Source organism: Toxorhynchites rutilus, chromosome 3 (assembly GCF_029784135.1).
Source record: "Toxorhynchites rutilus septentrionalis strain SRP chromosome 3, ASM2978413v1, whole genome shotgun sequence".
In the NCBI taxonomy this organism is placed as follows: domain Eukaryota; kingdom Metazoa; phylum Arthropoda; class Insecta; order Diptera; family Culicidae; genus Toxorhynchites; species Toxorhynchites rutilus.
The window spans coordinates 136,045,847-136,102,534 of NC_073746.1; the positions used below are offsets into that span (position 1 = coordinate 136,045,847).

At 40.8% G+C, this 56,688-nt stretch overlaps 1 protein-coding gene across 4 annotated transcripts; it reads left to right on the forward strand.

The window, feature by feature from the left end:
• The first annotated feature begins 13,707 nt into the window (after positions 1–13,707).
• Positions 13,708–53,633, forward strand: LOC129775706 (intersectin-1). 4 transcript variants are annotated; one of them, XM_055780731.1, is made up of 14 exons: positions 13,708–14,386; positions 29,820–30,629; positions 30,692–31,104; positions 31,166–31,263; positions 31,322–31,497; positions 31,557–31,941; positions 32,003–32,176; positions 32,240–32,458; positions 37,727–37,914; positions 37,986–38,310; positions 38,376–38,756; positions 38,817–38,946; positions 39,009–39,182; positions 52,379–53,633. In XM_055780731.1, exons 1-14 carry the CDS (start codon positions 14,226–14,228, stop codon positions 52,393–52,395), a joined length of 3,651 nt encoding a protein of 1,216 aa, XP_055636706.1. In that variant the 5' UTR covers positions 13,708–14,225; the 3' UTR covers positions 52,396–53,633. The 4 variants fall into 4 exon arrangements, with proteins under 4 accessions (XP_055636706.1, XP_055636707.1, XP_055636704.1 ...); XM_055780732.1 differs by having other exon boundaries at positions 52,451–53,633; XM_055780729.1 differs by lacking the exon at positions 52,379–53,633 and having other exon boundaries at positions 39,009–39,503.
• The last annotated feature ends 3,055 nt before the right edge of the window (positions 53,634–56,688 follow it).

Genomic DNA, 56,688 nt, shown 5'->3' on the forward strand with positions numbered 1-56,688 from the left:
GTTATTCGGCTTTATTCTCGCTATCGCGCTAATGGACTTATCTGCTTTCTCGCAGACGTAGTCGACGTGGTTGTTGAAATTCAGCCGGTCGTCGATCATAACCCCCAAGTATTTCAATCTACGCTTAGAAGGTATCACGTGTTCCCCGACTGTAATTTCCGCTCGCTGCACGGCTTTGCAGTTACTCACCAACAATACTTCCGTTTTATTATGAGCAATCTGCAGTTTCACTGCTTGCATCCAGTTCTCTACTGAGACGATGGACTCGATTGCAAGCATCTTCACCTCTTCGAGTGTCTCGCCTGCCACTGTGAGAGCGATATCATCCGCGAAGCCCACGATCTCCACGCCTTTGGGAAGGTTCAGATTCAGTACTCCGTTATACATTACGTTCCAGAGCGTTGGGCCCAGGATAGAGCCTTGTGGTACGCCGGCCGTTATATTCAACGTTGTCCGCCCCATGCTCGTCTCGTAGACTAGGACGCGGTTCTGAAAGTAGCTTCCTAGAATTCTGCACAGGTACCCAGGAACCTTCATACGGTGTAGGGACTCGGTGATGGCTTCCCAGCTAGCGCTGTTGAAAGCATTCCTCACGTCGATCGTTACTATAGCACAATGTCGGTCGCCCCTCCGCTTTTGCTGTGATGCCTTCTCTGCTTTTTTAACCACTGTCCGGATAGCATCAACGGTGGACCTGCCTTTCCGGAATCCAAACTGCATCTTTGACAGACCATGGTCACTCTCCGTACATTTCGTCAGTTTGTTGAGGATAATCCTTTCCAAGAGTTTCCCGAGCGTATCCAGCAGGCATATAGGCCTATAGGATGTTGGTACCCCCGGGGGCTTTCCTGGTTTTGGCAGCAACACTAACTTTTGGATCTTCCATTTCTTAGGAAAGTGACCATCATCCAGGCATTTCTGTAGCACTATCCTGAAGATGTCCGGGAACGCCTGAATCGCCGTTTTCAAGGCCGCGTTGGGGATTCCGTCGGGGCCGGGCGCTTTCTTTACCTGCAGTCTCTTCGCCACTGCTACCAGTTCTTCATTGGAAACTTGAGAACGTTCGGTAGCTATTTCGGCGTACGGTGTCGGTGGCCATACCGTAGGATCATGCATCGGAAATAAACCCTCCACAATGACCTTCAGTTTCTCGGGACACGATTCGACGGGCGTCACAGGTCCTCTGATCTTCGCCATCACGACTCAATACGCGTTGCCCCATGGGTTGGCATCTGCCTCTCGGCACAGCTCCTTAATACAGTTCGCTTTGCTCATTGTAATTTCCCGTTTCAAGGCGGCTCTAGCTGCTCGGTACACCGTATTACGTTCCTCTCTATCAGCACTGTTTCGTGCTCTCTGAACGCGTCTTCTGGCTCGAAGACAGCTAGTGCGAAGGTTGCGGAGAGAGTCGTTCCACCAGTAAGCTGGGCGTCTTCCATTTTTTGGTGTAACTTTCCTCGGCATGGTAGTGTCGCATGCTCTCACCAGTAGATCTGTCAACTTTTCTGCGTTCCAATCTGAAACTCCGCTATCTAGACGAAGTGCTTCGACGAAAAGGTCCTTGTCGAAAGCATTCGTCTTCCACTTCCGCTCACAGCATGTTGTCCTCCGAACTAGCACGTGGTTTCGTTGACCGATTCTGTACCGGATCGCCTGGTGATCACTGTGCGTATACGACTCGCACACTTTCCACTCCGTACTCGCCAACAGCGATGGACTGCAAAAAGTAACGTCGATGATGGATTCGCGCCCATCCTTCCGGAAAGTGCTGGTGGTACCTTCGTTCAGTAACGTTACTTCCAGCTTTGCTAGAGCTTCCAGTAGACTATACCCTCTGATGTTGGTGCATCTACTTCCCCACTCCACCGCCCAGGCATTGAAGTCGCCTCCAATGACGATCGGTGTTCTACCAATTAGTTCCTCGGTCATTGCGTCTAGCATCTGGTGGAATTTATCAGTTGTCCATCTCGGGGGAGCGTAGCAACTACACATGAAGATTCCATTAATTCTGGCGATTACGAAACCTTCATGTGAACCTCCAACCACTTCCTGGATAGGATATCTGCCCATCACCTGTATTGCAGCAATCCCTAAACTATCCGTCGCCCAGCTGCCGTTATCACGGGGTACTCGGTACGGCTCCGCTATGATTGCAACGTCGCATTTTGTCTCTGTTGTCGACTGCCACAACAGTTGCTGAGCTGTGTTGCAATGGTTCAGATTGATCTGAATTATCTCCGTTACTGCGATTCTGCTAACGCCTTCTTATACGAGGGACACTTGAAGCTTCCTGTCGCATGGTCGCTGCCGTTCTCTGGTTTGCAGAGCAGGCATTTCGGTTGCTTCGTGCAGTCTCTCGCAACGTGCCCTTTCTCACCGCATCTCCTGCACAGTTCAGACCTATCGGGGCCTGTGCAGCTTCTTGCCTGATGTCCAAAGCCCATGCACTGGAAGCATCGCTCCATCCGCTTGGTCACCCGGGGCACCATCTTTAGCGAGCAAACCGACCAGCCAACTTTTATTTTGATCGTTTCTACCATCTTATTGGCTGCGACTGTTGAGAGCCGTATCGACGCCGTCTGCGTACCACCATACGCCTTCCTCATACGGATCGTCATTGGTGTATTGTCCAGCTTACACTGTTCTATCAACTCGCGCCTTAGCTCCTCGTCTGTCGTGATTTCGTCCAGATTTCTGCATTCGACCACTGATTCCTGGGAAAGAGCCCTCACCTTCACCTCCTCACCGAGCGACTTCGCAACCAGTTCCTTGAAGGCTGAGCATCTCTCCTTTCTGGGTACGCCTGGTTTTCACCACCTTCTCTCCCAGTTCTTTCAACTCCGGATCGTCCCTCACTTTCCGTAGGAGTGATGCATAAGTCACTCCTTCCTTCACCTCGACGATCAGGGCCTCTCCCTTACTTCGCTCGCGTCGGGGCCTAGGTTTTTTTGTCTCCTGCACCCCTTTCTTCTTTACTTCTTTCTTCTTTCGTTTCTCCGTCTGTTTTTCGACAGTGCGCCATCCACTGCCTTCACCTTCCTTTTTGTTTCCCAGGTTATCATTTTTAACCTTCTTCAGGTCTTCTTCATCCCCTGGGGTATCCCTCTTCCTTTTGTCCGATCGTGGATTTCGTGGCGTCTTCGGCGTCTCCTGTATCTCGACGGACATCTTCACCCTTGCTTCAGCGAGTGCTTTTTCGACAACCTCTGCTCGCGTCCTTCTGTTCACGGTCAGCAGCCGTAACGGCCGATTTGATGCTTGTGACTAAATGTTTTATCTTAGTATGGACATTGTTTTTGTCCTTAATGAACTCGTAGAGTTCGTTCACTTTTTTCTTGACCTCCATCAAGCTTGATCTCCCGACCTGCAGCCCTTCTAAAGAAGTGGTGGTGTTGGCTTTATGCGTTAGCACTTGTATCAGGCTACTCTCTCCTTGTTGTGGATCCTGTTGGTGTCCTGTAGGATTCGCTATGGCTGTCTGGTTGCGAATTGGTGATCTCTGAAGCTTACCGCTCCTTGCGAACACGCTCGCCTCTCCTGTTGGTGTGTCTTCATTCCCGTCGTTTCGTCTGTTGAATTGTTCGAAGGTATACATGTCTGTTGGGTCCCAACGTCGGGCCGCTATCTCCGCTCGTTGTACATAGTCGCTATCAGTGATCCCATGGTTATCTATGCAAGCAGTGAGGCCATGCAGGGGTTGACACGGTCCTTCATGGGGACCGTGTTCAGAGCCAGATCAGCGCAAGTCAGGAATGTGACATCTGACGCCTAGTACCTAGTGCCTGAGCCTAGACGAGCATCGAACGTACCCGAAGACTTGCCAAGTTATTACCGGGACGGGGGCAATCGCACTATTAGCCCACACGCCGTTTCAGGAAGGTGTCACTCTTCCTTACTCAGGGAACAGGATAGTCCGACTGTCAGCCTTCAGCGTCGTGTTGAAATCGTTTCCGTAACGTGTCCATTTTCCATGTCGTAACCAGTATGTCGTAATCAGAATCTTACTGGCGTCGATCCTGATGTGCTTGGCACTCCTTTCGTGGCTCCTGTACACGGTATTTCCCCCGTGCAATCTCCAATAGGCTTTACCGCGCCCTTACTCGCGTTGTCACCCGATTAGTCGCCTCATACGACAGGGACAGGGACCAAGACCCGAAGTGCTATTCTAGGCCGGCAACTCCACGGCTGGGGAGTACGGTGCTTGTTCAATTACATTCGTGCCATTCTTGTCCAAAAATTCGTTCGCAATGATCGATCGAAGAGCTGGTACACTATCGTTGTGCGAAATCCAAATCTGGCCTTTTGTGACGATTCTTCTCTCTCATTTCAACGTTTCGCCACATGAAATTTCGGTTGGCAGCACAATATTCCAAACAATATCTTTGACCTACATAATTATTCGACTCCAGTTATAAATCGCCTCAGGAAACAACTGCAACAGAAACAACCATTCAGAAAAAGTGTAGTAGACTAGAAATATTGTCTAACATTTTACTACTTAAATTGGGACTTTCTCTATTAGGCAGCAGACTACTCAACTCTAGGTTCGAATAACTAATGATTTATTGTTCTGATTTCATATCAGCGAGACCCATAGAGAACGCTCGGGCATCGATGTGGAGGGTCGATGCCATTGCTGACACAGCGTGTCAATTGCGCGTGGATGTTTAATTTACCAGTCGGCGCAATTTGACACCATGATAAAATAATCAACCGTAGCAACAATGTTGCATCGGTTGGCGACTTACAGTGTCGCTCAAAAGTGTTCACCACACCTTCCCCCTTTCGGAAGAAGAATGTAGCATAGCAAATTATTCGTGATTTGAATTTTAGTTGAGGTTCTCTAGGAATTTCGCTGATGATAATACAAAGGTTTACATTTTTGTTCTTATACACCTAAAATATATTGACCATGATTATTTCGAAAAATTTAAAATTTATTATTTATATTTCGTAGAGAATATTTGTCCCTGAATGGATTTGAATAAATGAATGACCTTTCCTTCCCTCTTTCAAAAGTAAATTTTAAATTTTCTCATTTATAGTTTTATAATTCTATTTTTATGTACTTTCATTTGTTTTCCCTGTGCCAAATCTTCCACATCACAGTTGCATCCTTCTACTTTTACTATTTTAAAGGGACCTATATAGAATGGGTCCAATTTTTTGCGATTTTCGTTAGTAATATATATTAAATCTCCTACAGATACATTGATTGGATTCAGATTTACATTCAAATTTTCAGTTCTTAATCTTTTTTGTTCAATTAATTTGTTTCGAGCTTCTGAATGACTTTTTTGTAACTTAAATTTCATTTCATTGTAGTACTGATCAAGGTTATAGATTGGTTCTATTTTTGTATTAAAGAGGTCTTGAGGTAAATTTGGTTTTCGTGCAAAAACTAACTCAAATGGTGCATATTGTGTGTCCGTATGTGGGGTTGTATTATATACAAAAGCGTAAAAGTTAATCCAGTCATCCCAGTCGTTATGATGTTCATTGGAGAACGATCTCAGATACTCATTAAGGCATCTATGATTTCTCTCCAAAGCACCGATAGACTGAGGATGATATGCGGTTGAAAATGTTTGTTTGAAATTTAATATTTTACCGATCTGACAAAGTACTTCATTGCAATATTCAGTACCTCTGTCCGATCTTAGTTCTAAAAAGTTTCCGTATGTCAAAATAAAGTTTTCCACTAATGCACGAGCAATGGTATTAGCTTCCTTATTTTGAATTGGTATTAGAACTATAAATTTTGTGAGATCGCACTGCAATGTAATACAATAACGATTATTTTTTCCTGATTTAGGCAATGGCCCGACAGTATCTATCGAAATAACATCAAATGCTCTTACTGGAGTAGTTGTAACAATTGATGCTTCTTTCGTTTTTTTCGTTATTTTGTTCGTTTTACAAAACTCACAGGCCTTTATGAATTTTGCTATAGAACTCTTCATTCCATGCCAGGCATATAGATCACGTAGTTTTAGGTAAAGTCTATGTTGACCTATGTGACCACCGATAGAACTGTTATGAAAATCATGTAAGATTTTCTCGATTTCCTCTCTATTTTGTATATATCTTGGAGGTCTGTATAGAAAAAATTCAAAATTTTTCGTTTGTTTAGTGGCAATTTCTTTGAATTTTTCCACTGTTATTAATGAAAACATTGTATCATTTAATGGTATAGCTATCCTTTTTTCATTTATATTCATCATAATTCCATTTAGCTCTGAAAGAGCAGACTCTAGTGTCTGACTTCCATTTAGTAAGCATTCTTTATTTATCTCAATTGTAACAAATGTTTTCTTTAAGTTTGCGCTTTTTATTTTTATGTGTATGACGTCGTCTTTTATTTCGGTTAATATCTTTTTCATAACCCTAATTGGTTGTAAATTTTCGATTTCACGCACAAGAAGTTGATCAGGCTTCTCGACTTGTATAATCGGTTTGTTTTGTTTTGCTGTTTCATTTTTCCTACTCATGGACCTTGTGTTTACCACGAGCATTGTTTTGTTTTTCAGGTCGTCAGATGACACGATTCTTGAGAGTGCATCTGCGCCTACATTGTCTTTTCCTTTGATATGTACTATGTCAAAATCGTAATCCTCGAGATCAAGACGCATTTGTGTTAACTTTTTGGTAGGTTCCTTCATTCCAAAAAGAAAGACAAGGGGTCGATGATCCGTTTTGATTGTGAATTTTCTACCATACAAATATGGCTTGAAATGATTGATAGCCCAATGTATGGCAATCATTTCCTGCAATATTGTTGGCTTTTTAGAATCTGCTTTGTTCAATGCTTTACTTGCATAGGCTATTGGCAGATCATGTCCGTCTACTTCTTGAGATAAGACTGCTCCACAAGCTGTGTTGGAAGCGTCTGTGGTCAGAATAAATTTCTTTGAAAAGTCAGGGTAACTTAAAATTGGTGGAGATAATAGGTTTTCTCTGAGTTGTTCAAAAGATGTTTGGCGTTCATCATTCCAAATAAAAGTTGAATTTTTCTTTAACAATTCGTTTAATGGTTTTGCTATCTTCGCGAAGTTTGGAACAAACTTACGATAGTAATTACAAAAAGCAACGAATCTACGAACTTCGTCCGCATTCGTTGGTACTGGATAATTTTGTATAACATTAAATTTTGTGTCATCAGGAAGTATTCCCTGATCAGAAATTTTATGGCCTAAGTACGTTACTTCTGTTTTAAAGAATTGGCATTTTTCCGGATTGAGTTTCAAATTGTATTGTCTCAATCGTTCAAACACTTTAGTCAGATTTTTAATGTGATGATTTGTAGAACATCCAATAACTACAATATCATCGATATAAACAAATGCACATTCTGGCGTCAATCCTGCCATGGCAATAGTCATCATGCGCTGAAAACTGTTTGGGCTTATATTCAAGCCAAACGGTAAGCGCGTGAAGGCGTAGTGCCCGGACGACGTAGAAAACGCAGTGTATTTCTTAGATTCTGGGTCCAACGGGATTTGGTGGAATCCTGCCATCAGGTCCAAGGTGCTAAAATATTTAGCCCTTCCTAACTGATCCAAAATTGTGTCGATTCTTGGAAGTGGAAATCTGTCGGCTAAAATTTTCTTGTTTAGCTGTCTGAAATCCACGACCATCCTCCATTTTTTATCATCAGTGTTCGATTTTTTGGGCACCAATAAAATTGGTGAGTTATAAGCCGATACTGAATGTTCGATTATTTTGTTTTCCAGTAATTTATTCACTTGACCTTCAATTTCGGAATTTTGTGCGTGTATACTCCTATAATTTGGAATATATACGGGCACATTGTCCGACAATTCGATGTTTTGAGTGTAGAAGTTATTTGTGGTCAAATAATCTTCTCCCAACGCAAAAATGTCATTATATTCTTCTATCAATGTCTCAAAATGTTTACTAGCGTATGTTGGTATTTCAGTAAAGTCAATTTTTTGTTTTATTTCATCCGATCTCTGTTTAATTTCGGTATTTTTATTTATATTAGCTATAATGAAATCATTCAATGGTTTAACTATGGGTTTAAAATTAAGAATAAGAACTGGTTTATCCGTAGTATTAATAAATTTAACATATGTCGTTTTCGGAGATACTAAAGTGTTCCCACAAAAAATTCCGTTCTGAATTTCCTGTGCACACACTAAAGCATCGTCTTCAAGTTTTAAATTTGGGATACGGCGAATAACTTCGCATCTTTCCGGAAGCAGTATTCCTTCATTAAGATTATCTTCAATTGGAATATTAACTTCTATATTATTAAACGTAAAATTTAAAATCCAATATTCATAGTTAATGCTACACTTATATTGTGATAAAAAATCTCTTCCCAATATTCCTTCAGTGCATATTGGGAAATCGTTATTGACCAATTGAAATCTATGATTCAATTTTAATACATTCTGAAATTTCAATGTAGTAATCGTTGAAGCTACAGTTTCCAATTTTTCACCGGATATACCAGAAATTATACATTTATTAGTTCTATCTACTATTTGATTATTAACTACCTTACCTATTTTGAAAATTGAAATGTCAGCCCCTGAGTCAATCATGAAAGTACACGTTGAATTGGCCATTTCAACGTATGCCTTCACAAAATTTGATGCAGTTGCATTTATTGTGAAAAGCTTCGGAGTTGACCTAAAAAATTTTGCTGTGGTGGTTGTTGCTGCTGCTGAAATTGGAATGGAGGTTGTTGGCACTGGTTCCAATTTTGCACATTCTGCGCATTTTGTGGTACTGGTGCCATACCATTTCCAGTTTCTGCAGTTGCGTAAAATATGCGTGGTTGCATGAATCCACGTCCATATCCTCTTTGCGATCCCCTACCACGTTGATTTTGAAAATTTCTTTGATTGTCGTATTGCTGGAAATTTCCTCTGCCGCGACGATTGAAAAAACCGCCACGGTTACTGAAATTATTTTGAGCATAAAAATTTCTATTCCCACGGTTTTGATTTCTACCGCGTCCCCGTTGTAAATGGCCACGACGGGTATACATTATTTGCGAGTTTTGATTCGCAGATGATGCTCCCTCGTTTTCAATCACCTTTTCTATCGCATCAGTTAAAGACGAAAATTGTCCCGCTTTTAGCAAGAGCTTGGTTTCACTGGACCTAACTCCGGTGCAAAGTGCTTTTACTCCCTGTTTAACAGCCATTTTGCAGGCCGTTTCAGTGGGAATATTTTCCGATATGTATGCTTTTTCCAACAGGAACACTAAGTTTTCGACTTCGTTGGTAAATTTATTGATATCACCAATCTGCTTCGTTTCTTGTAGTTTTGCTACAAAAACATCAGGAGATTTTTTCATTCCACAACATGTCTTAAGCTTATTTATTATTTCTTCAGTGTTTTGTGGTCTGTCTCCGACAGCTGCTCGAGCTTTCCCGGTTAGTCGAGTTTTAATAAATCTGATTACCGTCTCTTTCGCTGCTGATTTTTGTGCAGCTGTTGCATCAGCGAATTCCGATTCCACGCTGTCTGCAAACAGCGCAACAGAATCAATAAATTGATTCAACCCTTCCGGGTTTCCCTCATAGGTTTGGACGATAGCTGTTCCCAGCTTAATGTCCACCTTCGGGGTAGCCATTTTATTTTTCTTAAACAATTGGTTAAATGCTATTATTATTTTTACTAACGTCGTAAATTTTAATAACTGTTTTGCGGAATCAAGTTTGGAATTAATCAATACTTGAATACCGCCGAATAAATCTCTGGCCTCTAACACAATTTCCCTCTGCTCGTGATGTTCATAATCATCGAGCAGATATAAAATTGTGTTATAGACCTGTCTGGCATATTCTCTTTTGGCGAGTAAAGTATTCCTCAGGTATTTTCTGTTAGGACTCTTTTTTAGATTTATGTATATAGTTTTCAATTCGTTTAACAAACTTCGTTCCTCACTTTTCAATTTCTTCAGCATTGGCGAGGTGGAAAAATTTGGCACTTATTTAAGAAAATGAAACAAATGAAGGTACTTACATTGAATTCTTCATTTAATTTATCTTTTTCACTGATATGTGTTAATTAATCTATAATTCATATATAAGTGTTCATTGCACCACCGTCGCTCCGTTTCGCCGATGTTCATGTAGTAAAATTCTAGCAGCGTATGGAATGCGGCTTTCTGCGATTCATTCAAAAGATTGTTGCGAAGATATTCCAAGCATTTGTCACTCCGTTTCGCCGATGTTCACACGGGGCCGTCCCGCCTGTCGCCTGCTTCGTGGTTCTCGTATCCGTTTCGATTAGTGGCTTCAAGTCGGATTCTTTACAGCCGTTGTGCACTGAGTGGATATTTTCGGAACCCAGTGCTGGTGATGAAGGACAGACATAGTGGTGTAATTTGGTGCACGGGCGCGTTCTCGCGGCTTCGTCGGCAGACTGTATGCTGCTGGAAGACTGCTTCCACTTCCATATACAATTCAGGAGCACTGGCGCCCCACAGTTCATTAGGCAGCTCTTTCCCCTGTTCGCCACTCAGGACATTGTTCACTTAACACTTCAACATTAAAGAGGGATCCAGTAATACCACTTGAAAGTCAAGAAAAGCTAACATGTAGCGCATTGTCGCTACAGTCCACTGTCCAACACTAAATTCACTGAATTTTCATGAGGAAATCACATCCTCCCGCCAGCGACACTTCGAGGCACGGTGCAAAACAGCAGAACCGTCTCGCCCGCAGAACACTCTCACTCTAATAGTGAGGCTGCCACAGTCGCCATCTAACATTTTACTACTTAAATTGGGACTTTCTCTATTAGGCAGCAGACTACTCAACTCTAGGTTCGAATAACTAATGATTTATTGTTCTGATTTCATATCAGCGAGACCCATAGAGAACGCTCGGGCATCGATGTGGAGGGTCGATGCCATTGCTGACACAGCGTGTCAATTGCGCGTGGATGTTTAATTTACCAGTCGGCGCAATTTGACACCATGATAAAATAATCAACCGTAGCAACAATGTTGCATCGGTTGGCGACTTACAGTGTCGCTCAAAAGTGTTCACCACAATTGTAATGTTGTAATGTATTTCAAGAAGATGTGGGTAATGTCGGAGACATAACCGAAGAGACGTAAGATTTCTCTTGGACGTAACCATTTCAGTAACACAAATTGGATCAATCAAAACGAGGCACATAGTGCATTTGGACAATGTTTGACATTTCACAATTATTCGATTGTTTATCTCAAAAAAAGGTGTTCATTGTGACAGATGCGTAGAAATACATATTTCTTATCAATTGATGTAAACATTTTTGCGATCTATCAAGAAATGCTCGAGTTATAAGCATTCGAAAACTTTTAGTTTTTCGGTTTTTGATCGGTGCCTAGATGCCTATTTTATTCCATATATCTTTTGGCTAGACGTTATCCTACATCAAAACAAAAATTAACCGGGTAAACGTAAGACACCATGCCGTACATTGCTAATGGCTTTCATCCACTTACCGGACAATCATTGGAACACAGATTTGCGTGCCGCTTTCGACGGCGGGTCGGCTGTCGACTCGGATCGCGTCATCTTGGTGTCTTGGGCCATCTCGATTCCTTATCTATTTTAAATGCCCCCCATTCTTCGCTAAATCGTCCCCATTACATTGGCCTAAGAATAAATTTAAAAAAACGAAAGCTAAAAAAATTATTTATAATAGAAATGTGACCCATTTATACCCATACACATTTTTCCCGCGCCACAATATTTCTAGCCTAATACTACACATTTTCTGGGGTGATTTATTCCGGTCACGAAATTATTCATATCAGGAATCACTGAGCAGAAAACTTTAATTTGTTTATAATGACGCTATTAACAAACTGATTGAGAGATCGCACTCAACATTGACATCAGGACCACTGACGGTAGTACCGACATGAAAAAGATTAAACATTGGAAAATGTTTAGCGGGGAGATTCAAAATTACAAATTGCTGGTATATATTTGACAGAATGTATGTATGTATTGACATTCTAGTCAATATTCAGACCACAAAACTTTTTAGCTGCATCTTGAAGTCTTCCATTCTGGTTTTAGGCTAAGCGCAAATTGAGAAGAGTATAGCGCGAGTAACTTGGCGCGATATAGCGCCTGTTTTTGCGACTAATGAAAACAGATAGAACGGCGCAAATTGGTCAGGTGACGCGAAATGGTGCAGCGCTCGTGAGACACGAGTCGCGTGACGCTGTGGCTGAACCACAATTTATCATTCTGGTCGTGCCGGTCGTGCCGGTTGTGGTGGTTGTGTTGGTGAACAATCATGTAGCGCCGGGATTCTGACACTATATGGTTGTGCCGGTCGGGTGGTTGTGTTAGTAAATAAATATATCGCGCAACTCTGTGTGAATCAGACATTGTATGCGAGTGCCCCGTTATTACACCAAACTGCGACTCAATATGCGCACCACCACGCTACATTTGTGGCACGCTTGAGTCGGGTTGGTAGTCTCGTGTTCGATTACGAGCGCTATACGCTCTTCAATTTGCGCCTAGCCTTATTCTAGATTTATCGGACAATTCTCGCGTAATTTTTGAAAAGGTCCTATGTAACATTCACATCAACTCGAGAAAAACGAAGTTGAAGATCGGAACATTGTTCCGAGAATTGTTTCAAAAGGAATCGACCTTTATCACTACTTTTACCAGTAGCAGTCAATAATAACTCCGCAAAACCAATCGTAACTGTTTTTATGTGATTTTAGTTTGATATTGAAACCTCCGAGCGAAAAATGTTACATTGGACGTTTTGACTGACCGCTTCGTACATTGGACAAATTACGTTCTACGATGACAATTTGTATATAACTACTGAACAACGCTTCAAATACTTGCATTTCGTGCTAAAAGCAGATCATTATTGTTATAACTCGTTGAATTGCACCAAAAACGATATCAACACCCGAAAATAACAAAAACTCAAAATGTCCGAAGTGCGACTTCGTGTTGTTTTGATTGCTTTGTTACTTCGGACGTATCGAGCGTCAGAGGAAAGTGGCGTCCGAAGTAATAGTCGAGTGCTTAAAATTCGAATCTGTACATTGGACATTTTTTGTATCGGTAATAAAAAGGTGAAAAGGATAGATACTTGAACGGTTGTTTTCGCATTGCATTCAATGATTGAGCACTAATAGTATGCATCCATTAACTCGATTTGTTTACATTTGTTACTTAAGGTGGCCGTACACTGTTTGCCCGGAGGTCAAATATTTGATATTTTTGATTTGATAAGGTTTGATTTGATATTTGTACAAACACTATTTTGTTTGCCACTCTTCAATTTTCAACAGTAGTAAACAATATCAAACACCGAACATGGAAAAAATCAACTGAAATATTCAAGGTAACCTAACCATGTACCGACAGGTTCGAAGAACAGACTGAAAAAATATTTTGGGCATCCAATAATTGAATATTTGCTTGTCGTGTTTTGTGTAGAATATATTTGATCAGTACACGTTGACCAAATTTTATCTGTCAAAAAGAGTCAAATATTTGGCTTCGGTCAAACAGTGTATGAGCACCCTTAGGACCTTTTCAAAAGTTACGCGAGAATTCTACCACTTTAACATCCCTTTGAGTAAACTGAATTTAGTGTGTAGAGCATGAAAAAGTTTAGCAACACACCCAGCTTTCCAGTATCGATTCGTTTTGGGGAAGTGACATTTCAAAATTCCCATACTTCTGACAGAATTGGAGAGTCAAGAAGTATTTCAGTAGCAAAAGTAACATAGTATCTGTTGGTCGTAGATTCTAATCTTTAATGATTTTTTCTTCCAAATTATTGGATGGTAAAATAGTGAGACAATTTCTTGGAAATTACAATTCGTTCGCTTGGTGATTTGTGATCGTAGATGATGTGAAACTGTGTCGAGATGTTGCGGAGAAATGTTAATGCACAGAGGGCAGTAATGTTCAAATTATAAAAGGACTGAAAAAAGTTCCACTCCTTGCTGGAAAAATAATCGATAATTTTATTGGATGTGGCTCTCGAGAACAGGAGCAGCAAAAGTTACATCCAAGTAGAAAAGTAAATTTTCTCAGTTACTGCGTCGAAATCAACTGCGATTGTATAGAAAACACAATAAATTAGTTGGAAGTGAACAGAAGTTATCGCTTTGTGAAGCGGTGTAGCAGTTATTTGCTGATAAAAAGCGTCATTTGGTGTTTTGTTGTGTGGAGAAAAAACAAGTTCAGTAGAACACGATGAATGCAGCGGATCCGTTCGTGATTACGTCCCGCGAGAGGATGAAGTACGAGGAGCAGTTTAAGTTTCTGCAACCGGCCAATGGAGTAGTGACCGGGGCGCAGGCGAAGGGCTTCTTCCTCCAGAGCCAGTTGCCACCGATGGTTCTAGGACAAATATGGTGAGTGGATGGGGGAGAGAAGGATGATGTTCACATAACTGTTTCACTGATAAGGAGTAGTGGATATTGGGAAGAAGGAACCCATCCGAATATCAATCATTGCTTGTAGCAGAATGTTACACGACGGAATGCATGAAAGCTTGCATTATATGCATGTTGAGATGAGAAAAAGATCAATTTTTGATATTATTACGTAGCCTATCGTTTAATTGTTTTCCAGTTCTATTTTTTACTGAAACAGCTTTCAAAACCTGTTGATGTTGAAATAAGAAAAAAAGACGATAATTTTGATATATGTTTAAAAATAGTTTGAAAATTCAATACTTTCCTGTTTTCAGACCATAACATAAAATATTAAACTACTTTTATATCTTTTCTATGCTCATATTTAGAGTCGAACAAATTATCAGGTTTAGTGAAAAGCTAGGGACACAACAGTAGCTATTGAACTGTTTATCTTAATAGTATTATGATTGGGTTATTTAAGATAATTAGACAAACCAGGAATTATGCAATATTTTTCTGGATCAATGCTTAGGCTGGGTATTTAGTAGTGATAAAACTGATAGTAACACATCTTTTCAAAATAATAACGAACGATGATTAAGTTTTCCATTCAGAATCAATATCCTTCAATAGAAAATAAAGATGATTTTTATGTGGATATATTGAAATAATTTTCATACTGGACGAGTAAGAGTAAGGGTGGGTTTAGACTAGTGATATATTCATGTGAAGAAATATGATGAGATTTATAGAAATCGCATCAACCGTTTACACTAGCGTGAACTTCTATAATGAATATATTCATATTTTCGGTGAATTTATTCACCTGAAGTAGAACTGCATCCAACTTTAGTGATTTTTCACCAGTTAGAAATTCACAAGCGTTTACATATGCCGAATTTATTCAAGTTATATCAAACTGACCAGACGTCCCGACATTTCGACAAATGTCGGCGGGACAGTCCCGCATTTCGACAAAATGTCCCGCGTTAGATTACGTCCCGCGAAACGTCCCGCATTTGGCAAAAGAAGCTAAAATGTCCCGCGATATCAACATTTTGCAATATTAGAATTTGATCATGTTGATTTTCTTAAATGGATGAACTTCAAAAAACATTTATTTGGCGGACCGTTCAATGAATCCGAAGGATAACTCGTTGAGCCAGTTTCATCGCACCGAACGTGTACTTTTTGTTTAGAGAGTGTCAAGTAGAAACGACAGCAATAAAATTGGGATTTTTTTGTGTCCTATTGACCCGCAGGGACCGACGTGAGTTAGACGAAAAATTCATTCTCGGTCCTATAGTTCATTCGGGGATCAATGTGTTAGATAAGCCGGAAGAACTAGTGGATGCTGGACAGGAAGAGGCAGAGATGTTTGATGGAGTATTGTAAATAAAGTGCCAGGCGGACTTGCGGCCGGAACCTCAACCATGGCCGATGAAAAGGTAAATGTCGGCATGTTCTTTAACCTTTACGTGGCTTTAGCGGTCAGCTGTTTCTCCGTTTTGCCCATGAAGTTATTGAAGGAAATCTTCCGTTTGAAGTTCGCCCAATTTTTTTTCTATCCCTCGCAGCTGGGGGATGTTGGTATGGTTGGCGGTTTTCGCTACGATGTTTATTTTCAGCCGATTCATCTCCTCCATTGATCTCTCAGCTGCGTGATACCTCTTTATGAAAGCGGCAACTTCCGACAGGCACTTTGTGTATATCTCTGCGTTCACCACAAGACTGGAAAACAGTACGGCTTGGACATTCTCTCAGCGCCGATCGTCAGCCAGAGACGTCAATGCTTACCTCAATTGTGGGGTACCAGGTCCCCTGCCATTCGTTGAATTCTAGCGTCAACTAGGTTTCATCATTCATTATGAGCACGACATAGTGCTTCGCCTGAAAGAAGTTTTTCACCAGCACCTCCAGCTACTTCATCTGACCTCTTCTGACGCTTCCGCATAAAAATGTTCATTCTGACCAGATACTTCTCCACCGTTTGGCCGGTTGTTTCGATCTCCCGGCTTGAGGAGCGGCAGGGAAAGATGTTGTAAATACCAAATCGGTTATATCCGGTGGACACGAAGTGTCTCAGGATGTCCATCTTCTTCGCTGGAGCTGGCAGTGTGAAAAATCATAAAGTTGCTTGAAGGCATTCGCCAAGGCTGCTGCGAATTAACAGCGTTGAATCATTTTTGTTGAAGGCCTAATAAACATAAGATTCAAGGAAAATTTGTTCCATTGTATTATCTTATCTAGTTTTTTTCCATCGCCATCCGGAATTAGTCAATTTTTCTAATGCATGCGTTAACACTAAAGTTTAAAAAAATCGCTTCGAATTTTAAAATATTCCATTCGGAAATTTGAAAAAAATTTGTTGAATTCGAATCGTGGTTCCCAGGCTTAAATGCTCTGACTGATCGAGTTTTTTTCAAACGTAAGCAAAATTTGTACCACAGAAAAATTACAAGATGAAAGAAATAATACAGATCAGGTTCAATTGCAAGGACACATGTTCAGAATTTCATGAATAAATGTTATGTTCAAATGACGTATATACATAAATTTTTTTTTGGGTGTCCCGCGTTAGACCAAGTGACCATCTGGTCACTTTAAGTTATATATACCTCGAATAAGTGTATCATATTTATTCTCACCCATTTACACCTATTTTCATGTGAATAAATCCATCTATAGCTATAGATCTCCCTAATGTAAACCCACCATAAGACATACGAATTGAAATATGCAAAGAACATCGATCACTTATTTGCATTCAGGATTATAAAACAAGAACTGTCTTCAGGGAATGATAATCTGAGGGAGGGTACACTTACTTACTAAGAAATAACAAAAGTTCCAGCCTATCCTGTATATCCGAGGTAATTTAGCATGTTGCGAAGCAAAAGAGATGCCACTCATGCCCTTGGGTACGTAAGTGACCCTGTCGATTTCGTACCACTCCAGGACATTCTTTGAATAGTGGCACGAAGCTAGATCCGGCCAGAGGATCGTAAGGCCCTCGTCTTGCTTCGACAGATGAAGCGGACGCTTCTGTAGACAGTCCTTGAGATAGATCTGCCCGTTTACAGTTTCGGTAGTCACGAACGGCGCACTTCGTTTGCCATATGAGCAGATCGCTTGTCAAGTCATGTATTTCTTGGCAAACTTTGAAAGTTATTGCTTCCTTACTTCCTCTGGAACATTAAACTTGTGCTGGGCGGTGAAGAACAGTAGCCCCGGAAGCTGCCGGAAGTCCGCCTTGACGTAAATTTCATCATCCGTGATGAGACAATGAGCCTTCGTCAGCATCTAGGTGTACAATTTCCGGGCCCGTGACTTTCCCACCGTATTTTGTTGTTCGTCACGATTTGGAGGCTTCTCTACGTATGCAGTCCATCCCGATCCTTGGCTCTTTGAAGGAAAGACTTGGACAGAACTTTTTGGCTACATCCCTGACGCCCTGAAGCATTGGGAGTCCGCTTAAAGGCTTTCACGACACGCTTGTGATACTAATCACTATAAGAACTTCCATTCTGACCGCATTTCTCCTTCCGTTCGATACTCAGGATATCGTGGTAATGTTCAATCACACGACTTACCGTTTACTGCACGATTCCGAGTTTTCCGATGTCCCGATGAGAGAGTTGAAGATTTTCCAGGTGCTTGCGCAAAATCCGCCTCAGGTGTCACCCTTAGAAGGGTGACATGACCATGACAAGTATGTTATATTGAAAAAAAAATCATGATTTTGAAGGAAGGTAACCTGTTATTACTTATGGTATTATCTAACAAACAATTCACTATGGAAAAGTCCAAGTTATAGAATGTTATTTGTTTTTTTATGTTTATTATTTCGTCATACTACATCTTTCATTACTGTCCTCATTTTCATTTTCATGTTATCAAAAATAGGATGACCAAAATGGTCGATGAAATAAAAATTATAACTTTCTTATCTTTATAGATAAAGGTAAACATAGTTCAACAATGTTGTAGTCCCAGTTATTTGAGACATCTTTATGGAACAAAGTTTTTTTTCTATCTCTTGAAATAACCTATATAGCGCCTTTTTTCTAAGTTGCGTTAGGGTCACCATGAAAAAAACGGGTTTTATACTCTAACTTTTATATTTGAAATTCTACATACAAACTGTCTTCGAAAGATTTTTAGAACATACTAGAACAAACATTTTGCGATGCAGAATTTTGGTCACCCTATTTTTGATAACATGAAAATGAGCGCTCTACCATATGTACCAACTTTGACTGTTTTTGTCTAGAGAATAACCGTCGAACTCTAAATGCTAATTTCCACTCAAATGCATCTCCTGGACCATTGTGGATTGGTTTGGGGTGGACGCATGATGCAAGATGCGTCGGCTGGCCTAGCATATTTGTTTGTGAATGCACCTAAAGGGTAGAATATGATTTCGCATACATTTGGCCGTTAACTAGGTGTTCCCGTGATTTTTTATATCACGGAAAAGATATTTCGGATCTACGGAGGATTGAATAACCTTGTCTTGATGATTTGAGTGTCGAACGCCCAAAAGAGACCACAAGCGAAAAAATATTATTTCTTATATATTCGAACAGATCGCAAGATAATTCCAAAGGAAAACAAAATATCCATTCATCAATTTATTGAGAATTTATTTAGATGCAACTTCAAACGAATGATTACTAAGCCAATGGTAGTCCTACATTAACTTTGCCCACTGCTTAACGTAGGACTACGTCTTTCATTGTTATACCGGGGTGTTAAATCAAAGTTTCGAAAACGAAAGCGTTACGCCGGAGACGAGATTTTGAGCGTTAATAGCTCCTAAACAACTGAACGAAGGGGTATGATAAACACCTCATTCAAAAGATAAAATGTCTACGCGTTATATACAAGGTTTTCCAACTTTAAATTCCGAAAGTAAATTGAAATAAAACACACTTAGAATTCGAACTTCGATGAAACTTTTATTTCAAATTAATGTTTGGTTTATGCCATTATGTGTGAAATACAACATCATTTAAATGTCCACCTAGGGCTTCCTCGCACACCTTGATCCGGAACAGGTATTCTTGGATGACTTTTCGGCACATATGGGGCGGTATCTCGGTCATAACTTCACGAATGTTGTCTTTCAAATGATCAAGAGTTTGCGGAGAGTTGGCATAGACACGGTCTTTCGCATAACCCCACAAAAAAAGTCTAGCGGGTTCAAATCGCATGATCTGGACGGCCAATTGGCATCACCAAAACGCGAAATTATGCGTCCCTCAAATTTCGTTCGCAATATGGCCATGTTCGGTCGTGTTGTGTGGCACGTGGCGCCGTCCTGCTGAAACCACATGTCATCCGTATCCATATGTTCAATTTGTGGCAAAAAAAATCGGTTAACATGCGGCCATAGTGCTCACCATTCACAGTTACCGTCTCGCCGTCCTCAATTTCAAAGAAAAACGGCCCGATGACTCCACCAGACCATAATGCGCACCAAACAGTGACTTTTGGCGGATGCAATGGCCTCTCAACAATTACGTGTGGATTTTCTGAGCCCCATATACGGAAATTTTGGGTGTTCACATAGCCACCGAGCTCGAAATGTGCCTCATCGCTGAAGAAGATTTGATGCGAAAATTCATCATTTTGCTGCTGTTGTTCGTTCACCCAATCGACGTATGCCCGACGCATTCCATGGTCACCACGCTCTAATTTTTGTACCAGTTGGACTTTATATGAATGTAGGTGCAAGTCCAAATGCAAAATTCTCCACAATGATGTGTTTGACAAGCCCAATTGCTGAGCACGCCGTGGAATCGAAACATTCGGGTCATCCTCCACACTGGCAGCAACAGCAGCAATATTTTCGGCCGAACGCACATCACGACGTTGCACAGGTTTCACAATATCCGCTACGGATCCAGTTTGTTCGAATTTACGCACTACATTAGCGATTGTGTGCTCTGTAAGCCGTCCATGACGACCAAAATCCGTCCGTAATGCTCGAGAAACATTTGCCGGTTTTTCATCATTTTAATAATATAATTTAACAAAATTAACACGTTGTGCGATGCTAAAATGATCCATATTGTAAAACGGCAGACATTCAACTAACGATATGACGCTTTGGTTGACAGCTATGTTGTTGTCAGCGCAGGGCTGTATACTTTCGAAATGGAAAACCCTGTACTTGTTACCTTTTGATCCAAAAACTTGTTTCAATAGCCTTAAAATTGCTTTCAAAACAGGCTATTGAACTCACCAATCGGTATATAAGCGAGCGCCGCTCGGAAATCCACTCAGTTATAATATAACAGCGATTGTAGCATGTTGTCGCTATTGTGGTGAAGCTAACTTCGGTGTCATCAAGAACCTGTTTGTGTACTTCAGGCCAGAAGGGAATCCATCAGGAGGAGAGGGATGCCACTGAAAAAGCGACCAAGAACGTACCAACATCGAAAAACGGTTCCGCTTGAGGCATCGGAGCAGCCGCCACACACACACATACAGACGCGGAATTCTTTTCGTTTGGTTGTTATCTAGCATCGAGAAGAATCTGGAAGGATGTTATCGTTGCTGAAAAATAATCTGCCACTTCCCCTTGGAAAAATTACATTCAAGGGAAAGAGTTTATTTTAATGTTTTCTATCTATATAATACTGCGACCAAATACATTTGGTTTTGTGATTTTTCAATCAAGTGCAATTAGCAGGAAAACTTCTGAAGATTGTTCTTCCCCATCAGTAGGATTCGTATCCAATATTGTATGCGTGCGCAACGGAAAATGTTTCGCATCGCGAAAATCATATAATTTTCAATCGATTATTGCTCAGTCGCTGGAAGTTTCAAACTCATTCTGTGTGTTCTTTGTGCAATTTGGTTGGTTCAAGTCAATCACGAAGAGCAACTACGAATTATACAGTCTACCCAAGCTCAAGCTCAAGCTCAGTCGCTGAAAGTTTCAAACTCAGAGAGTTCATTCGCCTCTAGTTTGCCTTCCAAATTGCCATCGTAAACCATACCTTTTCTCGATTCAATCACGGACAAAAAGTATACTTAAGCAATATTCTAGTGGTGAAACGCATTCATTTTTCGTGAAGACACCGACTGGACAACATCGTTGCTGAACGGCGAGGGATCGATTGATTCATTATCTGAACTGACCTGAAACGCATTCAGTTGTTTCGAACTGTGAGGGAGCGCAGAAAAGTCGATCCGTCAGGAGGAGAAGAGAAGGCGATCAAGATTGTATCAGCGACGAAAAACGGTTTCGCTTGAGACATTGGAGCAGCCAGTAAGATCCTGATTACGACATACTGGTTACGACATCGAAAACGAACACGTTACGGAAACGATTTCAACACGACGCTAAAGGCTGACAGTCGTACTATCCTGTTCCCTGAGTAAGGAAAAGAGTGACACCTTCCTGAAACGGAGTATGGGCTAATAGTGCGATTGCCCCCGTCCCGGTAATAATTTGGCAAGTCTTCGGGTACGTTCGATGCTCGTATAGGCTCAGGCACTAAGTACTAGGCGTCAGATGTCACATTCCTGACTTGCGCTGATCTGGCTCTGAACACGGTCCCCATGAAGGACCGTGTCAACCCTTGCATGGACTCACTGCTTGCATAGATAACCATAGGATCACTGATAGCGACTATGTACAACGAACGGAGATAGCGGCCTGAAGTTGGAACCCAACATACATGAATACCTTCGAACAATTCAACAGACGAAACGACGGGAATGAAGACACATCAACAGGAGAGGCGAGCGTGTTCGCAAGGAGCGGTAAGCTTCAGAGATCACCAATTCGCAACTAGACAGCCATAGCAAATCCTACAGGACACCAACAGGATCCACAACAAGGAGAGAGTAGCCTGATACAAGTGCTAACGCATAAAGCCAACACTACCACTTCTTTAGAAGGGCTGCAGGTGTGGAGGTCAAGAAGACTTATGCATCACTCCTGCGGAAAGTGAGGGACGATCCGGAGTTGAAAGAACTGGGAGAGAAGGTGGTGAAAACCAGGCGTACCCAGAAAGGAGAGATGCTCTTCGAGCTCAAGAGGGATCCGGCGGTCAAAAGATCAGCCTTCAAGGAACTGGTTGCGAAGTCGCTCGGTGAGGAGGTGAAGGTGAGGGCTCTTTCCCAGGAATCAGTGGTCGAATGCAGAAATCTGGACGAAATCACTACAGACGAGGAGCTAAGGCGCGAGTTGATAGAACAGTGTAAGCTGGACAATACACCAATGACGATCCGTATGAGGAAGGCGTATGGTACGCAGACGGCGTCGATACGACTCTCAACAGTCGCAGCCAATAAGAAATAAAAGTTGGCTGGTCGGTTTGCTCGCTGAAGATGGTGCCCCGGGTGACCAAGCGGATGGAGAGATGCTTCCAGTGCATGGGCTTTGGACATCAGGCAAGAAGCTGCACAGGCCCCGACAGGTCTGAACTGTGCAGGAGATGCGGTGAGAAAGGGCATGTTGCGAGAGACTGCACGAAGCAACCGAAATGCCTGCTCTGCAAACCAGAGAACGGCAGCGACCATGCGACAGGAAGCTTCAAGTGTCCCTCGTATAAGAAGGCGTTAGCAGAAACGCAGTAACGGAGATAATTCAGATCAATCTGAACCATTGCAACACAGCTCAGCAACTGTTGTGGCAGTCGACAACAGAGACAAAATGCGACGTTGCAATCATAACGGAGTCGTATCGAGTACCCCGTGAAAACGGCAGCTGGGCGACGGATAGTTTAGGGATTGCTGCAATACAGGTGATGGGCAGATATCCTATCCAGGAATTGGTTGGAGGTTCACATGAAGGTTTCGTAATCGCCAAAATTAATGGAATCTTCATGTGTAGTTGCTACGCACCCCCGAGATGGACAACTGAGCAATTCCATCAGATGCTAGACGCAATGACCGAGGAACTAATCGGTAGAACACCGATCGTCATTAGAGGCGACTTCAACGCCTGGGCGGTGGAGTGGGGAAGTAGATGTACCAACATCAGAGGGTACAGTTTACTGGAAGCTCTAGCAAAGCTGGAAGTAACGTTACTGAACGAAGGTACCACCATCACTTTCCGGAAAGATGGGCACGAATCCATCATCGACGTTACTTTTTGCAGTCCGTCGCTATTGGCGAGTACGGAGTGGAAATTGTGCGAGTCGTATACGCACAGTGACCAGGCGATCCGGTACAGAATCGGTCAACGAAACCTCGTTCTAGTTCGGAGGACAACAAGCTGTGAGCGGAAGTGGAAGACGAATGCTTTCGACAAGGACTTTTTCGTCGAAGCACTTCGTCTAGATAGCGGAGCTTCAGATTGGAACGCAGAAAAGTTGACAGATCTACTGGTGAGAGCATGCGACACTACTATGCCGAGGAAAGTTGCACCAAAAAATGGAAAACGCCCAGTTTACTGGTGGAACGACTCTCTCCGCAACCTTCGCGCTAGCTGTCTTCGAGCCAGAAGACGCGTTCAGAGAGCATGAAACAGTGCTGATAGAGAGGAACGTATTAAGGTGTACCGAGCAGCTAGAGCCGCCTTGAAACGGGAAATTATACTGAGCAAAGCGAACTGTTTTAAGGAGCTGTGCCGAGATGCAGATGCCAACCCATGGGGCAACGCGTATCGAGTCGTGATGGCGAAGATCAGAGGACCTGTGACGCCCGTCAAATCGTGTCCCGAAAAATTAAAGATCATTGTGGAGGGTCTATTTCCGATGCATGATCCAACAATATGGCCACCGACACCGTACGCCGTAATAGTTACCGAACGTTCTCAAGTTTCCAATGAAGAACTGGTAGCATTGGCGAAGAGACTGCAGGTAAAGAAAGCGCCCGGCCCCGACGGAATCCCCAACGCGGCCTTGAAAACGGCGATTCAGGCGCTCCCGGACATCTTCAGGATAGTGCTACAGAAATGCCTGGATGATGGTCACTTTCCTAAGAAATGGAAGATCCAAAAGTTAGTGTTGCTGCCAAAACCAGGAAAGCCCCCGGGAGTACCAACATCAGATAGGCCTATATGCCTGCTGGATACGCTCGGGAAACTCTTGGAGAGGATGAACAGACTGATGAAATGTACGGAGAGTGACCATAGTCTGTCAATGATGCAGTTTGGATTCCGGAAAGGCAGGTCCACCGTTGATGCTATCCGGACAGTGGTTGAAAAAGCAGAGAAAGTATCACAGCAAAAGCGGAGGGGCGACCGACATTGTGCTATAGTAACGATCGACGTGAGGAATGCTTTCAACAGCGCTAGCTGGGAAGCCATCGCCGAGCCCCTACACCGTATGAAGGTTCCTGGGTACCTGTGCAGAATTCTAGGAAGCTACTTTCAGAACCGCGTCCTAGTCTACGAGACGAGCATGGGGCGGACAACGTTGAATATAACGGCCGAAGTACCACAAGGCTCTATCCTGGGACCAACGCTCTGGAACGTAATGTATAACGGTGTACTGAATCTGAAGCTTCCCAAAGGCGTGGAGATCGTGGGCTTCGCGGATGATATCGCTCTCACTGTGGCAGGCGAGACACTCGAAGAAGTGAAGATGCTTGCAACCGAGTCCATCGTCTCAGTAGGGAACTGGATGCAAGCAGCGAAACTGCAGATTGCTCATAATAAAACGGAAGTATTGTTGGTGAGTAACTGCAAAGCCGTGCAGCGAGCGGAAATCACAGTTGGGGAACACGTGATAACTTCTAAGCGTAGGTTGAAATACTTGGGAAGCATGATCGACGACCGGCTGAATTTCAACAACCACGTCGACTACGTCTGCGAGAAAGCAGAGAAGTCCATTAGCGCGATAGCGAGAATGATGCCGAATAACGCAGGACCTTGCAGTAGTAAAAGACTTCTTCTGGCTGCTGTATCCTCGTCCATACTGCGGTATGGAGCACCAGCCTGGTCTGCGGCTCTCGAAACCCACCGGAATTGTAGAAAACTGGACCGTAAGTTTCGGCTCATGGCGATGCGAGTTGCGAGCGCGTATAGGACGATTTCGTTGGAGGCAGTCTGCGTTATCGCCGGCATGATCCCGATTGGCATCACTCTGGCGGAAGACGGAGAGTGCTACAGACGGAAGAAAATCAGAGGTATCCGGAAAACAGCGAGAGTAGAATCAGCAGCAGGAATGGGACACGGCGGAGAAAGGCAGGTGGACGTATGGGCTCATACCGGTACTATCGACCTGGCTGAACAGGAAGCACGGGGAAGTGAATTTTCATCTGACACAGTTCCTGTCTGGACATGGCTGCTTCAGGCAATATTTGCACCGGTTCGGGCACGCAACGTCGCCACTCTGTCCGGAGTGTGAAGACGTGGAGGAAACTAGAACACGTGGTATTCGAGGGTCCCAGGTTCACCGCAAGACGCGAGGGGCTGCCTGCCCTTCATGCCGGGAACATAGTGGAGGTAATGTGTCGCGAGGAGGGCACCTGGAACGCTGTGAACAGTGTAATCGTGCACATCATGTCCGAGCTACAGCGTCAAGTTGGAGGGCAATTCCTAATCGGTACACGTCTCGACAGGTAAAAGGAATCCTGTGCGTGGAGGAGTACAACGGATTCGTAAATGAGATATACAGAGAAAATGGGAAGGATCAACGCTAGTTAGCGTTGAAAACTCGTGAAGTGCATGAGCACAGCCGCCCCCTGAAGTAGTCGCCTAGATGTGGTCCCTGGGGGAATGAGGCTACGAGTAGAGGGCTTGGTTTTTGTGGGTGCGATCCCCACTCGACGTCTGGGTTATCCCTTCCCAGATAAGGCTGGAAGAGCGTTCCTCACATCTATATAAAAAAAAACACACACACACAAACGCGCGCGCGGAACTCTTTTCGTTTGGTTGCCATCCAGCATTGAGAAGATTCCGGATAGATGTCATCGTTGCTGAAAAATAATCTTAATCTGCCAGTTCCCCTTGGAATTGAACATTACATTCAAGCGAAAGAGTTTATTTTTAAGTTTTTTATCCATATAATACATGTATACATTTATACATTTCGTTTTGTGATTTTTCAATCAAGTGCGATCAATGTAAGACCACGTCTTTCGGCAATTTATTAGAGGTGCAATGAATCTTAACAAGCAAACGATGGCAAACGATGTTTACTCAAGAATTTCTCAAACGAGAAATGGGTGTTGTGAGAAAGAATAAGCGAACACAAAAAATGTGTAGACTGATTTGATGCAACAGATATTTTATCTATTGGAAATGGAATACAAATCATATCACAATACAAGCAATGTATTATGTATTATACAACTTTTGTTTGATTATTTCTTTTGCTGAACATTGTGCCTCCAACGTAACGCTCTCGTTTCCGAAGTCCCCCAAATATTCATTTATTCATTCATCCAGAATTGATTCAGATGCAACTAAAAACAAATGATCACTAAATCAACGATAGTCCTACGTTATCCTTGCGGTTATACCACAGATATTACCCACTTCCTGTTTTTTCGTTTAGAGTGGGAAAAGTTTCAGATTTGAATAACGACATCTTTCAACAACTGGAAGGTCAGGGTTTAGTCCCGTTCGCAGGCTATCGATCGCTCCAACCATGTCAGAATCAAATGAAGGAGTTCAGGTTTTATTGAGAAAGCAAAACAATAAAGCCGGATCCATAGAGTTTGTAGACAACACTTTGGGCTAATGAGGACAACATGGTTTTGCTACGAATCTACAGTGTGTGACATGGTTTAATCTGTTTATTCGTTTTTCGCAGTTTCAACTCAGAAATGTTACCACACAGGAGTCTTGTTAAAATATTGTCGCAAACTCGATGAAGTGCTCATTATAATGCAGAAACCAATTCATGGGCTGATCACAGCCACTAGGCTATTGTGCGACGTAAATACTGGATCAAGAGTACGGTCCCTTATTTATTTATTTGAGTCACATTTCGACATCCACAATTAATCCATATTTTATTTAATTTCTTATTTTGTAATTGTCAGTTCCCGTGACCAACGCGTGAAGACTTTGTGATTTCCTGTTCGTCCTATCTAATATTATAATAAATAGGTTCTTGTTTAGATAAGGTTGATTTTTCATTCGAAAACAAAAACTAAGTGTTATGGAGGGGTGAGGGGTGACATCCTAGTAACCCGCCCCGGGTGTCACCCGGTCACGCTACGCCACTCAGCCTACCCAAGAAGCAACGTGCTTCGCTGTCATTGAATTTATATGAATATCACATGTTCTAGGTCCGCCAAAACATTCTGAAGTACAGACCAATTGATTAACCGTTTCATCGACTGGTAAAAAGTTCATAGCAAGAAAACTTACCCTTTGAATTTATATAAACATATATAAACAAAACCCAAGCAACCTTGCTTCCGTTTACAACAATTGGATATTAGCTTCTCATGGTCATGGATTTTAAATTCTACATAGCATTAATTTTACGCATAATCTAAACTCTCATAAAGAGCTAATGCATATTTTGCATAAAATGCATACGCATCATAGTGTTTATTTTGCAAGTATGCATACTATGCATATTCTTCCAAAAGTACTTTCTCGAGCAAAAGGGAATAATTAAGGATATCTTATTTTGATATTGATTGGTTTGGACAAGTCTAATATGAGAAGTAAAATACCAATGAATAAAAACCAAAAAAAAAATAGAGAAATAGCTTCTCAATACCAAAATTTTATAATTCCAATACCAAAGTAATACTTGAACAGTGTTGTTTTGACATTGAATATACTTAATTGAGTATTGAAATAATATGTCACTCTTCAAATTTTATTTTCTTTCAACGAAAATAATGACATTTTCATTTTTACCACACTTCATTTTCTTTTACGGTGATATTCGAAGAAAAAAAAAGCATTGACCGCAAACCGCTCCCAAAAACACGTTACAAAAAACGGAAGAAGTCTAGAGAAAGGCGTTTCCTCTTTTTATGTTTTGTTATCTTCGCTCGAAGTTGAGGAAACAAAAATTCTACTTGTTTCCTCTGCACTTGGAAATAATACTGCAAAGCACCACGCCAATTAAAAAACTGTTGCTCAAAGAGTCTTCTGAATCTGAAGAAAAGTAGCTTCGGGGACGTTAGAAAGCGCGCCCTTTTAGCCGGTATAAGGAGAGCGTCGGATGCTTGGTACCGCAGTGAAAATAAAAATAAGAATAGGTTAGCCTTCATGAAGGCTGTTCAATAGTATAAAGTCGAAAACTGTTCTCTAAACTCCTCTGAAGTGCTAAGGTGTGAACTTTTCTGTTCGACCACCAAAACGCAGTAGCAGATAACGAGGGATGATTTGAGTTTTCTTGTTATCACAGTCAGCTTTGCCAGCCAACTCGAGCACTTCTGCAGCCGAAACTCCATAACCGCAGCTAGGTAGACTGATACATCCTCGATCGATCATCCTCGTAGCCTCATTAAGATCAGCGATTATGATTCGCTGTTTTCACAAACAAAATGGCATTGGTAACATACGCGTATGCTGATTATACATGCATCTTTATGAAAAGCCTCGTATTGAAAATTCTTTCTTCTGGCGCTTACGTCGCGCGATTTCGGCAGTTCTAGATTTCCATTTTACCTCCTATATCTTCCGGTTGTGCTCCCGTGGCCGAGTGGTTAGCGCCCGACATTATCATGTCAGGGGTTCGGATGTGATTCCCGTTCTGGCCGGGCGATTAACTTCTCCCTATCAAATTGTGTTCAATGTGAATGGAAAACTTTGTTTTTGTAATCTCTCACAAAAATTGTATCCGAGGTTATTTTTATATTAAAAGTTTTATATGTTTTATTTATTTATTTTTTTATTTAAGGCTCATTAGCATTTTAGCTGTAACAGAGCAGAATTTTAATCGTGTACATGTCACATATTTATCATATATAATTAGCACATTACACAGTTGCCATTTTTCGGGGTTAGAGTATTCCCTTCTATACCATTGCATATGGTACAAATTTTTACACAGTAGCCATTTAGGCGTAAGAGTTTTCTATTTGTTCTTCCATTATCTAGTTAGACCGGACAGCGGAGACAGTTGATTGATCATTGTTGAGTTATTTATAGAACAGCAGCCTGATGTTTCTTGCAGAGCAGAGCAGTTGTATGGATGAATCGATCTAATTTCGACCGTGAATCGATCTCCATCGCTGATGATTGTTGCGTGGACGTAGTTATTCTGTAACAACACAAAGATGGTCAAATGAGGGCCCTGAGTTTTGAACTCACGATCGATCGCTTACTAAGCGAACGCGCAACCAATGTGGCTACGGAGACCCCCTTATATGTTTTATTACAAAATAATTTCGTATCATGATGTCTACACCGTACCGTTGTCATGGCGGATACACTTCATTTATTTTTCATCGTAAAGTATAAACGGGAATAAGACCTATAATGACTGGTCATCTGCAGCCTTGAAAGCACTTGTAACCTTTCCGGTTTTCTCTTTATTCACAGGGCACTGGCTGACACAGATGCCGATGGAAAGATGACACTGGGCGAATTCAGTATTGCATGCAAACTAATCAACTTGAAGCTTCGTGGATTCGAGGTTCCAAAAACATTACCCCCAACGTTGGTTGCTTCTCTAACTGCCGTTGGAGGCACTCCAACGCTGACACCTACATCTGGCCTTAGTCCATTGGATCCACTGAAATCCATGGGAAATACCATCTCAAACATGCCACCGGCAGTGCCCCCACAGCCAGCAATAATTCCTCACAGCGTTCCACATGCGATCGTTCCCCCAATGATGAACAATCAGATACCCAGCATGGGTCAACAGCCGCTAATTCCAGGGGGTCCGGTTAAACCCCCAATTCCACCACAACCACTGATAGCTGCCTCTCAGCAGCCGCTAATTTCCATGCAGCCACTGATTCCGCAAGCTGGGGTTATGCCCCAAATGGGCGCTCAGATTCCACCGATGATACCACAACAGCCACTGATTGCCGGTATTGGAATGCCTGCCGTTCAACATAGCCCTGCTGCACCTGTCGGGGTAGGTGTTGTTAAACCATTGATCGACACCGGAATGGGAATCTCAAGCACACCGCTCGTACCTGGAATACCACCACCTATTCCAATGCAACCAGTTATGGGAGGTGTCCCGTCGGCGACCGTTCAGGGAATCGTTCCTCAGCCTGTTCCTGCTTCTATAGCGGCAGCAGTTACACTTCCTGCCTCGCCAACACCACCACACTCCACCAGCGGAACTCCGCAACGATCCATGTCTGTTTCGGAACGTGCACCTTCGCTCGAATCTCCGTAAGTGTATCTTCTTTATAATCAGAACCTACTTCAATTTCTAGCATTGCGTGCTATTTCAGACAAACTGAGTGGGCCATCAAAGGACCAATCAAACTAAAGTATACTCAGCTGTTTAATACAAACGACCGTAATCGGTCTGGTTTTCTCACTGGGTCTCAAGCCCGTAATATTATGGTGCAGAGCAAACTACCGCAGGCTTCGCTGGCTCAGATCTGGGCCTTGGCTGACATGGACTCCGACGGTCGTCTGGGTTGCGAAGAGTTTGTTCTCGCTATGTATCTGTGCGATCAGGCGCTGCAGGGAGAGAAAGTTCCAACAGCGCTTCCGCCGGAGCTCATTCCACCCTCCTTCCGAAAAACAACATCGCGTCATGGTTCCACAGTGGGCTCTCGTCATGGTTCGGTCTCGTCGCAGGGAGCCCCAGCGCATGCTGCTGCCGTGGAATATGATCCGACAACTGGTTTACCACAAAGTACACACGTTGATTTTGTTATTCTGTTGATGACGGACAATAACGATTCATTGTTTTGCAGCTTCATTTGAGGACAAACGGAAGGAAAACTTTGACAAGGGACAGGCCGAGCTAGAAAGAAGGCGTAAAGTGCTGATGGACATTCAGAAAAAAGAACAGGTTTGTTACTCATTTACTTCATCATGTATTTTTTGAACTTTTTTCCTGGTATCAATAGGAAGAACGCGAGCGCAAAGAACGCGAAGAGCAGGAGAAGATTCGCAAAGCGAAAATGGAAGCCGAAATGAAAAAGCAGCAAGAGCTCGAAATGGAGCAGCAACGTCAACGTGAGATGGAGCAAGAGCGAGAGGAACAGCGTAAGCGTGAACTTGAGAAGAAGGAATTAGCTAGAAAGTATGTATTTATCAACGTCGTATGTGCGAGAGTGGTTATTCAGTAAACAAATATTTCAGGGAATTGGAGAAACAGCGTCAACTCGAATGGGAAGCACAGAAAATAGCTGAGATGCAGCAACTGCGTCAACGCGAACAAGATAATGTGCTTAAACTGAAGGCTCAAAATCAGTCACTGAGCGTCGAACTGAGTACTTTTAACGAGAGGATTAAGGAGCTATCGCAGAAAATTTGCGATACTCGCGTTGGAGTCACTAACGTTAAAAGTACTATCGACGGCATGAGAACCACCAGAGACACTCAGATGAGCGAAATGGCCCAGCTAAAGGCGAAGGTTAAAGACCAAAATCAGCGGTTGGTTCAGTTGAGCCAGGAGAAGGTTAAATTGGATTCTAAAAATAAAATAGGAGAAACTGAAAGTCAGCTACAGTTTTCGAACAAGCAGGTGATTATGCGGTCTTGGGACGAACTGATTTATTTTACAGTAACTTTAATGTGTCAATTAGATTATCATACAACAGCTGAAGGATAAATTGTCGAACACTAAGCAGCAAATTGAAAATAAGACAACGGATATAAAAATCAACAGCGAGCAGTTAAGTGAGCTTAAATCACAGTTGACCGATCTGATTGATTCATGTGAAACGCTATACTCGGAGTACGATATGCAACGAATTCAGGTTAGAAACGCGAACTGCGTAGGTTTTTCTTCAAATTGCTGTAAAAACTTGTTTCGTTTGTAGATTTTAGAAATGAAAAACAATCGCAAGAATGATTCCTACACCAGTGCTTGGGATACGGCCAACTCATGGCCGGTGGATAATACTCCAGCGGCAGCGGAAACGGTGCTTCCGAACGATACAATCGAAACTCCTCCCGGTTACGTAAAATATCGAGCCATATATGAGTTTAGCGCCCGCAATGCAGATGAGATTTCATTCCAGCCAGGAGATATTGTGATGGTAAGTATGGCCCCGTTTTATGCGTTCATCAGTGTGTTTGCATTACAAAAGCACAGCGTGTCGTTTTTATTACATGCTGTCGGAAACTAAATGATTGATTTCTATTTCCGGGGCGGAAGGTTCTTCGTGTGAACCAGTGTTGCCACATTTTAATCTGTACCAACGGGGTTAAAAATCTTTCTCATCTGTATTTTTTTTCTTTCAAAATCTGTACCATCGAAAATATTCGTTATAGAGAAAAATCTATTTTATTAGCATGAAAAAAATACTCATTTATTTACTACAAACACTACATTTACATTTGCAAGTCATTCGTGTGTTTGATGACGCTTAAGGTAAATGATTTTGGTTTGTCCAGTCAAAAATGTGATCATGGTTTGCACACTTTTTTGAATGCTGTAATTCAGCGCTCCTGTGTCAAATAAGGTATTCGAATGTTTCAAAACATATAAATAAAATAGTCTTTTTCATGATTTACAGTTGTTTTACAGTATATTTTTACGGAATTACACGTTTTAAAGGATTATAAAATACACCTTGTATTTGTGTCAATGTGCCCCTCATTCGAGCTAACTTTAAATCGATCACTAGATGATTATTTCGCACGTATTCAGACCTTTTCTGGATTATAACACCTACAAATATTGTAATCATCATGCTTGCACACCATTTGTATAAGATTTACATAGCAAAACTATTAAATTAAAGCATTTTGATGAATTCAATTCTGATCATGAGTTGTCCAATTCAATGATGTTATTTTGTCCACATGATTTCTATGGCAACCGCTTGACGCGCTGCATTTTTTTTATTGTGCATATAGCATATTGCAGAAATAAAGTTCGCATATTGCAGAAATAAAGTTCCCTCTGTGTTGAGGGTAACACTTAATGCCCAAGAAAAGGTAATATTCTGAAGAAAGCCTAAATTATGAATGTATCAATATGATGAAAGTAAACTCAAGCAACGGTAAATGCAACATCTATTTGTGAATTCGAATGTTTTCATTCAAAAATGGTGATTTCCGTACCGTTGTCATCGCGGATACGTTTCATTACGTTTCCACCATGAAGTGTATTTCAAGTGTATTCGAGAATCAGGTCTGTCTTGTAACTCAACGTTGCATTGTTCAAATGTAAGAAATTTCACACGCGGAAAAAATCTGTACCAATCTGTACTTTTTGACGAAATTTTTACTCTGTACCGTACAGAATCTGTACCAAAAATAACGAAAAAATCTGTACCTTTCCTGGTAAATATGTAGGGTAACACGGGGTGAGTTGGACATACGGGGTGATTTGGACCACCCCATTATCTCAGAAAGTACGGCTCAACTTGAATTTTTTATCATGTCATCTTCTTTTCTTTTGTTGAACCGTATGTAACTAACGTAAAAAACTTTGGTAAAATTCGACAGGTGCAAGGGAATGGTAGCATGAACACAGCAAGCACTTTGATTGTCAAAAAATGTGAGTTGTCCGATCGTGGTTTTAAGGTTTTCCCGCTGATTAAACAAACTTTTCATGTATTGTGCAGTAAAGTTCTGTTTCTTCTACAGAAGAGGAACAATTTGATGCAGCGAAACTCTAAGTTTGATAACAATAAATAAAATTAATTGCATTTTAATTTTTACATGTTGTGTGGGGTAACATGAACACGTTTCTGTGGGGTGAATTGGTCCTACAGATTTGAGGTTTTTCTTTGGTCTAATTGATTTCAGATGCCGCTGAATTACAAAAAGAGGATGGGCAGACAACGTTGGAAGAAGGAGGTGCTTGAAAGAGCAACGCAGGCTATCAAGAACGGATTTTCTTTGACCAAGCATCGAAAGTGTTTGAAAATGCTCGAAAAACAGTGAAAAAATCCATGCAGAATTCGAGATGGTCTCAATCCAATTTTTCTAGTCTGGAATCTGGCCAAGACACCTGGTATCGAGCCCAGAACACTGTTACTGATTGTAACATTATTCCAAAATACTTTACATAAACCTAAGTATGTTTTTTTCGATGAAACACACTGGACCAAATTACCCCCCAGATGGTCCAAATCACCCCGTATCAAATTTTAATGTCCAAAAATCATCTCTTTTATTTTATGATATATTTGGTAGTTTAAAGCTTGATATAATTATTAAACATTATTGATCGAGAAAAATAAGTGTAGCTTAGTGTACAATGTGACATTTTTTATTTAAACCGTATTGGTTTGGAAATATTAGCCGATTTGCTTAGGTGGTCCAAATTCCCCCCTTTTCCCCTACGTGTGGCAACACTGATAGGAACCATCGCTTCCACCCTTCTGTTTCTTATATTTGGTTCCAATTCCTTCGTCGTATATTATATGAGAAACGAAGAAAAACAGCGAAGCAAAGTGTAGCACCGACATTCTTTCGTGATTTTTGAAAGTCTTTAACTTCGTGTTAACCTTTAATAAGGCCCTGGTAACTATATTGCCAAAAAATATTTTTTTTCGTTACACTTAAAATATTTATATTGTGTTAAACTAAAGACTTCTAAAGGTATTTAGAAATACTCCATTTTTTTAGAACTGCTCAAAATGTACGAAAATCATTTGGCAGTCATTTTTATGTAGAAAACCGCCGATAGAAAATTCTGTTTAATCCTTTGCGGTCGTTTGTCTGCTCTCAGCCAAAACAGCAAGGAATCATACTAAATACTTTATTCAACGATGTAATAGTTTACATTTTTTCTAAACGAATTTTAAGGTGAAGGTGGAAGGAAGCCATTGTAATAGTATAGGTAAAACCACGTGTAAAAATGGGGTGAATGTGTTTGTGAGAGAAGAGCAAAGCACACGCAAATGAATCAATTCACTTATCAGACTGTGTGGCGCTTCACTGACACGAGTCTTATAATACATTCGAAAAAAATAACAATTCAATACTAAAGTAAAATGTATGAACGATGTGTTCCGATGAACAATTGCAAATATAAATAAATATAGAAGGTGTATTTGCCTACGAAGTAAAATTCTGATTATACGCGAGTGTAACATGAGCAAATTTATAAACATGCAAATTGGGGCTCTTTTGGTATTAACCAGAGATCGAAATGCTCGCCGATTTGAGACGAAAAACATCCGTTTTCACCCACAGGGAAAAATAGCTGAGGATATAGGAGGCGAGAGAATGTTATACGCTCACTTTGATTCTCGCGAGAAACGCAAAGCCGATTTTTATTTTTCGATGAGTTATGATTGCCGAAAAATTGTTTCGTTTTCAGTGACTCCTTGATGCCGATAATGGTTTTTCACTTCTTCAGTGCAGCTGAAAACATTGCATGAAAATATACGGCAATATTGGGTATCATCGTGAAGTGAACATGAGATGGATTAATATTTGTACAATTCAGACGCTGTCCAAATGCAGATCGTTTGGACGCTGTCCTAACAGATTAACGTTGGTAAAGTTAGCTATGATTTTTCGCTCCATATTTTCAGTACCAAATGAGAGACGAAAACCCATTCTCGTTGAACTTCCGAGAATGAGATTTTCCACATCTCTTTCTCTCTGAAAAAGAATTTTCGGTGAAAACGAAGAAACGAAAATATCAACAATACACGCTTCATCGAAAACTAGATTGATTGATTGAATATTTATCGTGCATCCGAACGAGGATTTCGATCTCTGGTATTAACAAGTTCTTCCGCACAGTAACTCGATGTTGATAATTCCTTAATATTTTCCTTCGTTGATCGCATTGTTTTCACATATTAACGTTGGAGAGCCTTAACCCTTCTCTTCGTTGGCCGAGGTATTTTGATTGAATGTAATGCTTTTCCGTTTACTATTTTTTAAAGCATAGGCAGCCGTGGCAGTGTTCCGAACTCTGCAATACAATTTTCTTAACCAATGTTAAAGTTGCTGAAACTTACATTATAGTTTCGCAAAATTATTTATTTTCGGGCGAAGGGTGAGGGAGGGAGATGAAAGAAATGAGCGCCATTGTGGCAGCCATTTGTGGCTTCCTTCCACTTTCACCTTAAGGTCTAGTTACCCTTTATACGAATGTATACTGAATTTCTATGAATAAGAGGTAACGGTACTCGGTGTAAACAAACTATTAGCGTGGAATGATAAGAGGATCTCTTTCAAGGGAATATTATTCACAATAAAGTGAGCTTACAAAGCAGCGGTAAACAGTGTTTTCGGGGTTAACGGTCAGTGGCAACTATTTTGCCACCAATTTTTTCAACTGTTTCAATAGTTTTTTTTAAATCAAAGGTAAATATGTGTTCTTTTCATGTAAGAATTATGTTCTCTGAAGTTGGAGTCTCGTTGCCTAGCTTCCGCGGTCTTATAAAAGGTTGAACAACACCTCAATGCGGATGATTCCATGTTTGTTTATACCAAACTAGCAGACCCGGGGAACTTCGTTCCGCCAAAAAGTGGTGTTTGAGTTTTCACTTGAAATTGTTATTTTTTCGTATATTTGCGATCGACAGTAGATGACTCTCGAATTTAACTATTGAATGAAACACTTTTCGATATGCTTATTCCACCTGAGAATCCATGATTATTTCCACAATAACGGAACACAAAGCTCAATGTCATCAACGTTAATTCCAGTTAATTAAATGAATTTCATTTGGACAAACTTTTCACTTGAGACCATATGCGTAATTATTTCTTTTTGATTTTTTTTTATTTTTCTTCAAAGTCAAAATTCACAAATTTGTCAGTGTTTCTGAACACAACAATGTACGGTATTTTATACGTGTGAGTAATTTTCGTGCACGATACAAAAAAATCTATGATTGAGCGAAAGCGAGTTGTATAGTGGGATGTGGGAGGGAGTTTACAGGTTTTTAGGGAGTATTTTTTTTTGGGGTGGGTTGACACTTCTTCTGAAGAAAAATATTCCGAGGTGGGAATGCGATTGAGCGATTTCCCAGCTCCCGTTTGAGCAACTAAAATGGCGTCATTTGTTTCAGTGCCAGAGATATGAGTTTCAGAAAATGTCCCACCCTCTGTCATTTTAAAGCGATAGACATGTAATATTATTAAATTTTAAAAACACCTATTACTTAACGTTATCCTATAGCTTCTTGTTCGGGAGATAATAAATAGCTCATAGAGCCAGTCAAAATGCGTCCAAAATGTATATGATTTTCTGGAATGTAGATAAGTTTCTCATTGATATAATTTGTTTGGCTAGTCACAAAGCTAACCAAATATGCGTTTTGATGAAACGTAACTTATAGTCGGATCTAAAACAATGCCACCATTTCATCCGAAACTTTTCTCAGGTACCACTGGAACAAAATGCAGAACCAGGCTGGTTGGCTGGTGAGATCAACGGACACACTGGATGGTTCCCCGAGTCGTACGTGGAGAAGGTAGACAGTAATTTGAACACAGTTGTGGCACCCGCTGCGGAAACCATTGCCTATACCGAACCAGTCGCCGCAGACTATACTGCCACAAACGAAGTAGAGTAAGTGTTTACACACGATGCAGGATACGAGCGTACAAATAAATGACCATTCGATTCGTTTTGCTTTACAGAGGTATACCACAGGAAGAACCTAGCACTGAATATTATGATAACAGCACTGGTAATAACAACGTTGTCGATGAACAAATTGCAGCAACCTACAACGGTGATGTCGAATACTACGTTGCCTGTTACGCGTACCAATCCGCGGAGATTGGCGACCTGGTGTTCGATGCCGGCGAGGTTATTGCTGTCACCAAGAAAGAAGGTGATTGGTGGACTGGTAATATTGGTAATCGCACTGGTATCTTCCCGTCAAACTACGTTCAAAAGCAGGAAACTGTAAGTACTGCAATAAAGACCAGTAGTGAAGATAGTGTAGTAGCCGGACAAGAAGTAATTATATCCACATGAACTAGATAGAGTTTGAAAACGAACTGACAAATAACAATATCTTCTAGGAGGTAACCAACGGAAATCAGCAGCTTTATGGAATGCAGCAACCGACACAACAGCAACAGATTCTGGAACAAGAAGCGCCAATTGCGCAGAAACAATCGATACAAGATGAAGCGGAGGATGCTCGCAATCAAGCCGAAGCTGACTCGGAAGTGTCACAAATCAATACTCAGCCACCACGAGCGCCTGCGGCAAACGAGGAAAACATCCGTTACTCATCGATGTCCACATCTGCCACACCAAGCTTGCGGAAAAAAGGCGAAGTTGCACAAGTCATTGCCCCGTACGAGGCTACCAGCTCAGAGCAACTGTCGCTCACGAGGGGTCAGCTCATCATGATCAGGAAAAAGACTGACTCCGGATGGTGGGAAGGGGAGCTACAGGTGAGAATTGCGAATGCTTTTGTTGTTACAGGATTCAATCATGAGCATTCTGCTTCACAGGCAAAGGGTCGACGGCGACAAATTGGTTGGTTCCCAGCAACTTACGTCAAAATCCTGCAAGGTGGACGAAACAGTGGTCGCAATACTCCAGTATCTGCAAGTAAAGTGGAGCTCACCGAAACGGTTCTCGGTACGAAGTTTTTTAAAAAATTTTAAAAACGTAAAACATATTCATGAGTACCATCATTTCAGATAAAGTAATAGCACTCTATCCGTACAAAGCATTAAATGACGACGAGCTGTCGTTTGAGAAGGATGACATTATCAGTGTGATGGGAAGGGACGAACCGGAATGGTGGCGCGGTGAGCTGAACGGAACAACCGGTCTCTTCCCAAGCAACTACGTTGGTCCGTTTGTGACGTCAGGTAAGAAAACGCCAGCCACCGGCAGCTAGCAGCGGCAGCGTTCATGACAATTAACTAAGACACGGATATGCATGTGAAACGTAGAATTTGCATTTTCCCCATTTTTCCTCTGTTCTGCTCCAGCCGGGGCCTTTCTCTGCTAGGGTACGATTATGTTGATGTGATTGTGATTATTACGTTTATACAAGATTATTTTGTTTTTCAATGTATAGTACTTCTTCGGTATACAATGTGTTTTATTGTATTTGTATGTTCAGGATACGTATGTATATTTATGATTTATTGGTTATCATAAATTTGCCCTTATTTAATTCTATTCAATGATTTTTTGTTTGATACTCAAAGGAACTGAAAAGAAATGTTATAACTCAAGATAATATAGGTACTAATTTTAACTCTGAAGGCCCAATTCTTCGATATATGCAATAATATTATTTCTCTGTCCAAAAACATTTGATGTACGGGACTGGGGTGAAAAGTTATAAGTCTGACAAACTTCCTTTTCGGATTTTCCGCTTTTTTCCTACATAATCTCCATTAACCTTTAACGAACGAGCGCATTTTTCTAGAACGATGACCAGTTGGTCGACGGATTTTTAAGAAATTATGTGCTTTATTTCCAGAGCGAGAAAAGGTACATAATTAATATCGTTTCATTGGATTTTATGGAAACTTTCCGTAATAGTATATAAACAGGTGAAGTGAAAAGTTGCAATAAGGGAATAGATTAAAATTCCGCGAAATCGACACGAGATGCTATTTGGATTCTGCTAACCATCAATCAGCAGCGCCTAACTACTCTGCATCTCGTATGGATTGTGGTGCATTTCTGTCGGCTCGAGAGGTCATTTAGAAGATCATTGGCCGCTACAACGATTGACCTATTTTGTCTGACCCTGGCCGCCACAATGATCGACCCGTTCTGTTTGTAGAAATAGAAATTTATGGTAGAAAATTATGGTTGGAGAGGAGAGGCATTGAGAGATAGGTCCAAGAAAGGAAACATCATTAAACGTTAACGATGGATTTTTTTAAATATGTATAGAGAGAGGAAGAACATCGTTAACGTTAATTTCGCCTTTATTTGAAAAAGATGAAGGGGAGCCGCGGGTAAGACGGACAGAGGGGGTATGATGGCCAGGTGGTTGATTTGTATAGTTGCATTATGAATTGCAAATTTCTGTTGATGGGAACCCCTTCTACATGCTATTCTAGAATATTTAAACCATCCTATGACAATGAATACTGATCAAAAGTGAAATAGGGAAACAAAAACCGAAAATCAAACATGATTCCGCGTGTGGATGTAATTTTTGTGGCTTCGATATTAAGCATTTTGAGTGACTTAATTGCAAAATTGAATTCGCTGATGGTTATATTTCGGTTTGTGAGTTGACAGAGAAGCGATATTAGGTACGTACGGAAAAGTAAATTCTTTCGTATGTGGTAAATTAAAATTGTCGAAATAATAACACTGGTGAGGTTGAAATGGACAGTCTCATTCATAATCCCATCCAATGCATGATGGAAAGTGAAGGGAATATTATTGAACTCTTTTTTATATTGCTTTCTTTTTTTGTTCTATTTCAGTACTGGACGCAAAAACACTGAGAGAGAGCGACATTATTGCTCTCGCGAGCGATAAACTTCTACGCTTCGTATATTATTGACCTGTCCATATTCCCCCCACTACATGTCCATTAAGGACCGTATCGTTAATTATGGGTACGCTCAAAACACAGCTTTATTTCAAATATTGCATTTATTTTTCAGTTCTGATATCAAAATATTGTATCTTATGAATGAAAGAAAGGAGTAACAGTAAAAAATAATCAAGATTCTGATTTTCGCGCCAATGATCGCACCTGCTTCTTGATGTCCCTCATTAGGTTCTGGACAACCGTCTCATCGACTTGTTTGCTCACATTTATCCAATCCTTTTTGAACTGCTCAAGGTCATCGGCTGCCTTGTCCTTCTTCCGCAGTCGTCCCTTCATCAAAGCCCAAAATTTTTCAATAGGTCTTATTTGCGGACAATTTGGAGGATTCATCTCCTTTTCCACAAAATCGACATTATTCTCGCGATACCAATCCAAGGTCAAACGTGCATAGTGGCATGATGCCAAATCAGGCCAAAATAGTGTCGGACCAGTGTGCTTTCGGATGAGCGGTAACACACGCTTTTGGAGACATTCTTTCCGGTAAATTTCACCATTCATATTCCCGAGAGTGAAGAAAGGAGATGATTTCATGCCACATTGACAAACAGCTTGCCAAACCAGCACTTTCTTACCGAATTTTTCGCAAAAAATTGACTTCTCCGCGTTCGGGACATCTGTTCCTTGCTTTACAGTGTAAAACTGTGCCCCAGGAAGAGTTTTGTAGTCCAGTTTGACGTAGGTTTCATCATCCATGACGATGCACAGTTCGCGTTTGCTTAAAATCCCATCGTAAAGCTTACGGGCACGGGTTTTCACGGAACTTGCCTGAATTTGGCTGCGTTTGGGACATTTTTGCTTTCTATATGCCTTCAGTGAGTTACGTTCTTTGGCACGTTGAACCATACCGATTGATGTTCCACACTTTTTTGCGCAATCCCGTATCGATAATTCCTTTTTTCTTTCAAATTGCCTGCAAATCTTTTTATCCAAGTTTGGCTTGGATGGCCCAGGTTTTCTGCCGCGACCGGGTAGATCCTTCAATGTATTATACATACCAAATCGCTTGATAGCGTTTTGGACCGCATGGACGCTTACTCCTTCCGCCTTCGCCAATTTTCTCATTGATATTCCTGTTTCGGAGCAGTATCTGGTCACAATGGATTTTCGTTTTTCTTCTGTTAGCCCTCTCATGATTGCACTTTTAGGAAAAAACGATCTTTTAACAATGCTAACTGAACGCTAACTGTGTCAACAACAGGAGAAAAATAAACAGCTGTCAAAACAAGCTATAGTCTTTTTCAGAGTCTCCTAAGGCGTACCCATAAATAACGATACGGTCCTTATACCCGAATCGATAAAAATGTTCTACTTTTCGGCTTGTTTTAATTCCAGTAAAGAACATGGAAAACCCATTTTTATCAAACATTTGGCCAATTATTTCGAAAACTAGTATATTGAACTGTAGGAAACTGCTTTTAAGTTTTGGAAAACATGAGTTTCCAAAGATACAATTGAAGTTTTTTCTTAACATGTCCGTCTTACCCCCATCTCCCTTATAAGTAAGAGGATAATCTGTACCAACCTTACGGTTTTCGGTTTCCCCCTGATCTAAGCTTCGTGGCTGTCGACAAACATTCCCCGAACACTTTCATTACGTTGGCAACAGTTAATTTGGTTACTTTAAACCAGTGCACAATGGTCCAGGAGATGCATTTAAGTGGAAATTGGCATTTAGAGCTCGACAGTTATTCTTTAGACAAAAACTGTCTTAGACAAAGTTGTTACTTATGATAGAGCGCTCGTTTTCATGTTGTCAAAAATAGGGTGACCAGAATTGTCGATAACATAAAAAATCTAACTTTCTTATCTTTATAGATAGAGGTAAACATAGTTCGACAATGTTGTAGCTCCAATTATTTGAGACATCTTTGTAGAACAAAGTTTTTCTCTATCTCTTGAAATAACCGATATAGCGCCTTTTTTCTAAGTTACTTTAGGGTCACCATGAAAAAAAACCGTTTTTTGCCTTAATTTTTATATTTCAAATTTTACATGCAAACTGTCTTCGAATGACTTGATATTTCTCCCCAAAAAACACGCTCTTTTCATTTGTTTGTCATTCTTTCTGGGGCAAACATAAAAAAAGTTTGTTGACGGCATTTGAAAGAACAGATTTCACTCTATATATTATGTGATTTACAAAATTATGTTATTTTTTGTGTTTGAGTAAATTAAAATTGAAATCATGAGTTTTTTGATGAAAACCCATCAATAACTTTGAGCAGGATTAAGATATTGACCTATTCTGCATCGCAAAATGTTGGTATTGATAACATCCAAAAGTCGTACGAAGACCATTTTGATGTAGAATTTTGAATATAAAAGTTAGAGTAAAAAACCCCGTTTTTTCATAGTCACCCTAATGCAACTCAGATAGAAAGCGCTAAAAACAACTTTGTGGGAGATATTTATTGTTTAGGCCAGAACTGTCTTAGACAAAGTTGTTACATATGATAGAGCGCTCATTTTTATGTTATCAAAAATAGGGTGACCAAAATTATCGATGAAATACAAAATCTAACTTTCTTATCTTTATAGATAGAGATAAACATAGTTCAACAATGTTGTAGCCCCAGTGATTTTGAACAACTTTATAGAACAAAACTTTTTTCTATCTTTTAAAATAATCGATTTAGCGCTTTTTTCTAAGTTGCTTTTGGGTGATCATAAAAAAACGTGTTTTTTCTGCTTTAACTTTTATATTTCAAATTCTACATCAAAACTGTCTTCGTACGACTTTTAGAGCTTGTCAATACCAACATTTTGCGATGCCGAACTTGTCTATATCTTAATCCTACTCAAAATTATTAATGGTTTTTTACCCAAAAACTAATGATTTCAATTTCATTTTACTCAAACACGAAAAATAACATAGTTTTGATAATCAGACATCATGTAGAGTGAAATATGTATAAATATATATATATCGATTATTTTAATAGATAGAGAAAAACTTTGTTCAACAAAGATATCTCAAATAACTGAGACTACAACATTGTCGAACTAAGTTTACCTTCATCTCTAAAGATAAGAAAGTTATATTTTTTATTTCATCGATAATTTTGGTCACCCTATTTTTGATAACATAAAAATGAGCGCTCTATCATATGTAACAACTTTGTCTAAGACAGTTTTTGTCTAAAGAATAACTGTCGAGCTCTAAATGCTAATTTCCACTTAAATGCATTTCCTGGACCATTGTGGTGGCCAGGTATATACATGGTGCGGGCCGCATTAGAATTTGCATTATAGCCGCGGGTCACAATGATATTTTTCTCACTACTTTTCATGATGAAATGTAAAATATACGTATTTAACTGGTACTTTTTGACTCACTTTTTATTTCAAATTGGAAAGCATTCAGTTCTATACTTTTCAAATTCAAAACTCGAGAACAAAATGAGATAGAAATCCAAATCTTTTATTGAAGGTATAAAAATATCCAGAATCAACATTTTTGGCAAAATTATTCGACCATCTCTTCACGCGGAGTCGAAAACGCTACAGCCAATCGTTAATCGCTGCAGCTTCTCGATAGAATTCTTCAACGATTGGTAGTAGATGTAGCCTGGTAGTTTTGTTGCTAGTCTCGTTTTTTCACCGTTCTAGGAGTTTTTTGCATCGTTCCAAACATATTCGTTTCAATCTGGGCGTCAAAAAATGACTCACACATCGATGTACGCACCAATCAATTAATCCAATTCATTTCGACCGATGAACGCTTTTGTTTCCGAAGAGGATGGCGCTGAACGTGTTCATGAAAAACATAGATAACATTGTGCAGCCCCACGGACCTCGGACGTACATTCTTGGGCATATCATCCACATCAGCTGTTTCTTTGTACTGTTGTAGTGTACGGAACACAAATCGTTCATCGATAGAAAACGGTTTGAGCAGCTCGTAGATCTGTTTTGACGCTTTCCCGCACTTAAATAACGTGACAATTGCGACACGCTTCTCGTACAGATCGAACTTTATCATTGCTAGGAAACCGAACTAGTACTGATGAGACCACGAAACTTGGATAGAGTGAAGAGGGACATCGAACTACACGACTGCAGTGTTACCACTTTTTTTCGCTCCAAATTTCTCTGCTGAGAGTAGTCGCGATTTCACTCACAGAATCATAGCTATACTTGATAATGTGAATACGGTACCACGATTGAATTGAACGTTCTTTTCATCATCAAAAAGTTTCTACAATATGTTTTGTTTGTTTCAATATAGAAAATCCTTAAATACAAACATACTTCAACGATCGATTTCACTCGAACTTCTTTTCTTGAGCCATTTTATCGAAATCAACTTGAATGTGAGATATAACGATGCGAAGCTTGACACACGAAGTGTCGACACTTGAGAGATTCTCAATGTCAGCAAACGGGTGAAATGAAAAATAATTGTTATTTGAACTTGAGTTTGTTTTCGAGTGAAAAAAAAAGAATATAGAAAAGAAAAAAAGAAGCTTGGAACTCACGATGATCCAATGCGTGCGAGTTGATTGATGTTTTGGACGATATCATTCAAGACATCCTCAAATCCTACATCCATAGGAAAAAGGCAAACCAATTCCTCTGTAACTTCGAAATCTTTCTTCCATCTATCACCACTGAATAAAATACATAGTCGGCAGCTCGTTCTTTGGCTACTCGCCCGTTTGCCCCATACATACAAATCAAATGTTAAATCTCAGGGTATAGGTTCGCTCGTAATTCTTCGGATCGTTTGACGTTTGCTTGCATCTGACACAAAGTTATTTTTATTCAATCGTGTTCCGTCTGCTGAGAACTGTGGGATGGACTGTATTTTTTTTATGTTACTCCACTCATGGAGACAACGGGTGCGTGGAAGAAAACCTCGTGTTTCTCACGCTTTATTCGACGGATGGGAGCCCCTGCGGCTCCGCTCCGTGCTGTCAGGGCCTAACCTTCTGGGATATGCTTCGGAAAGAGTTCTGAGCAGTGCAGAATGAAAACATGGCGGTGGAATACTATTCACACTTTGTACATCATTTAATCTTTACTAAATTTTCCTATGTACATTATTCACATGATGTGCATGTGAATGCGCCACTATTGTTAAGCTGATGATATTTGTACACTTGCAATATTGCTGCTGTTCTTATGGCTACTTTTGCCCTTGCTGATGGGATCGCACTCTTGCGATGGTGTCTATTGCTGCTTGTGTTGTCGAACTTGCTCTAGACCAAGACGGGTCTATGGTACTAGGTGAGGCCGTTTCGTCACTAAGTTGGTTAGGGGAGCGGTATATGAAAACAGCACGGAAGAAAGTAGAAGGGGAATTATTTGCTTGTAGCGTGAAAGAGACAGACTGATCACGAGCGAGCTTCGGCAATAGCGTATTGTGTTTTGTTTACAAACAAAACACAGTAGACTTCCAAGATGGCTGAAGAGTGGTTTTAGCAAGTTGGCCCACCTTAGTATGTACTTCTAGGCGCCTTGCTCTAGACTTGCACCTTTCCACTTGATGATAGCCGAATGAAGACTGATCTTCGGGCGTTCGGGTGACTTCTTTTACTCTCCCTCGCTTCTTGTCAAATGAGAAGGGGTGGTACTTACGATGGGATGCGTTTTCCCCTTCCGTACGTTTCTCGGACGGAACAAATTGTATGGAAGAATTTTCAACTACAAGGGCGGTCCGATAAGTATAGGAGAAGTGTGTAATACGCACCCCCTAAGCGAAAATGGATTTATCTTGACCGTGCTCTCAAAATTTAGGGTAACAACTACGTCAGTACGTAGATTAGTTAACCCTCAATTAACTGTACTCGTTCTGTCTTTTAGATACTGAATAACAAAAGTGCTACGAATTTCATTTTGTAAGGCGCCCAAATTTCCAATCATACGGTGTTAATTGGCCCAGCAGAAGTATAATATGCCCATGAGTTGTTTCTCTCAGAGACTAGAAAGCTCAGAGAAACAGCTTGTATGAATGAGAGATTCCATCAATCTATTCCCTTCATGCCCACCAGCGAAGAGAAGAAACCGTTCCTTCGGTGAGCGTGTTCTCCCAGTATTCGTGCATTAATTCTCCAGTCCGCGCTCTTGTTTTCCTGCATTCTCTGAGCACATAATATAGATGCCAGATGTGAAGACATGTTTTCGTTGTCAAGACATTTAATTTTGTGAAAACATACTGAGGTCATTTCAAAGTATGTGGAAACAATTGTTTGTGTGATTTATCGAACTGGGTTTAGAAATATCGTGATGGTTTGCATACAAGCTATTTCTCTCGTGAAAATGTTTACGACCGAAAGCGAGCAAATTGCTCCGATCTAGGGTATGCCATACTGCTCGATGGTAAGCTGATGCGGAAAATATCAAATTGAGAAAGAAAAGAATCCTTCCTTACCATTTTCTTCATCTGAGATATTCACTGGGAACTCGACTCAGTAATTATGACCCACAATTATCGCCTCTGAATCGGTTTCAAGTAACAAAAACCTTATAGAAATGATGTAGAAAATTACATCGAAAATCCAAAGAAAATTATTTTTCTTATTTTTTTAAAGTATGTTACAAATGGTTTCATGGTAGGATTCTATCATTGACTAGCACGCTTGCCTTTATCCATTGCATTTCTATTCTTGTTGGTTTACGAGAAAATCAGGCGGGTCAAATTGCCCGGCAGGCGCGTTTTAGACACATCTCCTCTACTATCCCAGTTGTAGGAGGAATATAAAACGAGGCCACACAAAAGTCTTTGCCATTGATTTGTGTCTGACAAGTGACTTCTTCAATACCGGTTATCGAAGGGAGCGTGACTCTATAGAAGGAAGAAGTGACACTTTTTGATATGCAAGAGAACGCCATCAAACGAGTCTCTCCGATCCAGGTGCAATATGTTGAAATCGTGGAAGTTCAGATTTTTATCTGAAGAGAACCAAGTTTCACAAAGGGCAAATAAATCACAGTTAGAACTGTGAATTAAAAATTTGAATTGTTCTAGTTCGGGGATTCCCTCTGCAATTCCACTGTATAACAGTGGTCAAGCACATTCGCTCCAATGTTGCATCCCAATTTGGGAAGTTTCGGACCTCTTCTGGGGAGTGACGGAAAAGTAATGTAATGTAATTTTAGTTTGTAATGTAATTTTTCTTTATCTGATGGCACCCTGCGTTGTCCCGGTACATCTCGCGTTGGAAGCGTCAGCAACAGGCTCATCGTTCTGCAGGAGAGAGTTAGGTTTGTTCGTGCCGTTGACATATAATTCTTAAGCATTTCGGCATAAGTCCACTCTTTCGAGGAATGTTAGATGTTTTTCCCTCGTTGTCTATACACCGGGTATTGAATGAAGCCCCGCCGCAATGAAGACACCTTTTCTCTTTGAGACATGGAATCTCATCATGGTTTTCCCCGAAATCTGCGCAACGTGTTTTGTTGCAGCTATAGGCGGTCGTGTGGCCAAGCTGCTTGCATTTAGTGCCGCTATAGTAACGTAGCTGGGAAGGAAAAGAGTTTGTCCGAATGAGCACTTTTTTGTCCTCATGTGACACAGATTGAGATCGGTCACATGCAACAATCTTCACAGTTCTAATGGGTGTTAAATACAAAATGAGAATTTTTTCAATCACATATAAAAAAAATTTTTTTTCATCGATTTCAGTATTTTTTATTAATAACATAATGTATTTTCTTCAAAAAAATGTCAGTGAATATTTGAGTAAGGGCCGTGGTCTGCTGTTCGACGCAACTTTGTCGCGATGCTCTCACAAGAACGTTGTACGGCACTTACGTCCATTTTCCGGATACAATTCCGGATTCTTGTAGTCAGTTGCTTCGTGTCCTTAGCCCTCCTATTGTTTTTATACACTAGGGCACTGAGTGAGCCAAAGAAATCCTCTATTGGGCGGCACTGGGGCAAGTTTGTTGGTTTACGATCTTTCGGCACGAACGGTATCTTTTTCTCCTCAAGATACGCCAGCGTCTTCTTGGCGTAATGGGAAGACGCCTTGTCCGGCCAGAAGACGTACTTCCCATCCGCGTGATGCTTCTTCAGGAATGGCAGCAGGATTTTATCGACTCTTCTCGATAGTTTTGTTGGTTGATTGCCAGACCGCTCGGCTTAAACCAAGGCTTTGAAATGCCCCGGTCGGAAACGGCGATGTACAACATAACCTTTTTTTCAAACTTGTGCTTGATCTTGTATTTCACTTCAGGCGGTGTGGATGACTTGTCGCTGGAGTAGCATATTATATCCTGGAATATGCGTTTTGGACAGCGGAAAATAGCTTTCGTCGTCCAAAACGAAAGACGTCCCGCTGTATTTTTTGGTCATCCACCGACACTGTGATTTAATCGTCTCAATCTGCTCCTCAGTGTACTCCGGCGACCTCGACTTTTTCCTGCAGACGATTCCTTCCATCTTGAGGGTCCGATTGATCAATACGTGGGAGCAGCCATATTTCCGACCGGCGTCACGCAGGCTGGTTGCGTCCTTGTTGTCAAACAGCTTCTTTAACGATGTCTTCCTCTGCTTCGTCATTATCGTCACCGGACGACCACTTCCGACTTTCCGCTCTAAGTTCAGGGAACCCAGGATACGATATACCGTACTGACAGGTACATTTTCTTCCTTAAAATGTGCCACCGTGAACTTTTTTCCTTGCTAGAAATGCGTTTCGTAGAACCGTACAATGCGTTCGCGGAGCACGTGCTGTTTCGACGCCATCTTTGCTTTGACTAAATTCAAACTAGTAAAACCAAACACGCCTACTGTTTCTAGGGAGCCCAAAGAGGAATTTTCTTGGAGAAAGAAAATTTTACGCTCTTTATTTCTTTAGTTACTGAAAGGTATTGAAAAAATTCTCATTTTTTATTTAACACCCGTTAAGTGAGGCGTTCTTGAAGCGGCAGACTCAGTCATCGAGTATCTTTTTTCGGGTCAACCCGTTTTCAGAGATGACGCCGTCTATTTCGACTTCACGACCGGGTAAATACACGCAATACTCTATCGCAAAGAGGTCGCAACGCGTTATTTCCTTGGCTTGGGTCATGCTGAAGACGACAAAACGCAATTTATCTTGCCCCATCCGAGGTATCTCAGTAACGCTGAAAAAAATGCTTCGTCAACTCCTTTGCAATTCGGATGACGTTTAGTGGATTTGACTTTCGTTTAAAGTGTACAATAAAAGTGCCTTCGGGTATTCTTTAAGACGAAAGTCAGATTTTACATTTATAGCTTCCTTTTCTTTCCAATCTTCCTCCTTCTCTTCCTTATCCTCAGAGGATTCTTCATTCGAAATATAAGGTTAGGGAAAAAGAAATGTCGTATTTCTGATCGAAATTTGACGCTTTATTTAACATACTTAAAATTATCCAATTTAAGTCAATTATGCGCCGTTTTGTTCGCAAACTTGTTGCCATTTAGAAGGCAACTTCATTATCCCCCCTCCCCCTTATAAACCCCCTCCCTGCTTATTTGCAAAAAACGCAAGCCTCTTTTGAGGCCAACTTAGTATCACCAAGAGCGTTTTGCATGGACCGGAAGAGATGATAATCACTTGGAGCCAGGTCCGGACTATACGGTGGGTGCAATAGGACATCCTATCCGAGCTCCCGTAGCTTCTGGCGGGTCATCAAAGATGTGTGAGGCCGAGCGTTGTCCTGGTGGAAAACAACACCATTCCTATTGATCATTTCTGACCGCTTCGGGTCAATCGCCTGCTTCAAACGGTCAAGCTGCTTACAGTAGAGAACCGAGTTGAGGGTCTGGCCATAGTTGAGCAGCTCATAGTGGATGATTCTCTTCCAATCCCACCAAACACACAGCAAAACCTTCCTGGCCGTCAATCCGACTTGGCTATGGTTTGGGCCGGCTCACCGCGCTTCGACCACGACTTTTTTCGCTTTAGGTTGTCGTACGTGATCCACTTTTCATCACCAGTCACCATCTTCTTCAAAAATGGGTCGAGTTCGTTCCGTTTCAGCAGTGCATCGCAGGCTTTGATTCGGTCTAAAAGATTTTTTTGTGTCAACTCGTGTAGCACCCATACATCCAGCTTTTTTTGGAATCCAATCTTCTGCAAATGGTTCCAAACGGTTTTATGGTCTATACCCAGTTCCTGGCAAATCGAGAGTGCTCACATGCCGGTCTACTTGGATGATTTCAACGATTTTATCGGTTTCCACAACGATTGGCCGACCAGTACGGGGTGTATCTTCGGCAGCCACTACACCAGAACGAAATCGATCAAACCAACAATGTGCTGTGCGAATCGTTACAATATCGGGTCCATAAACTACACGAATTTTTTCGGCCGCCTTCGTTGCAGTTTTACCTCGCAGGTAGTAAAAACGTAAAATATGGCGAATTTCTTGCTTGGTGGACTCCATCTTTGACGCGCTATAACTTGAGACTGAAAAGGACAATCACGACACTGTCAAAACGACACTTGTAGCACAGATTGTCGTCTTCAACACTTTCGACGGCCCGTCACCCAGATATGGGTGACACTTTCCTCGCTCGAATTGAGTAGGATTTTTAGAAGGAATTTGATAGAATAAGCACCTAAATGTAACTATAAGATATGAAGAAAAATAATAAATAAAAATAATTGCATCCGCCAAAAGTCACTGTTTGGTGCGCATTATGGTCTAGTGGAGTCATTGGGCCGTATTTCTTTGAAAATGAGGACGGCGAGACGGTAACTGTGAATGGTGAGCGCTATGGCCGCATGTTAACCGATTTTTTTTGCCACAAACTGTAGATATGGATACGGATGACATGTGGTTTTAGCAGGATGGCGCCACGTGCCACACAACATTCGTGAAGTTATGACCGAGATACCGCCCCATATGTGCCGAAAAGTCATCGAAAATTACCTGTTCCGGATCAAGGTGTGCGAGGAAGCCCTAGGTGGACATTTGAATGATGTTGTATTTCATACATAATGGCATAAACCAAACTTTAATTTGAAATAAAAGTTTCATCGAAATTCGAATTCCGTGTTTTATTTCAATTTTCTTTCGGAATTTAAAGTTGGAAAACCCTGTATATTAAGCACTAGAAGTGGCCAAGAAGATGTAGTGAGTTTGACATAAATTTTGTACGTTGAGCGCTGACCTTTGGCACGGTTCTTTCCGTGGTAGGTTGTAACTAATCAGTATTTTTCGAAGTTTGTTTTGAGGCATGGTGTACAAATTACGTAACGCTGAAAATCCGGAAATCCGGATTTTGGACCACCTACACCCCACCTTCCCTTACGTAACGCAATTCTTATCTCTAAAACACAATAAGCAACATCGAACCCCCTTCCCTATGCCCTCTGGCGTTACGTAATAAGTGCACGACGCCTTACAAGACGTATTTAAATCACTTACTAATAAACCATAAATGTTTCGATGAATATTTTGTTGTAATTTGGTTATTATAATTCGTTAGCGTTACGTTTGGACATCAGATTTTTCATATTTGCTTGTTTTTCTCATAATTATTGTGCACACTTCTGGTAGGTAGCGTTGTGAATTAGCTGCTACTAACTTTCTGCTTGACCTCATGCATCACATCCAATTTGAATTCAACAGGGAACGTATAACGAGAATCGTGGGTCTCTACCGTATCACATGGTTTATACAGCAATGCCGACACCACCCCCAATCAAGAAGACAGCATCAATAATAACTATGAAAATAGCAACAGCAACAATAACTACATTAACCGACCGATATTGAGTCATGAAACAATCCGAAATTACAACTAAATATGTATATGTTTATGTATGTGTACCTTGACAAACAAAACACACAAAAAAACGGCACCACACACACATACTCATTCTACTTCGAGGAATGAACGCGAAATAGTCAGAGTTGAACCATGCTGGAATCTGCGGTAATTCTATGAGCCCTATAGCTATCTGTCGTTTGACGCGAACGAAAATTACTTCACTGTACTTCATTGGAAACCAAAGAACTGCAAAAAAAGCTAACGGCTTTCATTAGCAATCATTACCTGAGAGAAACGAATTCTTTTCTTCTATGATATCCAACGTATTAATAACGGAAGAAAACCATTTGTTTATTGTTGTTACGAGTTCGTTTAGAATATGTTATATAATATCTAGATTATTAGATTATTCAATCCATGAATTGATGAACAAAACCAGTTGACTAAGCTGCGCTCTTGCTTATAGATCAATATCTTTCTTTCAAAAGTGTTATAAATAAAAAAAATGCATTCAACTGAAAGTTGATAAATAATCCCTGTGTAACAGAGTTGTGTACCCTGAACAAAAAATCTTCGGCATCTTTAGTACTCATAAGTTTTTTCACCATAGCTGATCACTGTGGTATGTTAATTTGTAGGTTCATTTTGCCAGAGAAAATAAATAATGAAATCGATTGTTTTAAATCAAACTTCTACACTAGTTATTCTAAAATACATTCATCCGTTTCAATTTATTATTTACTATAATGGGTAAACGCTGAAGCCACCGCGAAATGAAAAAAAACCCGCTATATCAGAGTAATTTTAGAGTATTGCGTTTTAACAAGCATGTAATAGCATTAGAAACATAAACACATTACCAACTGTATTCCATGTATGAGTTATTGAATATAAGATATCAATATCATTAATCTGTATTCACAAAATTGAATCAATTAAAATAATGTGTAACATAACGAAATCATTAAAAAGTACGTTAAACAGAATTAGATAATAATGATATAAAAATAAAAACAAGTTGATTCTCCAGGACAAATTAAATATCGCATAGGTTTTCTGATCATATCACCCTTCTTGTTCTACTTTAAACACAACCATTTGTGAATCAATCATCATAGCGTTTTACCATCCTAACTCAAAATAGCTCATTATTTGCGCGTTTGTCTCAACAGCACACTAAATGGCATCATTTCTGCCAAAGATGACAACTGCCAACGCTAGTTTGGGTGCACCCAACAAACACAAATTTCTACATTATTCAAGAATAAATCAAGCAAATGCAACCAAATTAGGCATTTGTATGGGGGGCTGCCATACAAATGAATCACAAATTTCTGAATTACTCGATAATTAATCAAGCAAATAAAACCAAATTAAGCATGTGAATGTTTTAGGATGTAATAAATGTTTTAACAGTGGTTAGATACTCCTCCCCCCTCTCTTAGGCGGGGGGGGGATGTTGGAAATGCCATACAAATGAAACACAAATTTCTGCTTTACTTGAGAACTAATCAAGCAAATGAAACCAAATTAGGCATTTGAAGGTTTTAGCGTGCAATAAATGATTCTATGGTGGTTAGACACTCCACCCCCTTCTCTAAGGGGGGGCTGCCATTACATATGAAACCCAAATTTATGCATTACTCGAGAAATTAATCAAGCAAACGAAACCAAATTTGGCATGTGGAGGTTTTAGGGTGCAATAAATGATTCTATGGTGGTTAGATACTCTTCCTCACTCTCTTAGGGTGGGCTGTCATACAAATGAAAAACAAATTTATGCATAACTCGAAAACTAATCAAGCTAATGGAGCCAAATTTGGCATGTGAAGATTTTAGGGGGCACGAAATGTTTCTATGGTGAATAAACACTCCTCCTCCTCTCTAAGGGGAGAAGAAGGAAGGGGTCTGTCGTTATTCTATCATATTTTCTGTATCAAACATTTATAACGGAGAAACATATTATTTGCAAGTGGTTGAAAAATCTTGAACGAGAATTGTGTCTGAAAATAATCTGATATTATAATGATGAGTTTTGGTAGAAGTACTAGGATTTTTTTAGTGAAAGGTAAATTCAACGGGGTCGATTAGAAGATCCATCAATGAACAGTTCTGCGTTTGGACTCATGAATTTGCGCTCAGTAAGAAAACGTGAATGTTTGAAGGTATTGATAACAAAAAAAACAATTTTGGGCGGGGCGAAGTTTGCCGGGTCAGCTAGTAATAGAATAAAGACAGACCCCTCCCCTCTTCTCCTCTTAGAGAGGCGGGAGGATGCCAACTTTGGCTCCATTTGCTTGATCAGTTTTCGAGTTATGCAGGATTTTTTTTTTCGTTTGTATGACAGCCCATCCTAAGAAAGGGGGAGGAGTGCTGAACCACCATAGAAACATTTATTGCATCCTAAAACCTTCACATGCCAAATTTGTTTTCGTTTGCTTGATTAGGTCTCGAGTTATGCAGAAATTTGTGTTTCATTTGTATGAGAGCCCCTCCTTAGAGAGGGGGTGGAGTGTCTAACTACCGTGAAAACATTTATTGCACTCTAAAACCTTCACATGCCTAATTTGGGTTCATTTGCTTGTATAATTCCGGAGTAATGTAGAAATTTGTGTTTAATTTGTATGGCAGCCCCCCTTTAGAGAAGGGGGAGGGGTCTCAAACTATCACGAAAACCATCCCGGCCCCAAAAACCCCTACATACCAATTTTCATGTCGATCGGTTCAGTAGTTTCCGAGTCCATATGAATCAGACAGACAGACAGCAATCCATTTTATATAGAGTAGTGCGGGGCAAATGTGCGCATTGGCCATTTTGAAGCAAACGAGCATAAAATTTCGACAACAGTGTAGTCGTTTGATACATTATTACACCAGCAGCTCACACATATAAAAAAAGATACGTTTCATAAAACTGGCAAAAAGTTATGAGGTAAAAATAGTTTTGCGATGTTTTGATCTATTTTTTTCAGTTTTGGAGATGACGATTTACTTACCTCAATTAACTGGAAAGTTCGAAACTACACTGTCAAGGAAACCTTCTTTCCATAGTAGATGATAGTGCGTATTCGTTTTTGTGAAAAATTTCAAGAGCTTTTTTTTAAAAAAATCTATTAGTTCAAAAATTTTCTTGTGGGGTGAAGGTGCGCAGTGACTGTGGTGCGAAAGTTCGCACCAGAAAAAAAAATCTAAAATGTTTTCAACCACATTTTTAACGGGACCCACAAGAAGGAAACTGATTTGAAGAAATGCACTCCAGAAAAGCTCAAGTGGCCCGACAGAGGCTTTGGGAGGGATTCTTGAAGCGTCGGATTGCAGCAGACCTCGATATTTATGAATCAGCTCTGAGGAAGAGGCTCATATCAGAAAGTGATTTAAGATTCGAATCTTCTTTTATTGACATTTCTACTTCTGCTGGGATGTGTCAGCGAGCACCTAGGGCGGTTCAGATAGGTATTTACGAGTGAGCAGTCTGAGGTTCTGGCGGACCACTGCAGGCCACTGGACAAAGCTTTCTATGGTATGACTCTCTCATTTACGGCGTCTGGCGTTTGATTTTGCGGAAGCCTACAATCTTCAGTACGAATTCAACCAAGTTGCAAAACAGGTAGTAAGATATTTTGATTCTAGTTTCATGAGGAACCATCGTCTGTCTCTTCGAACCCCACAGCAGTACAACGAAGCGTCAGCGCTCCAAGGCAAAGCGTCGGAATCCTCAGAACCGGAATCCAAGATGAGGAATCAAAATAAACAATTGCTTAAAAATAATTCGAAATCAACTTCAAATGAAAAATGTTTTTATTTTCTCCATGCATTCAATTCAATAACGGTTATGTTTCGTTTATGTTTATGTTTTCTCAATACACTTCAAATAAATATTGTTTTTTTCAACAATGAGTTTCAAATAAATCAAGTGAAGGTAATTATGTATTTATAAACTTGATCTAAATAAATAAAAATGATCTGATGTCCGTTCCTCATTATTTAACTCATGAGCGGAAAAACGGATTTAAACAGCCAGTATCAGGACTGATGCGTCTTAGTCTGCATCAGCTTGGTAAGTGTTTCGCAGTTGACTATAAAATATAATCAAGTG

Excerpts from the sequence above, each read along its gene's own strand:
- LOC129775706 (XM_055780729.1), top strand. The coding sequence starts at position 14,226 with ATGAATGCAGCGGATCCGTTCGTGATTACGTCCCGCGAGAGGATGAAG. Across the intron at positions 31,105-31,165 it reads GACAACTGGTTTACCACAAA|CTTCATTTGAGGACAAACGG; the intron begins GTACACACGTTG and ends ATTGTTTTGCAG. Across the intron at positions 31,498-31,556 it reads AAGAAGGAATTAGCTAGAAA|GGAATTGGAGAAACAGCGTC; the intron begins GTATGTATTTAT and ends CAAATATTTCAG.